General features: G+C 44.5%; 1 protein-coding gene across 1 annotated transcript; it reads left to right on the plus strand.

Moving 5' to 3' along the window:
- Nucleotides 1–26,066: 26,066 nt before the first annotated feature.
- Nucleotides 26,067–37,451, plus strand: LOC142913314 (gap junction gamma-1 protein-like). The gene is made up of 4 exons (XM_076060847.1): nt 26,067–26,149; nt 31,547–31,878; nt 33,287–33,751; nt 37,271–37,451. The coding sequence occupies exons 2-4, from the start codon at nt 31,577–31,579 to the stop codon at nt 37,449–37,451; spliced, it is 948 nt and encodes a 315-aa protein (XP_075916962.1). The 5' UTR covers nt 26,067–26,149; nt 31,547–31,576.
- Nucleotides 37,452–72,089: the final 34,638 nt, after the last annotated feature.

Below are 72,089 nucleotides of genomic sequence, written 5' to 3' on the forward strand. Positions count from 1 at the left end.
TTTTTTTTTATAATAATGAATAAAAACACCAAACCAGGCCTCCGCATGGCATGTGGAGGTTCTCTTTACCATGACCCACTAACACGATTTTGACATTAAGAGCCCTCCCAGGGTCAGAGGGAGCAGATAGAGAGCAGAGCACAGCGAATTGCAAGGGGCTGACGTAAACACACCAAGCCAGGGTCACTGGGAGTTTGCGTTAGCCTAGATATAGTTCAGTCAAAAAGCTGATTGGTTCTACATTACTATTAAAGTAACTTAAAATCGGAATTCAACGACAGGGTAGGCTAAAGTTATTGATCTTCTCACCAACTTCAATTGAACCCTGCCAATAGCTACATCAATGTAACCATCAACCGTCTATTGGTTTAACATTAAATCTATTTTCATATTTTAATAATTTTTATACGACTGGACCCAAAGCCTATAACAATCAGGTTTTCCGAAGTCAACATGAATGTTCTAACCCAGACATGAGCGAATAATGAGCAGAGTGGATATAAGGTTGGAGAAGAAAGGAAAATAAGCGCAGCAAACTGCAAATGTAGGCAAAAAGCCAGGAACAACCAACCAACCTAACAACAGCAAGCCGGGGCTAGACAGGCCATCAAATTAGATAAATCCCGGGGTCAGAGGTCACAGACCAAGGGCTGAGAGGCAGACGAAAACCAGAACTGACTCCAGGGCTAACCCGCCCTCACCTACACGGAGTGACGGAAATTAATGAGGCCTTGAATTGGCGGCGTCAGCGAAAACAGCGGTCACCACGCGCTAGAGAGAGTGAGGGCCAAAGAGTGTAGAGCAGTGGTTCTTAACCTGGGTTCGATCGAACCCCAGGGGTTCGGTGAGTCGATCTCAGGGGTTCGGCAGAGCCCCCGCCACGGAGGTCCGGACACACTTGAATTATTGTGTAAATTTGTGATAACACACACGGCCCGCTTGGCCATCACTGGCTGCAGATGATCATGCTACACTGCTTGGCCAATCAGCGCTGCAGGGAATTTAGTGCGTACTCAGTAGTCAACGTGTGACTGTTGTTGTCGTACGTCGTGTGATTTCTTTAATATTTTATCCATACTAACTATGTCGGGCAAAAGAAGAAAGTGGTCGGACGAATATGTACAACATGGATTCTCATGTATCACGGAACGTGATGGGAGTGAGCGTCCTATCTGCATGATTTGCAACGCCAAGTTGAGCAACTCTAGTCTTGCACCGGCAAAACTAAAGGAACACTTCTTGAAGCTGCATGGAGATGGGGAATACAAGAACACAACACTTGCTGAATTCAGGGTGAAGAGAGCCAGATTCGATGAAAGGGCCTCTCTGCCTGCTCTTGGATTTGTACCTGTTAACAAACCGATCCTGACAGCATCGTACGAAGTTGCTTACCTGATCGCAAAGCAGGGCAAGCCACACACCATTGGTGAAACACTTGTGAAACCAGCTGCATTAAAGATGGCGAATCTGATACTCGGAACAGCGGCCGAAGGTAAATTATCCCAAATTCCCCTTTCAAATGACACCATCAGTGACAGAATAGAAGACATGAGTAAAGACATCTTGGCTCAAGTAGTCGCGGATCTGATTTCAAGCCCGGCAAAATTCAGCCTTCAACTCGACGAAACCACAGACGTTTTTGATCTAAGCCAGCTTGCTGTTTTTGTACGCTATGTGAAAGACGACATGATAAAAGAAGAGTTTTTATTTTGTAAGCCTCTTACAACAACAACGAAGGCAGCCGATGTGAAGAAGCTTGTGGATGACTTCTTCAGAGACAACAATCTTTCATGGGATATGGTTTCTGCAGTTTGTACGGACGGAGCTCCAGTCATGCTGGGAAGAAAGTCTGGTTTTGGTGCGCTAGTAAAGGCCGATGCACCACACATCATTGTGACGCATTGTATTCTGCACAGGCATGCGTTGGCAACAAAAACCTTACCTCCAAAAATGGCAGAAGTATTAAAAACTGTGGTGGAATGTGTGAACTATGTGCGAAAAAGTGCTCTGAGGCACCGCATCTTCAGTGAGCTGTGTAAAGAAATGGGCTCTGAATTTGAGGTACTTCTGCTCCATTCTAATATTCGGTGGTTATCCCGGGGACAGGTGCTGAATCGTTTTTTTGCCATGCGTGTGGAATTAGCCCTGTTTTTGCAAGAGCACCAACACTGCCATGCAGATTGCTTCAAAAATCCTGAGTTCATTCTCATTTTAGCGTACATGGCTGATATATTCGCAGCTCTCAATCATCTCAATCAGCAGATGCAGGGTGGTGGAGTCAATATCATGGAAGCGGAAGAACACCTGAAAGCTTTTCAAAAAAAGCTACCGTTATGGAAACGACGAACAGAGAACAATAACTTCGCAAACTTCCCGCTTCTGGACGACTGTGCAAGTAAGATCGAAGATGTGTCTGGAATCGGAGATATTTCTGTATCCACGGAACTGAAGCAAACAATTGCCACGCACTTAGATGAGCTTGCAAAGTCTCTCGACGGATATTTCCCTACAAGAGAGTCATATCCAGCATGGGTGAGACAGCCGTTCACGTTTGCTGTTGAAACAGCAGATGTCAATGATGAATTCCTCGACGAAATCATTGAAATTCAGCAGAGCCAGGTTCAACAGCAACTCTTCAGAACAACAACGCTCTCAACGTTTTGGTGTCGACAAATGAACAAGTATCCAGTTATTGCTAAGAAAGCCCTGGATTTTTTTATACCATTTGTTACAACATATCTTTGTGAGCAATCCTTTTCGAGGATGCTGGACATAAAAACGAAGAAAAGGAACAGACTTTGCTGTGAAAATGACATGAGAGTGGCACTTGCCAAGGTGAAGCCACGCATATCTGAACTGATCTCTCAAAGGCAACAGCAGAAGTCACATTGATTTCCAGGTATGTAATTTGTTGTGAGTTTATGCATTGTGTTGGTTTTATTCTTTGAACGAGGTAATGTTCATGCACGGCTCATTTTGTGTACCAGTAAAAAATATATCTACGTCTTGAATTTGAAAAAAATCACATTTTATTTTTCACTAAAGAGGGGTTCGGTGAATGCGCATATGAAACTGGTGGGGTTCGGTACCTCCAACAAGGTTAAGAACCACTGGTGTAGAGAGACTGAAAAGAGAATAAGGGGCGGGACCTTAGAGTGTCAACGCATTTCAGCGAAAATAACAGGCTAATAAAAATCACAGTGCATTATTTCCTACTTAACATTCGTGTTGGCACCATTCACCGAGGCTTACACAAAACATAAACTGCATAATGACTTGGGCGGTGTTAAACCCAAGGTTGGAAAGAAAGGGAGATTTCAGCCGTCTTTGTATCCCCGCAGCGCGGGGTAGGAGTGTGTATACGCTCGGGGGGAAAACCTTCCCTTGACATTAAGTACAATACCACAACGGAAGCTAACCCAGACCTTGGGTTACATACAGAGCATAACTGTGAAACTGTGAGGGATAAATGTTAACTTTAAAAACCTTAACCGTTTCTTGGTGCGTCGGTGAAAGTCGGAGGGAATATTGCCCCTCCCTCCAGGTTGTGTACCCAGACAGAGAGGCGCCTTCTAGACAATTTATTACATTTGATTATTTGACTTGTTGGTTTTATGGTAGGAGTATGACAACGGAATATACCGTGGGTGATTCACAAGGACACACACTGACACACGTACGGACACACACGGACACAGATACATACGGACAAATCCTGACACAGCAAAAATCGAAAGAAACCCCGCCTTGTGGGCAGGATCCGAGTGAAGGAATTTTTGGGCATAAAAAGAGGATCCTGAACATTGAAACCTCAGTTCGACCGGGGGGGTCGACTCAGGAGCGAGCTGCGACCAGCGGGTCGGCTCGACTCGTCCGCAGTTCATCGGAACTCAGCTGAGTTCGATCGGCTCACCGGAGCCGGCCATCGGGGGCTCGACTCATCGGAGCAGCTCCCCATCTCATCTGCAGGCGGGCAAGACCCGCTTGACAGCTCAACTCGCCCCTGCGTGGGTCAGCCTCTGCCGACGCGGAGGTCTCTGCTGCCGCCGGGGTGGTGAGGGTCGCTGTTTGGCGACAAGGTTGCGTGCACACCGTGCATCGCCAGCCGAGTGCGCACCCGGGTCAACACTCAACCACCGTGCACGCTGCGAGCGAGCTGTGGCGCCATCTACCGACCGCGTCCTGAACTGCAGCAATGTATCGACGACATCCGAATCCGTTCAACACGGTGACCGCCGAATCGATTTATACGTATGACGCGCACCGCCCCCTCACCACACGATAAGCAGGCGTCTGTTTGACACAAAGTTCGACCCCGAACACTGACTATTCAAACAATTCATGTCACTCAAACATACACGGGTCCTTAAACCAGAAGCCAACACTCAAATCTATCAGTAATCAGTGGCTGTGAAGGCGTCACAACGAGACCGAGTGTTCATACATATGTCGTTATAAGCATATCCATAGTTGTCCTCTTTACTATTTAGTGGGCTGTACTCTTAATCGCATAAATATTCAACAGATCCATCAATACGAATTGACTTTGTGACACCTTCTCCCGTAGAGCCACGCTCTTGTGGGGAAGGGTGTGTCCCACCAGATCCTCATCAGGCGATCTGGTCCACAATTAATTAAACGTGGTATCAGGTGAGGTCTTCAGGAGAAAGGAGCACACCATCGCATGCCCTTACTCCAAGCCATTATGTAGTCAGATAATCTGCCGATGTATCTGTTGAGATTTGTGCCTTTAAGAATAATAACTGTTTTAATTGTTTTTATCGTTGTATAATCCTTAAAGTACCTTTCGTTCGTAATCGCCGCACGTACTCGCGTACTCTACAGAATAATCACCTGTTCTGAGACCCAGTGTGCTGACAACGTGATAAGGGTTGCATATGGTCGATGATCAATAACGAGTGCGATACTGTGGGAATAATTCAAGTATAATCATTCATTATAAGTTACGGTTTTTGTTTAGTATAGCATTTGCATGTTCTAATAACTCTCTCCTTCTCTAACAACCATCGCTTCATGCGGGGTCCATGTGTTATCAAAGTGAAATCGTACAGTCATTGATGATACTGTCTTGATACCGTGTGGATACCGTGTTGAAGTTCCGAGATTGAGAGTTCACATACATATTATAGTTAAGGTTTAATTAGAAATAAATTGATTAATACAGAAGTGGTCGTGTGATTCTTTCCTGAAATTTTTGCATAAGATCTGTATCCTGCGACGAGATATGAACTCGGGAACCTAAACTATAAACACACCAATCCACACTCATTAAACTAAAGCGAACGATATGAACATGGGACCTAAAATATGAACACTCGGGGAGTGTTAAAGCGAGAATCATTGTATTATGCTGATCAATAATACGAAGTTAGACAACGAGGCCGAATTGACACTAGCGTAACTGCACACGATTGATTGCGTTATCCTGATTGATAACCCCACCTCGTCAACGAGGCGGGGCCTGATTATCATAAAGGCTATCATTAACACAACCACACCCACTCGTATAAATTAATACGATAACCTCTCTAATTAGCATAGTTACACGCATAATTACACGAATTAGCATAATTTCGGATTAATTATGCAAATTTCGAATTTCATTTAATTTTAATTATTTTTAATCAATTTTCACACACCCACATATACAACAACTGTACCAAATCTTACTGTAATGTTTTTCTTTTGCAAAACACGAGCTAATTTGTCAGTTACTCCTGAGATATATGGATTTTTTATTGTTTTAACAATCTGGTCGCTTTCAGCAGTATTGCTTTGCGATCGTGATTTGGCATTCAGTGCTCTGTTCATTTGAGCATTATTGTAGCCATTCTGTCGTAGTGCGTCTTTAACGTGTTTAATCTCTCTCACTAGACTCTCACCATCTGACACTGTTTTAGCCCGATGTATGAGCGTCTTGATAAGAGAGGATTTCTGAGCTGGATGATGATGTGATTCTGCATTCAGATAGGCATCAGTGTGCGTTTGCTTTCTGTAAACGCTGTGTGTTATTTTACCGTTTAGGCCATGTCCAAGCAAAATATCTAGGAATGGGAGTGTGTTATTCACCTCCATTTCCATGGTGAACTGGATGGCTGGGTTTTGTGCATTGAGATGATTTAGAAAATCATTAAGTGTATCTTTACCATGTGGCCAGACAACCAAAGTGTCATCCACATATCTAAACCAAAAGGATGGTTTTAATGTGCTCAAGGCAAGTGCTCTTATTTCAAAGTTTTCCACGTACAAATTTGCTATAGCAGGGGATAAAGGAGAACCCATTGCTGCTACTTCCTTTTGTTTAAAGAAATCCCCTCTCCATTAGAAGTAAGTGTTATTTAAACAATGGCCAGCAAGTTTCGGAATATCTTTTGGTAAACCGGTATTCTTTACTAGTGTATCAAGTAATTTAAGCGATTCATCCACTGGAACCTTAGTGAATAGAGAAATCACATCAAAACTTACCAGAATATCATCAGGAGTAAGTTAAATATCTTTAATCACATTCACAAGATGTTCTGAATTTTTTTATGAATGAAGATGTCTTACCGATGTAGGGCTGTATTTGTTTGGTTATATATTTTGCTAATTGATATGTGGCAGAGCCAATTGTACTGACTATGGGTCGTAATGGGATGCCGATTTTATGACTCTTTGGTAGCCCATAGAGTCTAGGTGGTTTTGAGGCCCTTGGCTTAATTTGGTATTGCTCATTTTTAGGGATCAATGAATGTGCAATTATTGCAGTGGTCTTACGTTCTAAAGTATTAGTTGGATCTCGTTTAATTTTAATGTAGGTACTTTCCTCTAGTAAATTTCTAATTCTATTATCATAATCGGCTCGTGACATCATTACAGTAGTGTGGCCTTTATCAGCTGCTAGGATTTGGATATTCTTGTTTACACGCAGCACTCTTAAGGCTTTTGCCTCGTTAGAGCTAATATTTACTTTTGGAACTTTGCTATTCTCAATTATTTTAGCAACCTCATGTCTAGTCATCTCTGCCTAATTATGTGGAAGGAGTCTAACTGCTGATTCTACCTCAGCAATTATCTCATCCACTGGAATTGTGCGTGGGGTAACGGGAAAGTTAAGGCCTTTAGAAAGGATAGAGACCATGTCACCGGTTAATACAGTGTTAGTCAAGTTCAGTACAGTTTTGTTTTAAAAATTTTGGTTTTCAGTAGGGATTTGTTTATTATGTAGTCCAGAAAATGTATTAATTTGGTTAGTTTTTGTTAGTTTAAACACATTATCAGCCGATTGTTGTGTTATGTTATCGATTATATTCCAATAATGCATAGATACACTATTGCTCATATCTAAGTGTAACTGCTTTAACGATTCCAAAATGTAAGATAATTCACTCCTATTGTGCTGTATTGTCTCTATTAATAATAATTTGCTAGCTTTGTGTAGTATTTCGTTAGCTTTAGAAGACTTTACGTGATGTGTTATTTTAACTGCATTTGGTATTACTTTTGAATCTCTGCACCTTTTGAGGAACGCCAGTGAAGATATCAATTTCATCCGCTTAATGCAAAGCTTCTCCAATTTTCTGGTTTTAAGAAAAGTATCCTCCCCATAGAGGTTAGTCAGTTTAACACGTAGGCTTTCGCGACCAATATTATTCATAATAAAGGTTTTTGGGTTAGATCGCGTTTATTTATAAATGTGTCGTAACCCTCCACCACCCGACACGGCCAATCAGCAAAAAAAGTGTCACGTTGACAAAAGACAAATAATTCACTACTTTAGCCCACCGGTGTGTTGAAGAGTGAATCCACAACATTTACAGTTTGAGTACGACGTTTTGCTGGTAAATACATCCAGCATCATCGGGCAATTCGCCAGAATGGTAAAGCCCTCGCTTGCTCCCGGTTTTATATAGAGCAGCAGGGTGACGTCATTACTTAACTCATATCAGGTGCAGTGATTAGAGGCGGAGGGGGGGGGGTATTGTAATTATATAATCGATTAGTAATCAGTCATTGGTTATGATTAATAATGAGTTGTAGATTAGTAATTCTTTAAATCAAAATGTAATGTGTATTATTAAATAATACGCTTCCAAGCCGCACTAAGCCTGTAGCTGTCAGAGCGATTAAAGTTATTCTTGTTCCTCTCAATTTCAATGGATTCTCAAATTAGTCTTTGCCAGTAATAATTAGTTTTACACACCACTGCAACATTGTCAAAATCAATTGAGTGTCCTTGTTGAAAAGCATGTTCTGCCACTGCCGACAGTTGTGTTTGAGATAATTTAATATTTCTTTGATGTTCTTTTAGTCTTACACTGATGTTACGTCCTGTCTGCCCAATGTAGCAGCTGCCACATAAACAATCAATCCGATATACACCTTCTGTTGATAGTTTAGGTAATGCGTCTTTAGTGCAAGATACTAGTTTTTGAATTTTGTGTACTGTACCAAATCTTACTGTAATGTTTTGCTTTTGCAAAACACGGGCTAATTTGTCAGTTACTCCTGAGATATATGGAATTTTTATTGTTTTAACAATCTGGTCGCTTTCAGCAGTATTGCTTTGCGATCGTGATTTGGCATTCAGTGCTCTGTTCATTTGAGCATTATTGTAGCCATTCTGTCGTAGTGCGTCTTTAACGTGTTTAATCTCTCTCACTAGACTCTCACCATCTGATATTGTTTTAGCCCGATGTATGAGCGTCTTGATAAGAGAAGATTTCTGAGCTGGATGATGATGTGATTCTGCATTCAGATAGGCATCAGTGTGCGTTTACTTTCTGTAAACGCTGTGTGTTATTTTACCGTTTAGGCCATGTCCAAGCAAAATATCTAGGAATGGGAGTGTGTTATTCACCTCCATTTCCATGGTGAACTGGATGGCTGGGTTTTGTGCATTGAGATGATTTAGAAAATCATTAAGTGTATCTTTACCATGTGGCCAGACAACCAAAGTGTCATCCACATATCTAAACCAAAAGGATGGTTTTAATGTGCTCGAGACAAGTGCTCTTATTTCAAAGTTTTCCATGTACAAATTTGCTATAGCAGGGGATAAAGGAGAACCCATTGCTGCTCCTTCCTTTTGTTTAAAGAAATCCCCTCTCCATAAGAAGCAAGTGTTATTTAAACAATGGCCAGCAAGTTTCGGAATATCTTTTGGTAAACCGGTATTCTTTACTAGTGTATCAAGTAATTTAAGCAATTCGTCCACTGGAACCTTAGTGAATAGAGAAATCACATCAAAACTAACCAGAATATCATCAAGAGTAAGTTTAATATCTTTAATCACAATTATTGCAATCGCTAAAGCAGTTACACTTAGATATAAGCAATAGTGTATCTATGCATTATTGGAATATAATCGATAACATAACACAACAATCGGCTGATAATGTGTTTAAACTAACAAAAACTAACCAAATTAATACATTTTCTAGACTACATAATAAACAAATCCCTACTGAAAACCAAAAATTTAAAAACAAAACTGTACTGAACTTCACTAACACTGTATTAACCGGTGACATGGTCTCTATCCTTTCTAAAGGCCTTAACTTTGCCGTTACCCCACGCACAATTCCAGTGGATGAGATAATTGCTGAGGTAGAATCAGTAGTTAGACTCCTTCCACATAATGAGGCAGAGATGACTAGACATGAGGTTGCTAAAATAATTGAGAATAGCAAAGTTCCAAAAGTAAATATTAGCTCTAACGAGGCAAAAGCCTTAAGAGAGCTGCGTGTAAACAAGGATATCCAAATCCTAGCAGCTGATAAAGGCCACACTACTGTAATGATGTCACGAGCCGATTATGATAATAGAATTAGAAATTTACTAGAGGAAAGTACCTACATTAAAATTAAACGAGATCCAACTAATACTTTAGAACATAAGACCACTGCAATAATTGCAAATTCATTAATCCCTAAAAATGAGCAATACCAAATTAAGCCAAGGGCCTCACAACCACCTAGACTCTATGGGCTACCAAAGAGTCATAAAATCGGCATCCCATTACGACCCATAATCAGTACAATTGGCTCTGCCACATATCAATTAGCAAAATATATAACCAAACAAATACAGCCCTACATCGGTAAGACATCTTCATTCATAAAAAATTCAGAACATCTTGTGAATGTGATTAAAGATATTTAACTTACTCCTGATGATATTATGGTAAGTTTTGATGTGATTTCTCTATTCACTAAGGTTCCAGTGGACGAATCACTTAAATTACTTGATACACTAGTAAAGAATACCGGTTTACCAAAAGATATTCCGAAACTTGCTGGTCATTGTTTAAATAACACTTACTTCTTATGGAGAGGGGATTTCTTTAAACAAATGGAAGGAGCAGCAATGGGTTCTCCTTTATCCCCTGCTATAGCAAATTTGTACATGGAAAACTTTGAAATAAGAGCACTTGCCTCGAGCACATTAAAACCATCCTTTTGGTTTAGATATGTGGATGACACTTTGGTTGTCTGGCCACATGGTAAAGATACACTTAATGATTTTCTAAATCATCTCAATGCACAAAACCCAGCCATCCAGTTCACCATGGAAATGGAGGTGAATAACACACTCCCATTCCTAGATATTTTGCTTGGACATGGCCTAAACGGTAAAATAACACACAGCGTTTACAGAAAGCAAACGCACACTGATGCCTATCTGAATGCAGAATCACATCATCATCCAGCTCAGAAATCCTCTCTTATCAAGACGCTCATACATCGGGCTAAAACAGTGTCAGATGGTGAGAGTCTAGTGAGAGAGATTAAACACGTTAAAGACGCACTACGACAGAATGGCTACAATAATGCTCAAATGAACAGAGCACTGAATGCCAAATCACGATCGCAAAGCAATACTGCTGAAAGCGACCAGATTGTTAAAACAATAAAAATTCCATATATCTCAGGAGTAACTGACAAATTAGCCCGTGTTTTGCAAAAGCAAAACATTACAGTAAGATTTGGTACAGTACACAAAATTCAAAAACTAGTATCTTGCACTAAAGACGCATTACCTAAACTATCAACAGAAGGTGTATATCGGATTCATTGTTTATGTGGCAGCTGCTACATTGGGCAGACGGGACGTAACATCAGTGTAAGACTAAAAGAACATCAAAGAAATATTAAATTATCTCAAACACAACTGTCGGCAGTGGCAGAACATGCTTGTCAACAAGGACACTCAATTGATTTTGACAATGCTGCAGTGTTGTGTAAAACTAATTATTACTGGCAAAGACTAATTTGAGAATCCATTGAAATTGAGAGGAATAAGAATAACTTTAATCGCTCTGACAGCTACAGGCTTAGTGCGGCCTGGAAGCGTATTATTAAATAATACACATTACATTTTGATTTAAAGAATTACTAATCTACAACTCATTACTAATCATAACCAATGACTGATTACTAATCGATTATATAATTACAATACCCCCCTCCGCCTCTAATCACTGCACCTGATATGAGTTAAGTGATGATGTCACCCTGCTGCTTTATTTAAGACCGGAAGCAAGCGAGGGCTTTACCATTCTGGCGAATTGCCCGATGATGCTGGATGTATTTATCAGCGAAACGTCGTACTCAAACTGGAAATGTTGTGGATTCACTCTTCAACACACCGGTGGGCTAAAGTAGTGAATTATTTGTCTTTTGTCAACGTGACACTTTTTTTGCTGATTGGCCGTGTCGGGTGGTGGAGGGTTACGACACATTTATAAATAAACGCGATCTAACCCAAAAACCTTTATTATGAATAATATTGGTCGCGAAAGCCTACGTGTTAAACTGACTAACCTCTATGGGGAGGATACTTTTCTTAAAACCAGAAAATTGGAGAAGCTTTGCATTAAGCGGATGAAATTGATATCTTCACTGGCGTTCCTCAAAAGGTGCAGAGATTCAAAGGTAATACCAAACGCAGTTAAAATAACACATCACGTAAAGTCTTCTAAAGCTAACGAAATACTACACAAAGCTAGCAAATTATTATTAATAGAGACAATACAGCACAATAGGAGTGAATTATCTTACATTTCGGAATCGCTAAAGCAGTTACACTTAGATATAAGCAATAGTGTATCTATGCATTATTGGAATATAATCGATAACATAACACAACAATCGGCTGATAATGTGTTTAAACTAACAAAAACTAACCAAATTAATACATTTTCTAGACTACATAATAAACAAATCCCTACTGAAAACCAAAAATTTAAAAACAAAACTGTACTGAACTTCACTAACACTGTATTAACCGGTGGCATGGTCTCTATCCTTTCTAAAGGCCTTAACTTTGCCGTTACCCCACGCACAATTCCAGTGGATGAGATAATTGCTGAGGTAGAATCAGTAGTTAGACTCCTTCCACATAATGAGGCAGAGATGACTAGACATGAGGTTGCTAAAATAATTGAGAATAGCAAAGTTCCAAAAGTAAATATTAGCTCTAACGAGGCAAAAGCCTTAAGAGAGCTGCGTGTAAACAAGGATATCCAAATCCTAGCAGCTGATAAAGGCCACACTACTGTAATGATGTCACGAGCCGATTATGATAATAGAATTAGAAATTTACTAGAGGAAAGTACCTACATTAAAATTAAACGAGATCCAACTAATACTTTAGAACATAAGACCACTGCAATAATTGCAAATTCATTAATCCCTAAAAATGAGCAATACCAAATTAAGCCAAGGGCCTCACAACCACCTAGACTCTATGGGCTACCAAAGAGTCATAAAATCGGCATCCCATTACGACCCATAATCAGTACAATTGGCTCTGCCACATATCAATTAGCAAAATATATAACCAAACAAATACAGCCCTACATCGGTAAGACATCTTCATTCATAAAAAATTCAGAACATCTTGTGAATGTGATTAAAGATATTTAACTTACTCCTGATGATATTATGGTAAGTTTTGATGTGATTTCTCTATTCACTAAGGTTCCAGTGGACGAATCACTTAAATTACTTGATACACTAGTAAAGAATACCGGTTTACCAAAAGATATTCCGAAACTTGCTGGTCATTGTTTAAATAACACTTACTTCTTATGGAGAGGGGATTTCTTTAAACAAATGGAAGGAGCAGCAATGGGTTCTCCTTTATCCCCTGCTATAGCAAATTTGTACATGGAAAACTTTGAAATAAGAGCACTTGCCTCGAGCACATTAAAACCATCCTTTTGGTTTAGATATGTGGATGACACTTTGGTTGTCTGGCCACATGGTAAAGATACACTTAATGATTTTCTAAATCATCTCAATGCACAAAACCCAGCCATCCAGTTCACCATGGAAATGGAGGTGAATAACACACTCCCATTCCTAGATATTTTGCTTGGACATGGCCTAAACGGTAAAATAACACACAGCGTTTACAGAAAGCAAACGCACACTGATGCCTATCTGAATGCAGAATCACATCATCATCCAGCTCAGAAATCCTCTCTTATCAAGACGCTCATACATCGGGCTAAAACAGTGTCAGATGGTGAGAGTCTAGTGAGAGAGATTAAACACGTTAAAGACGCACTACGACAGAATGGCTACAATAATGCTCAAATGAACAGAGCACTGAATGCCAAATCACGATCGCAAAGCAATACTGCTGAAAGCGACCAGATTGTTAAAACAATAAAAAATCCATATATCTCAGGAGTAACTGACAAATTAGCCCGTGTTTTGCAAAAGCAAAACATTACAGTAAGATTTGGTACAGTACACAAAATTCAAAAACTAGTATCTTGCACTAAAGACGCATTACCTAAACTATCAACAGAAGGTGTATATCGGATTCATTGTTTATGTGGCAGCTGCTACATTGGGCAGACGGGACGTAACATCAGTGTAAGACTAAAAGAACATCAAAGAAATATTAAATTATCTCAAACACAACTGTCGGCAGTGGCAGAACATGCTTGTCAACAAGGACACTCAATTGATTTTGACAATGCTGCAGTGTTGTGTAAAACTAATTATTACTGGCAAAGACTAATTTGAGAATCCATTGAAATTGAGAGGAATAAGAATAACTTTAATCGCTCTGACAGCTACAGGCTTAGTGCGGCCTGGAAGCGTATTATTAAATAATACACATTACATTTTGATTTAAAGAATTACTAATCTACAACTCATTACTAATCATAACCAATGACTGATTACTAATCGATTATATAATTACAATACCCCCCTCCGCCTCTAATCACTGCACCTGATATGAGTTAAGTGATGATGTCACCCTGCTGCTCTATTTAAGACCGGAAGCAAGCGAGGGCTTTACCATTCTGGCGAATTGCCCGATGATGCTGGATGTATTTATCAGCGAAACGTCGTACTCAAACTGGAAATGTTGTGGATTCACTCTTCAACACACCGGTGGGCTAAAGTAGTGAATTATTTGTCTTTTGTCAACGTGACACTTTTTTTGCTGATTGGCCGTGTCGGGTGGTGGAGGGTTACGACACATTTATAAATAAACGCGATCTAACCCAAAAACCTTTATTATGAATAATATTGGTCGCGAAAGCCTACGTGTTAAACTGACTAACCTCTATGGGGAGGATACTTTTCTTAAAACCAGAAAATTGGAGAAGCTTTGCATTAAGCGGATGAAATTGATATCTTCACTGGCGTTCCTCAAAAGGTGCAGAGATTCAAAGGTAATACCAAACGCAGTTAAAATAACACATCACGTAAAGTCTTCTAAAGCTAACGAAATACTACACAAAGCTAGCAAATTATTATTAATAGAGACAATACAGCACAATAGGAGTGAATTATCTTACATTTCGGAATCGCTAAAGCAGTTACACTTAGATATAAGCAATAGTGTATCTATGCATTATTGGAATATAATCGATAACATAACACAACAATCGGCTGATAATGTGTTTAAACTAACAAAAACTAACCAAATTAATACATTTTCTAGACTACATAATAAACAAATCCCTACTGAAAACCAAAAATTTAAAAACAAAACTGTACTGAACTTCACTAACACTGTATTAACCGGTGACATGGTCTCTATCCTTTCTAAAGGCCTTAACTTTGCCGTTACCCCACGCACAATTCCAGTGGATGAGATAATTGCTGAGGTAGAATCAGTAGTTAGACTCCTTCCACATAATGAGGCAGAGATGACTAGACATGAGGTTGCTAAAATAATTGAGAATAGCAAAGTTCCAAAAGTAAATATTAGCTCTAACGAGGCAAAAGCCTTAAGAGAGCTGCGTGTAAACAAGGATATCCAAATCCTAGCAGCTGATAAAGGCCACACTACTGTAATGATGTCACGAGCCGATTATGATAATAGAATTAGAAATTTACTAGAGGAAAGTACCTACATTAAAATTAAACGAGATCCAACTAATACTTTAGAACATAAGACCACTGCAATAATTGCAAATTCATTAATCCCTAAAAATGAGCAATACCAAATTAAGCCAAGGGCCTCACAACCACCTAGACTCTATGGGCTACCAAAGAGTCATAAAATCGGCATCCCATTACGACCCATAATCAGTACAATTGGCTCTGCCACATATCAATTAGCAAAATATATAACCAAACAAATACAGCCCTACATCGGTAAGACATCTTCATTCATAAAAAATTCAGAACATCTTGTGAATGTGATTAAAGATATTTAACTTACTCCTGATGATATTATGGTAAGTTTTGATGTGATTTCTCTATTCACTAAGGTTCCAGTGGACGAATCACTTAAATTACTTGATACACTAGTAAAGAATACCGGTTTACCAAAAGATATTCCGAAACTTGCTGGTCATTGTTTAAATAACACTTACTTCTTATGGAGAGGGGATTTCTTTAAACAAATGGAATGAGCAGCAATGGGTTCTCCTTTATCCCCTGCTATAGCAAATTTGTACATGGAAAACTTTGAAATAAGAGCACTTGCCTCGAGCACATTAAAACCATCCTTTTGGTTTAGATATGTGGATGACACTTTGGTTGTCTGGCCACATGGTAAAGATACACTTAATGATTTTCTAAATCATCTCAATGCACAAAACCCAGCCATCCAGTTCACCATGGAAATGGAGGTGAATAACACACTCCCATTCCTAGATATTTTGCTTGGACATGGCCTAAACGGTAAAATAACACACAGCGTTTACAGAAAGCAAACGCACACTGATGCCTATCTGAATGCAGAATCACATCATCATCCAGCTCAGAAATCCTCTCTTATCAAGACGCTCATACATCGGGCTAAAACAGTGTCAGATGGTGAGAGTCTAGTGAGAGAGATTAAACACGTTAAAGACGCACTACGACAGAATGGCTACAATAATGCTCAAATGAACAGAGCACTGAATGCCAAATCACGATCGCAAAGCAATACTGCTGAAAGCGACCAGATTGTTAAAACAATAAAAATTCCATATATCTCAGGAGTAACTGACAAATTAGCCCGTGTTTTGCAAAAGCAAAACATTACAGTAAGATTTGGTACAGTACACAAAATTCAAAAACTAGTATCTTGCACTAAAGACGCATTACCTAAACTATCAACAGAAGGTGTATATCGGATTCATTGTTTATGTGGCAGCTGCTACATTGGGCAGACGGGACGTAACATCAGTGTAAGACTAAAAGAACATCTACGAAATATTAAATTATCTCAAACACAACTGTCGGCAGTGGCAGAACATGCTTGTCAACAAGGACACTCAATTGATTTTGACAATGCTGCAGTGTTGTGTAAAACTAATTATTACTGGCAAAGACTAATTTGAGAATCCATTGAAATTGAGAGGAATAAGAATAACTTTAATCGCTCTGACAGCTACAGGCTTAGTGCGGCCTGGAAGCGTATTATTAAATAATACACATTACATTTTGATTTAAAGAATTACTAATCTACAACTCATTACTAATCATAACCAATGACTGATTACTAATCAATTATATAATTACAATACCCCCCTCCGCCTCTAATCACTGCACCTGATATGAGTTAAGTGATGATGTCACCCTGCTGCTCTATTTAAGACCGGAAGCAAGCGAGGGCTTTACCATTCTGGCGAATTGCCCGATGATGCTGGATGTATTTATCAGCGAAACGTCGTACTCAAACTGGAAATGTTGTGGATTCACTCTTCAACACACCGGTGGGCTAAAGTAGTGAATTATTTGTCTTTTGTCAACGTGACACTTTTTTTGCTGATTGGCCGTGTCGGGTGGTGGAGGGTTACGACACATTTATAAATAAACGCGATCTAACCCAAAAACCTTTATTATGAATAATATTGGTCGCGAAAGCCTACGTGTTAAACTGACTAACCTCTATGGGGAGGATACTTTTCTTAAAACCAGAAAATTGGAGAAGCTTTGCATTAAGCGGATGAAATTGATATCTTCACTGGCGTTCCTCAAAAGGTGCAGAGATTCAAAGGTAATACCAAACGCAGTTAAAATAACACATCACGTAAAGTCTTCTAAAGCTAACGAAATACTACACAAAGCTAGCAAATTATTATTAATAGAGACAATACAGCACAATAGGAGTGAATTATCTTACATTTCGGAATCGCTAAAGCAGTTACACTTAGATATAAGCAATAGTGTATCTATGCATTATTGGAATATAATCGATAACATAACACAACAATCGGCTGATAATGTGTTTAAACTAACAAAAACTAACCAAATTAATACATTTTCTAGACTACATAATAAACAAATCCCTACTGAAAACCAAAAATTTAAAAACAAAACTGTACTGAACTTCACTAACACTGTATTAACCGGTGACATGGTCTCTATCCTTTCTAAAGGCCTTAACTTTGCCGTTACCCCACGCACAATTCCAGTGGATGAGATAATTGCTGAGGTAGAATCAGTAGTTAGACTCCTTCCACATAATGAGGCAGAGATGACTAGACATGAGGTTGCTAAAATAATTGAGAATAGCAAAGTTCCAAAAGTAAATATTAGCTCTAACGAGGCAAAAGCCTTAAGAGAGCTGCGTGTAAACAAGGATATCCAAATCCTAGCAGCTGATAAAGGCCACACTACTGTAATGATGTCACGAGCCGATTATGATAATAGAATTAGAAATTTACTAGAGGAAAGTACCTACATTAAAATTAAACGAGATCCAACTAATACTTTAGAACATAAGACCACTGCAATAATTGCAAATTCATTAATCCCTAAAAATGAGCAATACCAAATTAAGCCAAGGGCCTCACAACCACCTAGACTCTATGGGCTACCAAAGAGTCATAAAATCGGCATCCCATTACGACCCATAATCAGTACAATTGGCTCTGCCACATATCAATTAGCAAAATATATAACCAAACAAATACAGCCCTACATCGGTAAGACATCTTCATTCATAAAAAATTCAGAACATCTTGTGAATGTGATTAAAGATATTTAACTTACTCCTGATGATATTATGGTAAGTTTTGATGTGATTTCTCTATTCACTAAGGTTCCAGTGGACGAATCACTTAAATTACTTGATACACTAGTAAAGAATACCGGTTTACCAAAAGATATTCCGAAACTTGCTGGTCATTGTTTAAATAACACTTACTTCTTATGGAGAGGGGATTTCTTTAAACAAATGGAAGGAGCAGCAATGGGTTCTCCTTTATCCCCTGCTATAGCAAATTTGTACATGGAAAACTTTGAAATAAGAGCACTTGCCTCGAGCACATTAAAACCATCCTTTTGGTTTAGATATGTGGATGACACTTTGGTTGTCTGGCCACATGGTAAAGATACACTTAATGATTTTCTAAATCATCTCAATGCACAAAACCCAGCCATCCAGTTCACCATGGAAATGGAGGTGAATAACACACTCCCATTCCTAGATATTTTGCTTGGACATGGCCTAAACGGTAAAATAACACACAGCGTTTACAGAAAGCAAACGCACACTGATGCCTATCTGAATGCAGAATCACATCATCATCCAGCTCAGAAATCCTCTCTTATCAAGACGCTCATACATCGGGCTAAAACAGTGTCAGATGGTGAGAGTCTAGTGAGAGAGATTAAACACGTTAAAGACGCACTACGACAGAATGGCTACAATAATGCTCAAATGAACAGAGCACTGAATGCCAAATCACGATCGCAAAGCAATACTGCTGAAAGCGACCAGATTGTTAAAACAATAAAAATTCCATATATCTCAGGAGTAACTGACAAATTAGCCCGTGTTTTGCAAAAGCAAAACATTACAGTAAGATTTGGTACAGTACACAAAATTCAAAAACTAGTATCTTGCACTAAAGACGCATTACCTAAACTATCAACAGAAGGTGTATATCGGATTCATTGTTTATGTGGCAGCTGCTACATTGGGCAGACGGGACGTAACATCAGTGTAAGACTAAAAGAACATCTACGAAATATTAAATTATCTCAAACACAACTGTCGGCAGTGGCAGAACATGCTTGTCAACAAGGACACTCAATTGATTTTGACAATGCTGCAGTGTTGTGTAAAACTAATTATTACTGGCAAAGACTAATTTGAGAATCCATTGAAATTGAGAGGAATAAGAATAACTTTAATCGCTCTGACAGCTACAGGCTTAGTGCGGCCTGGAAGCGTATTATTAAATAATACACATTACATTTTGATTTAAAGAATTACTAATCTACAACTCATTACTAATCATAACCAATGACTGATTACTAATCGATTATATAATTACAATACCCCCCTCCGCCTCTAATCACTGCACCTGATATGAGTTAAGTGATGATGTCACCCTGCTGCTCTATTTAAGACCGGAAGCAAGCGAGGGCTTTACCATTCTGGCGAATTGCCCGATGATGCTGGATGTATTTATCAGCGAAACGTCGTACTCAAACTGGAAATGTTGTGGATTCACTCTTCAACACACCGGTGGGCTAAAGTAGTGAATTATTTGTCTTTTGTCAACGTGACACTTTTTTTGCTGATTGGCCGTGTCGGGTGGTGGAGGGTTACGACACATTTATAAATAAACGCGATCTAACCCAAAAACCTTTATTATGAATAATATTGGTCGCGAAAGCCTACGTGTTAAACTGACTAACCTCTATGGGGAGGATACTTTTCTTAAAACCAGAAAATTGGAGAAGCTTTGCATTAAGCGGATGAAATTGATATCTTCACTGGCGTTCCTCAAAAGGTGCAGAGATTCAAAGGTAATACCAAACGCAGTTAAAATAACACATCACGTAAAGTCTTCTAAAGCTAACGAAATACTACACAAAGCTAGCAAATTATTATTAATAGAGACAATACAGCACAATAGGAGTGAATTATCTTACATTTCGGAATCGCTAAAGCAGTTACACTTAGATATAAGCAATAGTGTATCTATGCATTATTGGAATATAATCGATAACATAACACAACAATCGGCTGATAATGTGTTTAAACTAACAAAAACTAACCAAATTAATACATTTTCTAGACTACATAATAAACAAATCCCTACTGAAAACCAAAAATTTAAAAACAAAACTGTACTGAACTTCACTAACACTGTATTAACCGGTGACATGGTCTCTATCCTTTCTAAAGGCCTTAACTTTGCCGTTACCCCACGCACAATTCCAGTGGATGAGATAATTGCTGAGGTAGAATCAGTAGTTAGACTCCTTCCACATAATGAGGCAGAGATGACTAGACATGAGGTTGCTAAAATAATTGAGAATAGCAAAGTTCCAAAAGTAAATATTAGCTCTAACGAGGCAAAAGCCTTAAGAGAGCTGCGTGTAAACAAGGATATCCAAATCCTAGCAGCTGATAAAGGCCACACTACTGTAATGATGTCACGAGCCGATTATGATAATAGAATTAGAAATTTACTAGAGGAAAGTACCTACATTAAAATTAAACGAGATCCAACTAATACTTTAGAACATAAGACCGCTGCAATAATTGCAAATTCATTAATCCCTAAAAATGAGCAATACCAAATTAAGCCAAGGGCCTCACAACCACCTAGACTCTATGGGCTACCAAAGAGTCATAAAATCGGCATCCCATTACGACCCATAATCAGTACAATTGGCTCTGCCACATATCAATTAGCAAAATATATAACCAAACAAATACAGCCCTACATCGGTAAGACATCTTCATTCATAAAAAATTCAGAACATCTTGTGAATGTGATTAAAGATATTTAACTTACTCCTGATGATATTATGGTAAGTTTTGATGTGATTTCTCTATTCACTAAGGTTCCAGTGGACGAATCACTTAAATTACTTGATACACTAGTAAAGAATACCGGTTTACCAAAAGATATTCCGAAACTTGCTGGTCATTGTTTAAATAACACTTACTTCTTATGGAGAGGGGATTTCTTTAAACAAATGGAAGGAGCAGCAATGGGTTCTCCTTTATCCCCTGCTATAGCAAATTTGTACATGGAAAACTTTGAAATAAGAGCACTTGCCTCGAGCACATTAAAACCATCCTTTTGGTTTAGATATGTGGATGACACTTTGGTTGTCTGGCCACATGGTAAAGATACACTTAATGATTTTCTAAATCATCTCAATGCACAAAACCCAGCCATCCAGTTCACCATGGAAATGGAGGTGAATAACACACTCCCATTCCTAGATATTTTGCTTGGACATGGCCTAAACGGTAAAATAACACACAGCATTTACAGAAAGCAAACGCACACTGATGCCTATCTGAATGCAGAATCACATCATCATCCAGCTCAGAAATCCTCTCTTATCAAGACGCTCATACATCGGGCTAAAACAGTGTCAGATGGTGAGAGTCTAGTGAGAGAGATTAAACACGTTAAAGACGCACTACGACAGAATGGCTACAATAATGCTCAAATGAACAGAGCACTGAATGCCAAATCACGATCGCAAAGCAATACTGCTGAAAGCGACCAGATTGTTAAAACAATAAAAATTCCATATATCTCAGGAGTAACTGACAAATTAGCCCGTGTTTTGCAAAAGCAAAACATTACAGTAAGATTTGGTACAGTACACAAAATTCAAAAACTAGTATCTTGCACTAAAGACGCATTACCTAAACTATCAACAGAAGGTGTATATCGGATTCATTGTTTATGTGGCAGCTGCTACATTGGGCTGACGGGACGTAACATCAGTGTAAGACTAAAAGAACATCAAAGAAATATTAAATTATCTCAAACACAACTGTCGGCAGTGGCAGAACATGCTTGTCAACAAGGACACTCAATTGATTTTGACAATGTTGCAGTGGTGTGTAAAACTAAGTATTACTGGCAAAGACTAATTAGAGAATCCATTGAAATTGAGAGGAACAAGAATAACTTTAATCGCTCTGACAGCTACAGGCTTAGTGCGGCCTGGAAGCGTATTATTAAATAATACACATTACATTTTGATTTAAAGAATTACTAATCTACAACTCATTACTAATCATAACCAATGACTGATTACTAATCGATTATATAATTACAATACCCCCCCCCTCTCCGGCTCTAATCACTGCACCTGATATGAGTTAAGTGATGACGTCACCCTGCTGCTCTATATAAAACCGGGAGCAAGCGAGGGCTTTACCATTCTGGCGAATTGCCCGATGATGCTGGATGTATTTACCAGCGAAACGTCGTACTCAAACTGTAAATGTTGTGGATTCACTCTTCAACACACCGGTGGGCTATAGTAGTGAATTATTTGTCTTTTGTCAACGTGACACTTTTTTGCTGATTGGCCGTGTCGGGTAGTGGAGGGTTACGACACATTTATAAATAAACGCGATCTAACCCAAAAACCTTTATTATGAAAAACAAGAAAACTTAGATTAAGGCTATCAGTCTAACTCCGTACTACAATAAACAAAAACATGGCCAAACCAAAAAACTTTTAGAAATCACCAAAATAAAGCCATAAATGCAATGTAACAGTGATCATAGGAACTGTGACCGAATTTTTTACAATAAACTACATAAATAACATGTAACACCGAACCCTAGAGCCACAGCTATGTCGGGTGGTGGCAGGTTTAACCACACATTTATATTTGCGCGATATTACCCCCCCTCCAAAAAAACCTTACTAGTACAGCACGTCGATGTAACGGAGAGCAAATCCACAACATTTAAAATCTGAGCACGACGTTTCGCCAGTGATTACAACCAGCATCATCAGGCGGACGGCCAGATCTGTGCATTTACTCTGCAACACACCGGTGGGCTGAAGTATGAACTAATTGGCACGTCTTGTTTACGTGACAAACCTTAATAATTGGCTGTGTTGGGTGGTGGTGGGTTAACGACACATTTATGCGATCTAACCCAAACAAAAACCTTTCTACTGTATTCATAGCAATTGACGCCCCCTATTGGAGTGATGTAATTTTTGTCCGATGTTTTCCTGGGTTAATAAGTATAGTGACTATAGTCTATATGGTGAATAATATGGCCTACTGTGAGGGTTATTTTAAATTGACGCACTAATTGTAATGCTGGTCGTTGTTGTTCAGCATTTTAGCGTACAACAAACGGAGGACGCTGAGGATGCTATGAAGAACTTTCTGAAAATATTTAGAGGGATTTTCTAAGTTGGTAAATTGATTTTGAAACGTCTGACCGAGGTGTTCTAGTAAAATTGCGTCACTTATATTCTTTACGGATGGTCTTCATCATAACAGCAATTTCCTTGCCTGTAACACAACTTGAATAAGTTAATGTTTTTTTATAATGTAGTTTATCTAATAAAAACATTTCACGGTTGGTGTTGCATATCTAATCCTCTGATCGTATTACCAGTTTCAGTAAATGGTCAAGAGATGTAATGTTCCACAGTTGTGAAAATAAAGTCAGTTTCAAAATACTTTTGAGCACCGAACGACGCCTCTGAAGGTATTAAGCCAGCGGAAGCACGAAGAAAATCCGTCTGTGATAGCGGAGGCGGGAGGGGAGACTGTGGACACAGGTCCTGTATGGGATGGAGTGTTTCTCCAGCGACCTAGGGGAAGAGAAGAGGAGGCCACATGGCGGGAGACTGTGACGCAGATCTGAGAGAGGTCGCTGTTGTACAGCAGCAGCGGTAGCATCTGCGGGGATTGACGGGAGGGTAGAACGCGTTGGAACCTGTGCCAGGCTAGGTGCAGGAGGTCACGGGACAGACCCAACAGGTGACTTTAGTTGACTCATTGAGATGACTGGCAGATGCACCACTGTGCCAGGCTAGGTGCAGGAGGTCATGGGACAGACCCAGCAGGTGACATTAGTTGACTCACCGAGATGGCTGGCAGATGCACCACTGTGCCAGGCTAGGTGCAGGAGGTCACGGGACAGGCCCAGCAGGTGACATTAGTTGACTGACCGAGATGACTGGCAGATGCACCACTGTGCCAGGCTAGGTGCAGGAGGTCACGGGACAGACCCAGCAGGTGACATTAGTTGATTCTTTAGCACCCATGCAGAACTGCCATAAAGTGGCGGTGACGTGACCACAGCGCTTGTGCCAGGTTAGGTGCACTTAAAGTGCACACTTTGAGGCCACGTGAAGTATCGAAGGTTCTCTGCGAGCCGGTCACGGGACAGACTGACCGAGATGACTAGCTGTTTCACCACCTGTGATCCCCATTGTGCCAACTCACTGTATTTTATCCGCCCAGTGCAACGCTCGTTGTTGTGAGCGTCGCTTCTCCAACCACTGCTGTTGTTGGGAGGGTGACTGCCTCTACTGCCCTGTAGCGTTCTTCAGGAAACTCCTCCACAGAGGCCAAGCTTGGCACCGCTGGTCGGCAAGTCCACTCAGCTGCAAATACTCCTGTGCCACATCAGTCCATCCCTTCTCATAGTTTCATAGTTTCATTTATTTGGTATAGCCCTGTGAGCCATTCGGCTCTTGAATCGGGTGCAACGCAAACAAACAAAAAAAACATGAACAAGAAAACATCTTAAAATGACTTTGTGCATGTGCAAACAGAAAATCCAGGAAAAAAACATCAAAATATTTCTGAAATAGCACCGTACACCAACGCTGTGTGCAAAAATCCCATTGGGATGCAAGTCAAACAACAACAAGAAAACTAAGATTAAGGCCATCAGTCTAACTCCGTACTACAATAAACAAAAACATGGCCAAACCAAAAAACTTTTAGAAATCACCAAAATAAAGCCATAAATGCAATGTAACAGTGATCATAGGAACTGTGACTGAATTTTTAACAATAAACTACATAAATAACATGTAACACCAAACCCTAGAGCGACAGCTGGCTGCATGAGTCACTCCACAAACAACAGGAGCATCAGTCGGAGTATAACATTTTTCAATGCACCTTTAAGATCAGCACACTAAATCACAAAACAGATAATACTTTGCAGCGGTCATCCGGAGCGAAACATTTTATTTTATTTTAGGCCACTGAATAGCGGTGACAAGCTAGGGGTGTACAACTCCTCTAGAGCAGTTTTGAGTGAAGATCTCATAGGTAGCGATTCAAGTTGCAGTTTATTGGCAATAGCATTCCAGACCCTGGGGGCATCAATAGCAAAGGCCCTTCCTCCGGGTTTGTGTACGGGCAATAGGGGAATGTGAAGCCGGTAGATGAGCAAAGACCCGAGATCAAAATTTGTTCAAATGTGTTCTTTGAAACAGAGAGGAGATCCAGCAGCAGGTAGTCTGCGGGTTGTTTGGTTCTCCAGCTCATGGTGCCAACCCCTCGCCCACAACAGGGGGGAGGGAGGGGAATGAGAAGGGAGGAGCCGGAAGTGAGGGGGGGCGGGGTCTGAAGTGAGGGGCGAGGGGGGGGTGGAGGTCAGGGAGGTGACGGGGGAAGAGGAGGGCCGGAAGCGAGGGGGAGGGTTGGAAGGGCGGAAGCGAGGGGGGAGGGGCATAAGTGAGGGGAGGGGCCGGGGGGAGGGTCAAAAGTGAGGACGAAGGAGGGGCCGGATGTGGAGGGGGGCCGGATGTTGGGGATGGGTGGATGTGGAGGGGGCGAAGTGAGGGGGAGGGGCTGGAAGTGAGGGGGAGGGGCTGGAAGGTGACGTCCTAGCCAGGTGCTGCCCCTGTCTCTCATCTCTCTGCGTCATCTCCCAGCTGCTCGTGACGTCTCCTGCGCTCCAACAGAGGTCTGACTCCACCACTCCACCACCCTCCTCCTCCTTCCCTCTCTCTCTGCGCTGTCTCCCACGCAACCGCTGCCGTCTTTGTCTCCCCTTGCTACTGTGGCCACGGCCCCGAGATCTGTGTGTGTGTCTGTGTGTGTGTGTCTGTGTGTGTGTCTGTGTGTGTGTGTCTGTGTGTGTGTGTCTGTGTGGAGTTGGAGACGCTGCTGCTGAGACTGGAGCGTGCCACTAAGAGGTGGGGCCTTACCATCAGCCCCACCAAAACTAAGCACCTGCCTGGGTATTTTGTACCATCGGACACTCCACCCCCACAACTCCCAATCGGTGATGGGGCAGTTGTGGAGAGAGTGGAGAGTTTCCCATACCTGGGCAGTGTGCTTATGACTGGCTCCAGTTTAACAGCAGAGGTCTCACTCCGAATCAGTCGAGCGGCAATATCTTTTCATCGGTTGCGTAACGCTGTGTGGAAGCTACCTGGTCTGTCGCTCCACAATAAGCTTCAGGTCTTCTCGGCCACGGTCATTCCTTCCCTTCTCTACGCTTGCGAAACGTGGACCCCCCTAATGGAACATCTTCGCCGGTTAGAAACATTTAGGCTGACCTGCCTACGATCCATCCTGGGTTTAACCAGACTGGATTGTGTGAGGAGCTCACAAATCCTTGAAAGATCTGGGCAGGGTTCCATCGGTGAGCTCCTCCGGCAGGCAAGGCTGCGATGGCTGGGTCATGTAGCCCACATGCCCAGCCACCGCATGCCGAAACAGCTTTTGTTTGGCCGGATTGAGGGGGCTAAGCGGGCGCGGCACGGGCTAGAGAAGAGATGGAGTGATGTGGTACAGGAGGACGTGGAGCTGAGTGGACTTGCCGATGACTGGTACCAGCGGTGTCAAGATCGGCCTCTGTGGAGGAGGCTCGTGAAGGATGCTACTGGGCAGTTGGAGGCAGTCGCCCTCCAACAACAACGGAGGGCGGAGGAGCGACGCTCAGAACAATGAGCGGAGCGCCGGGTGGCTAAAGCACAGCAGGTTGTCACAGTAGGGGGCACAGGTGGTGCATCAGCCAGTCATCTCAGTCAGTCGACCCGTGGCACCTGGGTCTGCCCCGTGACCTCCTGCCAGCGGGCGTTTGACACTTCACGTGGCCTCAGGGTGCACATAGCCTGGCACAAGCGTCGTGGTGACGTCACCGCCACTTAGTGGCGAATGGCGGTTGTTGTTGTTGTGTCTGTGTGTGTGTCTGTGTGTTTGCGTCTGTGTGTGTGCTTGTGTCAGTGTGTGTGTCTGTGTGTGTCTGTGTGTGTGTGTGTCTGTGTGTGTGTATGTGTGTGTGTGTCTGTGTGTGTATGTTTGTGTCAGTGTGTGTGTCTGTGTGTGTGTCTGTGTGTGTGTGTGTCTGTGTGTGTATATGTGTCTGTGTGTGTGTCTGTGTGTGTGTCTGTGTGTGTGTCTGTGTGTGTGTGTGTCTTTGTGTGTGTCTGTGTGTGTGTGTCTGTGTGTGTGTCTGTGTTTGTCAGTGTGTGTGTCTGTGTGTGTGTATGTGTGTCTGTGTGTGTGTGTGTCTGTGTGTGTGTCTGTGTGTGTCTGTGTGTGTGTCCGGTGGACCGGTTCTGGCTCCTGCCACCATGAGGGGTGGACAGTCCTCTACTCGGGGCAGCAGACTGCCAAACAACAGGGTGTGGCTCTTCTTTTGAACAAAAGAATGAAGGGGGCGTGGGAGCGTGGCGGTGAGGTGTGGGAAGCTGTAAGCCCAAGGCTACTTTGGGCTCGCCTTCCCATCAACCGGAGGCGAGGAATGGTGGTCGTGGTTACTTATGCCCCCACCGAAGATGAACATCCGTGGAGGGATGCAGGCAAAGCCGATGAGTCAGATGCCTTCTATGACCTCCTGTCACAGGTGCTGGCTAAATTGGCCTCTCGGGATAGAGTCATCATGTTGGGTGACTTCAATGCCCGAGTTGGTCATGATACTGGCACCTGGTCTGGAGTGATTGGAGGGGATGGGCCAGATCAGCTCAATAACAACGGTAGGAGGCTGCTAGATTTTTGTGCAGCCCATGGGCTTGTAATTACCAACATGTTGTTCCGGCATCGGCGCATCCACACAACATCATGGATGCATGCCGAGTCCAAGCAAGAACATCTGCTGGACTACATAGTGACGGACCAGCGGATGCGAGCCCATGTCCTTGACACCAGGACCTACCGTGGAGCTGATCTGCCCTCTGACCATCGACTTGTCATCTGTAAGATGCGCCTGCCATTCTTCCACTCCGGTGGTGGGTGTACACCCAGGACCCCATTCCAACCTAAAGTTTTCTGGTCTCAGTTATCTGATGAAAGTTGCAAGCGAGAATTTCATCATCGCTTGCGGCTGGGATTGGCATCGTCCCCGACTCCTCCTGATGTCGAGGGTAAATGGGCGAGGTTTAGGACTGTGACTCATGCAGCTGCAATGGCTGCTTTGGGTACGCGGTCCAGACCTCCCCAGAGACCCTGGCTGACAGAGGAGGTGTTCAGGATGGTTGAGAAAAAGCGACAGGCCCACTGTCATCGGCTACAGAATCCCACGTCAGAGAATGAGGACGCTTACCGCAGCCTTCGCTCGGAGGTTTGGAGAGCCGTGAGGCGCTGCAAGGATGGGTGGTGGTCGCGGGTTGCTGAGGAGATGGAGTCTGCCTCAGTGGCCCGTGATCACAAATCTCTATTTAACTCCATCAAAAAAGTAACCTGCAGCGCCACACCTATTACCATCATTAGGGGAAAAAACGGTGATCCAATCTCCGACCCCCAGGAACAGGTTTGCAGATTTGCTGAGCATTTCTGTGAGGTCCTGGGGGAGGGAAAATCCCTCAGCCAGGAAAACATAGTGGCACAAAGTGAGGATGACCCTGCTGAGGCTGCGGTGCCTCAAATATTGGAAGAAGTCACCCCCTGTGAGTGGCTGGCTGAGGTGCCATCTGCTGAGGAAGTACTGAAGGCGATCCGGAGTCTGAGACCAGGAAAGGCAGTGGGCAGAGATGATCTCCCAAGAGAAATGCTGAGGGAGGGTGGCGTTTGTGCACAGACTGCCCTATATGACATCATAACAACAGTCTGGACCACTGGACGGGTTCCGCAGGATTCGAAGGATGCCCTGGTGGTCCCCCTTTTTAAGAAGGGGGACCGCACAGACTCTGACAACTACAGGGGCATCTCACTCCTCAGTGTGCCGGGAAAGGTCCTGGCAAGGATTATTCAGCATCGCCTTGCCAGGCACGCTGAGGAGAGGCTTGCGGAGCCCCAATGCGGTTTTAGGAAAGGGCGGTCCTGCACAGATGCCATATTTTCTGTCCGTCTGCTACAGCAGAGGTGTAGGGAATTCCAACAAGACCTACATCTCTGCTTTATTGACCTGGTCAAGGCCTATGATACCATCAGTAGGCCTGGGCTCTGGGTCGTTCTTCGTGCTTTTGGAGTACCTGACCATCTGCTCACGATCATTAAGGACCTTCATGATGGTGAGCGGGCCCGGGTAAAACTACGTGGCCGGGAGCCAGAGCCATTCCCTGTACACCTTGGGGTGCGACAGGGATGTCCTCTGGCTCCCACATTATTTAACATCTATTTTGACCACGTAGTTCGTGAAGCCTTCAATAGCTGTACCGGGGGAATCTCCATATGGTACAGATATAATGGGAGGCTCATCGATGCCCGGGTGCGGTCAAGGGATGGCTCCCTATTGCTCAACCACGTTATGTATGCTGATGATTTGGTAATAGCTGCTCAGTCAGAGGAGGAGTTGGAGACGCTGCTGCTGAGACTGGAGCGTGCCACTAAGAGGTGGGGCCTTACCATCAGCCCCACCAAAACTAAGCACCTGCCTGGGTATTTTGTACCATCGGACACTCCACCCCCACAACTCCCAATTGGTGATGGAGCAGTTGTGGAGAGAGTGGAGAGTTTCCCATACCTGGGCAGTGTGCTTATGACTGGCTCCAGTTTAACAGCAGAGGTCTCACTCTGAATCAGTCGAGCGGCAATTTCTTTTCATCGGTTGCGTAACGCTGTGTGGAAGCTACCTGGTCTGTCGCTCCGCACTAAGCTTCAGGTCTTCTCGGCCACGGTCATTCCCTCCCTTCTCTACGCTTGCGAAACGTGGACCCCTCTAATGGAACATCTTCGCCGGTTAGAAACATTTAGGCTGGCCTGCCTACGATCCATCCTGGGTTTAACCAGACTGGATTGTGTGAGGAGCTCACAAATCCTTGAAAGATCTGGGCAAGGTCCCATCGGTGAGCTCCTCCGGCGGGCAAGGCTGCGATGGCTGGGTCATGTAGCCCGCATGCCCAGCCACCGCATGCCAAAACAGCTTTTGTTCGGCCGGATTGAGGGGGCTAAGCGGGCGCGGCATGGGCTAGAGAAGAGATGGAGTGATGTGGTACAGGAGGACGTGGAGCTGAGTGAACTTGTCGATGACTGGTACCAGCGGTGTCAAGATTGGCCTCTGTGGAGGAGGCTCGTGAAGGATGCTACTGGGCAGCTGGAGGTAGTCGCCCTCCAACAACAACGGAGGGCGGAGGAGCAACGCTCAGAACAACGAGCGGAGCGCCGGGTGGCTAAAGCACAGCAGGTTGGCACAGTAGGGGGCACAGGTGGTGCATCAGCCAGTCATCTCAGTCATCAGTCGACCCGTGGCACCTGGGTCTGCCCCATGACCTCCTGCCAGCGGGCGTTCGACACTTCACGTGGCCTCAGGGTGCACATAGCCTGGCACAAGCGTCGTGCTGACATCACCGCCACTTAGTGGCGAATGGCGGTTGTTGTTGTATGTGCGAGCGGGCGCCTAAACAGCTCGAGAAGAGATGGAGTAATGTGGAGCTGAGTGGACTTGCCGATGGCCGCTACCAGCGCTGTAGATGTAGATGCCACTGGTTCTTCACGTTCTGTAGATGTAGATGCTACTGGTTCTTCACGTTCTGCAGATGTAGATGCCACTGGTTCTTCACGTTCTGCAGATGTAGATGCCATTGGTTCTTCACGTTCAGTAGATGTAGATGCCACTGGTTCTTCACGTTCTGCAGATGGAGATGCCACTGGTTCTCCACGTTCTGCAGATGTAGATGCCACTGGTTCTTCACGTTATGTAAACGTAGATACCGCTGGTTCTTCACGTTCTGCAGATGTAGATGCTGCTGGTTCTTCACGTTCTACAGATGTAGTTGCCACTGGTTCTTCACGTTCTGTCGATGTAGATGCCACCACTGCCATTTATTGTGCATTGAGGTTGAACTTACGACTCTCATTCCAAACGGGCAACTGGACAAACGGGATAGGTTTTTTTTATTATCTCTAAAAGTCTTTAAGTTGAAGGTTTGTAAGTAGAGTAGTGCCAGTACAAACTCGGGTGAACGTTTCCCCGCAGCGGCATCGCTGCATCTGACTGGCGGCCACGATGAGCTGGGGCTACCTCACGCAGCTGCTGGAGGAGGTTCATCGGCACTCCACCTTCCTGAGCAAGCTGTGGATCACCACCTTCCTCATCTTTCGCATCGTTCTCACGACGGTCGCCGGCGAGTCCATCTACTACGACGAGCAGGGCAGCTTCTCGTGCAACACGGAGCAGCCCGGCTGCGAGAACGTCTGCTACGACAGCTTCGCCCCGCTCTCCCAAGTCCGCTTCTGGGTGTTCCAGATCATCGCGGTCGCCACGCCCACCATCCTGTACCTCGGCTTCGCCGTGCATCGCATCACCAGGTACGGAGGTCCCCGGAGGGAGTTTTCACAGCGCAGTTGGAAATGTTTTAATTTGTTTTTTAATTAGGCTGCGCCGTCGATTTGGTCACGAGTTTGAACGGTGAAAGGGCCGGCAAGGTTTCCCCTTGACTTAGGAACGGAGTTCCGTTCCCGAGCCCCCTGTCAGTACGTCCGAACGGCTAGTTCAGTTCAGGAGGGCGAATGTGCGCTGTGTTTAAACACGCATATGGTCAGCGTCGTAAAATATATTCTGCGGTTCAACAGCAAAAAGGGAAGCATTGTTAAACTCTTCAACAATAAGAAATATAATACATTTGCATGCGATATTATAATTGCATAGTGTATCTATATGTATAAAAGGGAAATTTGTGAATGTGTTCAAAATGTTTAGCGTACTTCCTGACATTTAACAAACTTGAGATTTGCCATGTGGGTACTTTCCATACTGTGCACCATGCAAACATTATAAAAATAGACTTGTTTTTTTTTGGGGGGGGGGGTGGGGGGGGAATGATGATGAAGTGTGGCGAGAATCGATATCTGGTGAGCTTTTGTGGTATCAATTAAACGGGAATAGGCCGATTCTAAAGAAATCTACAAACTTCAATTCCTTTGCGCGATCTAAAGAATCGAATCTTGGCGCACGAGCGTATGTTTTTTTTCCACTGCGCTAATTTTTATGAATGAGGTAATGATCATCGTTTTTTTTTCATTTGTATATGTTATGTTTTTAAGTTTTGAGAAGTTTTTCAATATATTTTCCCCCGGGCAACGCCGGGTGCTTCCCGCTAGTAGCAAATAAAGCGTAAAATAAAGGAAGGTAAATATTTTCACTTACCTCGAGTCCCGATGCTGGCTTGCTTGTAGCGCACAGACATCTACACCAACAACCGCCGTTTGCCACTAAGCGGTGGTGACGTCACCACGGTGCTTGTGCCAGGCTACGTGCACGGTAAGGCCACGCACACACAGACACACGCGGACGCGCACGGGGCCACACACGCACAAAGACAAAAATCCCCCATGTAGCCTTCACAGGCTGTCTGGATAAGCGCTGCTCGTGAGCGGCGCCTCAAAGCACACGAGGGGGGTCTATGGCCAAAGCCACGCCGGGCTGCATTTTTCTCCCCAGTTGGCAAAGTTTTTACAAATCGCATCAGCTACTCATTCGAGGCTGAGTCGACCTAGGGTAGGCCCAGGACCGATTCAGATCATTGCCACCGGCACGGACACTTTAAGTGGTCTCTCAGAGGCGACGATCAGAAGTGAAAGTGGAATCCCGGACAGCCTCGTAGCTGTCGCTGTTCGTCGTAATGTTGCGTTTCATAGCGAGCGCATATTTCCATTTGCTCGCGACGTTTCACACCGAGGGGTGAAACTTAAACGCCGCCGCTCTCTGTCGTGGTAGGATCGAGTACAAGCGAGACGAACAAACCAAGCGAGCCAAGCGAGCCGGCGGCCCCGACCGCGTGGTTGAATGCACGGAGAAAGAGGAGGAGAAGGTGGAGGAGGTGGAGGGTGAAGAAGATGGCAAGGGGAAGCAGCACAACGAGCGGTGGAGGATCAAGACGGACGGCCTGATGGTGGCCTACACCCTCCAGCTGCTGGCCCGCACGCTGGCCGAGGTTGGCTTCCTGGTGGGGCAGTACCTGATGTATGGCTCGGAGGTGGCCCCGCGCTTCAAGTGCGTCCGTGACCCCTGCCCGAATAGCGTCGACTGCTTTGTGTCGCGCCCCACAGAGAAGACCGTCTTCCTTCTGGTCATGTACGCAGTCGCCGGTCTCAGCCTCCTGCTCGAACTGTCCGAGATTGCCTACCTGGGGCTGGGCACCATCCACGACTCACTGAGCGGGAGGCACCGGCTACGGAGCAGGTGGGGGGCCTCGCTGGCGCGGTTGGCCACGGTCGGGGGGGGGGAGGTGCGGAAGAAGTTCGGCGCGCGTGCGACCGACTGTGTCGGAGGTTGTCGGCTTCGGTGTTGGATCGCGAGAAACTAAAGCGTCGTCTCGTCAAAGCCGTCAACTTGTAGTAGCGGCGTTGCGTCACGTAAACGAAACGTGCCGGGTCGCTACCGGCTCGACACTCGCCGGCTGCGTGTCAGAGAGTGACCCCCAACTACGCCGACGATTCGAGTTTCCGTGATGTTTCGCCGATGATGACAACAGCAAAAGCATCATGGGACCTCCCTTGCCAATAACAAAATATAAGAATTTGTTTTACCCTTTTCTAGCAGTAAAACAGCTGTGTGAACGTGATAACACCAAACGTAAACCTCTTGCAAGGAATCATCTCACTGCATTGGCCACACACACGGTACTTGTAATGAACATGCAAACAGAAACACGCTCTGGTAGTCTATGATGATGATGCATTGTCTTTGAAACTGATTGTTCCACACCAGAGACAGCTTTCTTTAGAGCCTCGTGTGTCTCACCCCGAGCTGTCAATGTCTTCATAGTGGCATTGTCCTCTCATCTAACACTGTTTGAGACTAGGCTCTAAACAAAGCTTTCGTATATTTTTGGTTCTTTCGGTAAAGTCACGTGGAAGGGAAATAATATCGGTTCCGTCAGCTTCCCAACCGCTATATATATAGATGATGTGTGTAGTTTATGGTGTAGTGTATAGTGTAGTGTATGTGTTGATAGCTATGTATATAGATGTTGTGTGTAGTTTATAGTGTAGTGTATAGTGTAGTGTATGTGTTGATAGCTATATATATAGATGTTGTGTATAGTTTATAGTGTAGTGTATGTGTTGATAGCTATGTATATAGATGTTGTGTATAGTTTATAGTGTAGTGTATAGTGTATGTGTTGATAGCTATGTATATAGATGTGTGTAGTTTATAGTGTAGTGTATAATGTAGTGTATGTGTTTATAGCTATGTATATAGATGTGTATAGTTTATAGTGTAGTGTATAGTGTAGTGTATGTGTTGATAGCTATGTATATAGATGTGTGTAGTGTATAGTGTAGTGTATAATGTAGTGTATGTGTTGATAGCTATGTATATATATGTTGTGTGTAGTTTATAGTGTAGTGTATAGTGTAGTGTATGTGTTGATAGCTATGTATATAGATGTGTACTGTTTATAGTGTAGTGTATAGTGTAGTGTATGTGTTGATAGCTACGTATATAGATGTTGTGTGTAGTGTATAGTGTAGTGTATAATGTAGTGTATGTGTTGATAGCTATGTATATATATGTTGTGTGTAGTTTATAGTGTAGTGTATAGTGCAGTGTATGTGTTGATAGCTATGTATATAGATGTTGTGTGTGTAGTGTATAGTGTAGTGTATGTGTTGATAGCTATGTATATAGATGTTGTGTGTGTAGTGTATAGTGTAGTGTATAGTGTAGTGTATGTGTAGTGTTTTAAGGACGAGCAGACTTCTTTAGGAGGCACACTTTGTTTATTGTATTATTTCCTTATACAACGCTTAACACACACAGAGGGATATTCGGTCCCCTCACCCGATACCCTAGGGAGGTACAGCCTCCGGACCTGGCAGGACTCACACGCCTACCGCTAACCTCCTTAATACCTAAGGAGGTACAACCTCCGGACTTGGCGGGACTCACACGTCTACCGCTAACCTCCTTAATACCTAAGGAGGTACAACCTCCGGACTTGGCGGGACTCACACGTCTACCGCTATCCTAGTCCTCCGGCTAGGACCTAGGGGAGGCTATCTGACCCACCGCTGGCCCGGTGGGTCCTGACCACTGGGTATGCCGAGCCTTAGCCCTTAGAAGGGCTGAAAGGCTGGTCCAGGGTCCTAGCTAGGCTTCAGCCCAGTCTTCTATCTTCGTGCAGGGAGAGAACTCCCCGAGGTCCGTTGGGTCACCCGTCTTATACCCCTTCGTGGCCAGGTAGAACCAATCATACATTCCCACGTGGAACCGTCTGATTGGTTCGCACCAAACCCTGGCCACGATCCGTTTCACCTCGACTGACCCCAACCGTTGTACCCAGGGGTAATGCTGCACTGCCCTGCGTGTAGTTAACACCTCTACATATGTGTTGATAGCTATGTATATAGATGTTGTGTGTGTAGTGTATAGTGTAGTGTATAGTGTAGTGTATGTGTTGATAGCTATGTATATAGATGTGTGTAGTTTATAGTGTAGTGTATAGTGTAGTGTATGTGTTGATAGCTATGTATATAGATGTTTTGTGTGTAGTTTATAGTGTAGTGTATAGTGTAGTGTATGTGTTGATAGCTATATATATATGTTGTGTGTAGTGTATAGTGTAGTGTAGTGTGTAGTGTGTGTGTTGATAGCTATGTATATAGATGTTTTGTGTGTAGTTTATAGTGTAGTGTATGTGTTGATAGCTATGTATATAGATGTTTTGTGTGTAGTTTATAGTGTAGTGTATAGTGTAGTGTATGTGTTGATAGCTATATATATATATAGATGTTGTGTGTAGTCTATAGTGTAGTGTATAGTGTAGTGTATGTGTTGATAGCTATGTATATAGATGTTTTGTGTGTAGTTTATAGTGTAGTGTATAGTGTAGTGTATGTGTTGATAGCTATATATGTAGATGTTGTGTGTAGTGTATAGTGTAGTGTATAGTGTAGTGTATGTGTTGATAGCTATGTATATAGATGTTTTGTATGTAGTTTATAGTGTAGTGTATAGTATAGTGTATGTGTTGATAGCTATGTATATAGATGTTGTGTGTGTGTGTGAAGTAGGTCAGCGGTGGGCAAACACGCGGCCGACACGACGGTGGAGGCATCCAGGATGAAGGCAGTGGCCCATGCCAGTCGCCACGATGGTCACGGAGCGCTGCTAGCTCCCCCGGGCTACCATTCGGTTGTGGGGGCCTCCTCTGACGGGAACCGCACTGGGTGACTTTCGCGAGCGCTCGCAACGTTCATACAATACGGCGTTAACTATTATTCATAATCAAGGTTTTTGGGTTTAGATTGCACTATCTGCTGCACTATCTACTGCACTATACACTGCACTATACACTACACTATACACTGCACTATACACTACTATACACTAGACTATACACTACACTATACACTGCACTATACACTACACTATACACTGCACTATACACTATATACACTAAACTATACACTACACTATCCACTGCACTATACACTACACTATACACTACACTACTATACACTATACACTGCTATACACTACACTATACACTACACTACTATACACTATACACTACACTACTATACACTACACTATACTATACACTACTATACACTACACTATCCACTGCACTATACACTACACTATACACTGCACTATACATGCAATATAACCCAAAAAACCCCTCTATGATGGAGAGTGCGTCTCTATATTTGTTAATGAAAATACTCTTCTTGAAATTTGACTCGTTTCTAGGGTGGCAGATGCTGTCGAGCCGGAATCGACGGCGGGTCCCAGAGCGATGTCACCGTCGGAATTGTGGCAGCTAAGTGACGAGGTGCAGAAACTTCAGACCGAGCTGGGGGTGACGTCGAGGCCCCACCAGGAGCCCCCCGAGCAGGACGCTGGCGACGCCTCCCGCAAGTCTTGGGTTTAGCGTGCTAGTATTACTCTCGGGCGTCGTTATCGCTCAATCGCTTTTTGCCATCGCACGTTTCATTTATTCGGCCCCTCCAACGCGCCGCCGCCGTTTTGATCGTCTCGACTTTGGAGGTTTTCTTGACATTCTTCCGTCGAGATTCAATCGGAGGCGACTGTCTGCGCTTTTACGATTCGAGCGGCAGAGCGCGGGCACCCCGCTAACCCGCTCGCGACGGTACGGGGGGCACGCCGGCACCCAGCCTCGTGGCTCGGGGGATTCGGCGCTGGGTTTGTAACCCAGAGCGTTGAGAGTTCAAATCTCCTTAGAACGCGTTTTGTGTGGCATTGTGCTTTCGCATTCGGCCAACGTATAAATGCACGAGTCGGGGGGGGGGGGAATGTTTGCGTGAGTGTTTAATCAATATGGAGGTGTGTTTTGATTAAAGCAACCCAAATATTTTTGTTACTTTAGCTTACTTCTTAATTTGCGTGAGTTTCTGTTTTCGTTGTTTTGTTAAACTTCCTCGTTAATCGGTGGATAAGAGGGCCTGAGTTTAGCGGGCACGTCGTTATTATACCGTAACAGCCTGCTCCGATTTATATTTTGTCAAACCAAAAGGCGTTTAAGATGCTGGCTATGCGGTTTGTGAACAGCTGTGGCCAAATCTGAACGGCAGGTGACACAGTGTTGTATGTATTGTTTTTATGAAAAATATTCAATAAAATTGGGAATGTAAATTATTATTGTGTATTTCATGTTAATTGATGCTAATTGAGTAAGTTTAATGTGATCAATCGCACACACCCACTAAACACACGCACACCCCCACTAAACACAGACACGTAGGTAAAATAAAATAAATGAAAACTAAATTAAATCACGACGTTTTGGAGGCAACACAAGCTTCCGTTTTCAGATGGAAACCGTCAGCAATATTGCTTTGATACCAGGCTACAGTCTACATTAGTGGTTTATTATTTTATGATAGACAACAACAACCGCCATTGGTCACTAAGTGGTGGTGACGTCACCACGACGCTTGTGCCAGGCTATGTGCACCTTGAGGCCAAGTGAAGTGTCGAACGCCCGCTGGCATGTCACGGGGCAGACCCAGGTGCCACTGGTCGACTGACTGAGATGACGTGAGATGACTGGCTGATGCACCACCTGTGCCCCCTACTGTGCCAACTTGCTGTGCTTTAGACAGACACACAGACAGACAGGACAGGCGGACAGACACAGACAAGAGGAACACAGAGACAGAGAAAGAAAGACAGAGAGACACAGGCAGAGAGAGACACAGAGGCAAACAGAGATACAGACGTACAGAGAGATGTTGAATCGAACACACTTAACTCGCTCCATTGAAAGAGATTCCTCGATCTTTGCCCATCCCCGAAAGTCTTCTAGTTTCTATTTATTTCATTGTGTGTGGTGTGTACATGTAAGCAATGTGGGATATCGATGTACACGGATATGAACAAGATCAGCAGACAAGACGTCTTTCATACTCTTTGGTTCTTTCAGTAAAGTCACGTAGGTAGAAAAAATAAAATAATAAAAAAAGAAATCACGATGTTTCGATCACAACACGAGCAGTCATCCTCAGGCGAAACATCCAGACATTGTCGCGGCAGAAGTCACGTGAGTTACAGAACGTGACAAAGGTGCTCCCCCCCCGTGGCTCGCCCCGCTCAGCTGAGCATTGTTTTAATGCGGTGGGCTCACGTGAAATGTATTCTGTAAAAGGAAGGTACTTTGAAAACCCACTGGCTTTACTCTTTTACAGTGAGGGAAAAAAGTATTTCATCCCCTGCTCATTTTGTACGTTTGCCCACTGGCAAAGAAATAATCAGTATATAATTTTAATGGTAGGTTTATTTGAACACTGAGACAGAATAACAACAAAATCCGGAAAAAGGCATGTCAAAAATGTTATAATTTGATTTGCATTTTAATGAGGGAAATAAGTATTTGACCCCTCTGCAAAACATGACTTAGTACTTGGTGGCAAAACCGTTGTTGGCAATTACAGAGGTCAGACGTTTATTGTAGTTGGCCACCAGGTTTGCACACATCTCAGGAGGGATTTTGTCCCAATCCTCTTTGCAGATCTCCAAGTCCTTAAGGTTTCGAGGCTGACGTTTGGCAACTCAATCTTCAGCTCCCTCCACAGATTTTCTATGGGATGAAGGTCTGGAGACTGGCTAGGCCACTCCAGAACCTTAATTTGCTTCTTCTTGAGCCACTCCTTTGTTGCCTTGGCCGTGTGTTTTGGGTCATTGTCATGCTGGAATACCCATCCACGACCCATTTTAAATGCCCTGGCTGAGGGAAGGAGGCTCTCACCCAAGATTTGACGGTACATGGCCCCGTCCATCGTCCCTTTGATGTGGTGAAGTTGTCCTGTCCCCTTAGCAGAAAAACACCCCCAAAGCATAATGTTTCCACCTCCATGTTTGACGGTGGGGATGGTGTTCTTCTTGGGGTCATAGCATTCCTCCTCCTCCAAACACGGCGAGTTGAGTTGATGCCAAAGAGCTCCATTTTGGTCTCATCTGACCACAACACTTTCACCCAGTTGTCCTCTGAATCATTCAGATGTTCATTGGCAAACTTCAGACGGGCATGTATATGTGCTTTCTTGAGCAGGGGGACCTTGCGGGCGCTGCAGGTTTTCAGTCCTTCACGGCATAGTGTGTTACCAATTGTTTTCTTGGTGAATATGGTCCCAGCTGCTTTGAGATCATTGACAAGATCCTCCTGTGTAGTTCTGGGCTGATTCCTCAGCGTTCTAATGATCATTGCAACTCCACGAGGTGAGATCTTGCATGGAGCCCCAGGCCGAGGGAGATTGACAGTTCTTTTGTGTTTCTTCCATTTGCGAATAATCACACCAACTGCTGTCACCTTCTCACCAAGCTGCTTGGCAATGGTCTTGTAGCCCATTCCAGCCTTGTGTAGGTCTACAATCTTGTCCCTGACATCTTTGGAGAGCTCTTTGGTCTTGGCTATGGTGGAGAGTTTGGAATCTGATTGATTGATAACTTCTGTGGACAGATGTCTTTTATGTCTACAGGTAACAAGTTGAGATTAGGAGCACCCTCTTTAAGAGTGTGCTCCTAATCTCAGCTCGTTACCTGTATAAAAGACACCTGGGAGCCAGAAATCTTTCTGATTGAGGGGGTCAAATACTTATTTCCCTCATTAAAATGCAAATCAATTTATAACATTTTTGACATGCGTTTTTCTGGATTTTGTTGTTGTTATTCTGTCTCTCACTGTTCAAATAAACCTACCATTAAAATTATAGACTGATCATTTCTTTGTCAGTGGGCAAACGTACAAAATCAGCAGGGGATCAAATTCTTTTTTCCCTCACTGTATATAAGTGTTGTGTCCTTAACTAACCACACGGAGACATCTGGTTGAGGCAACGCAATTATTATAACTCTTTCGAACTCGGCTCTACACACTACTGAAACACGAAGGGGTACGTCCCCTTCTACCCGATCGCCTACGGGAGTGACAGCCTCCCTTCTATCGCAGCCTGCACAATCCGGGCTCTGCTACCCACGGGTCCCTTAGCCCGGCGTTAAGGGAAGACTGGACGACCCGCCCTAGCCAGGGTACGGGAGCTCACCTCTGGTCTGCTACAACCCGGCTCTGGCTAGAGTCTGGGGAGGGTCCCAGGGTGTCCGAGCCACCTCTGGTCCGCTACAACCTGGCTCTAACAAGAGCCTCGGTTGAGGGTCCCCGGGTGCCGGTCCAGTCTTCAGGTCTTCGGATGTCTTCAGGCTTGAGTTAGTGAACACTGCCTCGGCCCGTCCAGAGGGCCGGCCTTTTATCCCCAGGTCGGGGTCACCCCTCCCCTCCTGACCCCACCCCCCCTCCCAGAACCTTCTGAAAGGTTTTAAGGGGCCTTAGGGACGGGTGGGGGGTCAGGGGTGTCAGTCTCCGATCACGGGGGTGTGGGGCGGGGGTTTAACCTTTGGTCGACCCCTACGCACCGCGCTCTCTCTCGGCTGCCCCGTTGACCCGTGAATGTGGTGGCAGGTCAGCTTACAGTGCCTTGTTATGGCGCTTATGCACAACTTCGTGACGAACACTGCACGTTCCGTCATTTTCATGCATGGGGTGCTGCAAACCTACGCGCCCCCTGCATGAACGACAGAGGCGCAGGGACAGACGTTCGATCGTGTTGAAATCGATCTGCAGACGACGGTCTTCTCGCACGGCAAGCTTTGTGTCGCTGCATCTCGATCCGGCGATCCCAACTAGGTGAAAGTCCGCATCAAACGGAACCCCTGGCAAAGCCATCTACTTAACGACGAGAGAAAATTCACACGAAATATCGTTTTCAATGAATAAGCTTTTAATGAAGAAATACAACTATACAATTCAAAACATAATACAATTAAAAGCTGTTTCATTTTCAAACTTCAAGACGGAGCATCGGGAACTTGCGTGGAGGCGTCGTTCGTGTGCAATTTTTTTCGTGACTTTCCTGGCCCAAGGCCGCAAATGGTTGTGAGGGGCGCCGCAGGCGGTCAGGCTTGCTTCAACCCTTGGTCGTGAACATCCAGACGTGAATCAGCAAGGAGCATTTCATGTCCTAGTTCGAGAAAATCTACGTCAACACGTAAGACAAAACTACAATTCGTGTTGCAGAGAATGAACCTCCTCTACGTGTAACCTTTTAGTGGTGTGCCACGTAACTGATTAATGATCTGAGTATGCTCCTTATTTCAAAACACAAAAATACCCTTTGACCTGTATCACAAGAACAATGAGTCTCACCTGAGTTCTCTGTACAGGTTACTTCCAAACACACACACACACTTTATCCTAACATCACTTATTCAATGTTTGACCCTTATAGACAAAATGTTACATGTATGCACACAATCAGACAAGTATTCATTCTAAATTGAATTACTGCACTGAAATATACTGCATCAGGTTACATCGCATTAACAAGAAGCTATTTAAAAAAATACGCACCGTCTGCTTAACAGTGTATGTACAACGTACTATTGTTGCGTCATTCAAAATGAGTAGGCCATTGCATGCTGGCGTCTGGGTCAAAATTGATCAAATTCTAAACATTGCCTACAAACTCCACAACTAAGATGCCACATCAACCATCGCCCCCTACTGACAGGCTCTTGTCCACATGCAGGCCGGTGCAGGGCCACCACCTTGTACCACACAGGGGCAGCTGCTACTTGGGGATGCTCTTCGTGTGTATGAGACGAGATACAAAACTCCGAATTGCCAGAGGCGATTAAGCAAGCACCATATAAATGGAATAATTAAATAACAAAAATCACGACGTTTCGGCCACAACACAAGTGGCCTTCATCAGGTGAAGGGACCGTGCTGTCATGATGAAGGCCACTTGTGTTGTGGCCGAAACGTCGTGATTTTTGTTATTTTATCTTTTTACCTACGTGACTTTACCAAATAGAACCAAAGAGTATGGATCCTTGCAGTCACGAAAGCTTCAAATCTAGAATGTAATTATTAAAACCTGGGAGCTTATTGGCTCTCGCTCCTGGTTAGAGATTAACCCAACCCACAGGTACACAAAGACTGGCCGCTCTTACCCTGCAGGTTTAACCTAGGAGCTGAGTGTTCAACTTCACATTCTTGTCATTAAAGGCCTGTGACAAAGGTGCATCTATTGGAGCGACCAGAGTGGAGTCGGCTCCGGGAGAGGCAACCACCTCGCCCCACGCTGCTCCTCCACTTCGAGGTCTGCGGAGAACTTTGCCACCACCACCACCAGCGTGGCGATCTTCACGGCTGTGCTCACTGTGGTTCTGCTGCTCACGCAGCCGGTGGTGGAACTCCTCGGAGGATCTCGGCGTGGGGGTTCGAACATCAACGGCTCCAACGCCACCACCACAATCAACAACTACTCGGGACTCGTGAAGGACGTCTCTCCACCGGCAGCGGTCGCCACCTGGGGACCGATGTTCACCAGCGGCCACGCAGACGGACAGGAGAGGGACGACCCAGCCTGGCCCCCCGGGATGTCCTGGCTCATGGACAGCGCGCCGACTCCTCTCCTGCACGCTGCGGGTCAGCTGTGCAGTAGCCACAGTGAGGACATTGTGGACAGCGTGCTCCCTGCCCTACTGCAGGCTATGGGTCAGCTGTACAGTGGCTGCCAGGACATAGTGGACAGCGTGCTCCCTGCTCTACTGCAGGCTATGGATCAGCTGAGCGGCAGCTGCCAGGACATAGTGGACAGCGTGCTCCCTGCCCTGCTCCACGTCGTGCGTCAGCTGTACAGCGGCTGCAAGGAGGCCATCGGCTCCACCGTGCCGCTGAACACCCCGCACATCGCCGTGCGTCTCCGGCGTTTCGTACGTCGCAGAGTTGAGTGAGCAACATCCATCGTCGTCGTCGTCACCATCAGCCACGGTCAATCCACTAGCGGGTAGAGACCTCCCCGTGCCGTCGCCACCTCCCACGATGCCGCTGTGCGGTGATCCACCCAGTGCCTGACACGTGGAGTGATTTCATTGCTTCATCTCCCCACTGGGCATCCTCTCGGGTGATCACCTCGCCGCCCATCGGCATCACTCGCCCCCTTCGCGCCCTCCACCGTCACCCTCAACTCCACCCGCGGTGTTTTCAACAGCCTGGTTGGGCACTGGAACGGTATCCCGGACAGTGCCGGATTAAGCTTGTGCGGGTCCTGTGGCATATATTATAAAGGTGCCCAAAATAAAATAAAAAAACACAATTATTAAAAAGCAAAGTTTACACATCTACCGGGTCACCATTTGACTTTGTATTGTCTCGGAGGAAGTCCACCCACACCTCCACTTCCACAAACTGCTGGGAGTTGCCTCGCTCTGCCTCACAGTCAGCATTCTCCTCCTGCTTCACGTTGCCTCTGTCGATGTGAAGGTCCCATTTTGGAGTTGAATCTTCATCTTCACATTTCACCTTCACTCCTTTGCTCTTCACTTCTTCACATTTCACCATCACCTCTTCATGTTTCACCCCGATACCTTTAAAAGTGTCCAAGCTGGGATTTTCTTCCGGTTCTTGTTTAATGAGGGATGGGCTCATGGTGGCACTTTGACTTTCACAAGCCGATTTCAGACTCCGCTCCTTGTGGATCTTCTGATGCTTCTGTGTTCTCTGGTGTACTTGAAGTTGTTGTTGCTGTGCAAACGCCTTCCTGCACAGAGTGCACCTGAAGGGTTTCTCTCCCGTGTGTTCTCTGGTGTACTACAAGAAGAGATGAACGTGCAAACGCCTTCACGCACAGAGTGCACTTGAAGGGTTTCTCTCCTGTGTGTGTCCTCTGGTGTACTACAAGAAGAGATGAACGTGGAAACGCCTTCACGCACACACTGAACTTGAAGGGTTTCTCTCCTGTGTGTGTCCTCTGGTGTATTACAAGAGCAGAAGAATATGCAAACGCCTTTCCACACACACTGCACTTGAAGGGTTTCTCTCCCGTGTGTGTTCTCTGGTGTGCTACAAGAGTACATGAATGTGCAAACGCCTTCATGCACACACTGCACTTGAAGGGTTTCTCTCCCGTGTGTGTTCTCTGGTGTGCTACAAGAGTAGATGAATGTGCAAACGCCTTCCCACACACACTGCACTTGAAGGGTTTCTCTCCTGTGAGTTCTCTGGTGCTCTGTCAAATCTCCAGTCCGATCCGTGCTGTATGCACACCGGTCGCATTGGAGCCTTGTCATACCGAGCTGCGCTGAGTACCTTTGCTCCATCAGACCAATTCTGCAGAGGAAGCGTCAAAGGAAGCGTCAGCAGCAGACAGAAAAAAAACCCACACCATCTACACGTCAGTATCGATGCACAGAGGAAAGCATATATACACAGTAACACGTGACTTAGACGTCTATACTTATTCATATATTCATGATATAGTGGAAAAGTGTCCCAAATTCATCACACGGGCTGTTATGGCACACAATGAGAGGGAAAATGGTCATAAACTTGCCTGGAAGCCCTCGTATCTTCAAAATGAATGTTCACCCAAAACTCTGAGTACACAATTTCAGCTGTCTGGCTACAAAAGGAATATTTATGAGAGCTAAATTCAGCTGACATAGCAAAGGGTGTTGAAAACAATACTATTTGTGTTAGGCAGAGGTGTGAATCCAGGCTCAGATGTCCTTAAATGCTGGGATGAACAGTTCCGACTTCAGCTGAATGTGTGTGCTGTGTTCACCTCCAGTTTCCATTCTTATGAAAAGTTCCAGAGGAAAACAAAAGTAAACTACTGTTATGATATAACCTCCGTGTTCAACAGAGTTAATAGACGTTACTGCAAACACAAACTGTACACTGTCACTGGGTAAACAGGTGGTGGCGTGTCTAGAATCACACCTGGCCACCTTCATCTGCTTGGCATGAATACTCCACCAAGTAATTAATTAAGGATCAACGAACATAGCCGAGGCTAACTGGAGTTTGCGTGTCTCTCTCCGTGGTGAGATGTTAACTACCTCACCTGGTTTACAGGAAGTCGTGGGTTCGATCCCGACCCTGACGCCTGCTGTATATTTGGAGTTTGCGCGTCACTCCGTTTAGCGTCTTTGACCGATAGACATTGATACACGTATTCTTGTTGATTTTGGTAAAGTTACGTAGATAGAAAATAACAATAACAGATAATACAATTACATTAAATAAAGACTACTTGTGTTGCGATCAAAACGACGTGTTTTTTGCTTTATTTACAATTTTTTTTGTTATTTTTATTTTATTTTCTATCTACGTGACTTTACCGAAAGAACCAAGAATATTAATTCCTGCAGTCACCAAAGTTTTAAGTCAAAACATTCACACACGTTGACAAAGCCTGACCTTGTGTTGTTGTGGGCAGGTCGCTTCTGATAACAAGAGCGGTATAGCAGCTCAAGCAGGCTTGGCCTGCTAAAAGAAAATAAAAACTGCGTGAATATTTACAATAAAACAAAGTTACAAAGTGGCGAGCCGGGTGAAGACAAATTAAACTTAAGCGAGATTATTAAAGTGAACGCAATCAGGCGAGGGCAGGAGGCAAGGCCCCGCGTGGCTAGGCCCCGCGTTGTAAAGTTCCAACCTGGACATCGATTCCCATGCTCGCTGCTACTCAACTGACATCCCTACGAGAGAGAGACTCTACCTTGGTAAACAACAACAACCACCACCACAACCGCGATGAGAATTTCTCACCTCGGATTTCATTTCACGCGCGGAGCGGCAGATTTCTGTTACCTCGTGACGTCACGCGGCAGCAGGTGGTGACGTCACTTGCGTGTAACAAGAACACTCCCCTCCCGCAACGAGCGGGTCTTTCATATTCTTAGTTTTTTCGGTAAAGTCACGTTGAAGAGAAACAACAAAATAACAAAATATATATAAAACAATAAAAAATTCTCACGACGTTTCGACCATAACTCAAACGGTCATCAACAGGTGTGTTGGTTTGCATAAATTTATTTTTAAACGGCACATTTATTTATTTATAAAAAACGTTGGCGTCACGCGCAGCGATTTGGCAGTTTGCCCAGGACTAGTCCATCTATTTTTTTGAAAAGAGGAGGGGGGAGACGAAATTTTTTATAATGTATGCTGTCTGAAAGCCACTGTAAGCGTGAACAATCAATTAAGAACTGAAATGGTTTATCAAATCTTTCCAATGATTGCTAAGATAGAATCCATCTTCTCAGTTGAAATTATCTCTGTGCTTGTATATGTGGATAGCCTCATGAACGAATCTCTCATGGAAGCCAGATGGCTTACAAAGAACCTCCGTCTTGGAAAAGTCAATGGCATGTGAGCCTACTGAATTAGAACAATGATCTGCTACGGCCGAGGTGTTGGTCCTACCGTGTTTAAGGTCTGCTTTATGTTCACGAATGCGGTCCGAGACATGGCGTTTGGTTTCTCCAATGTAACTACTACCACAGAGGCAACTTAATTTGTAGACACCAGGGTATTGTATGTCCGGAATCACATCTTTTACAGACGGAACCAGATCACGGATTTTATGTAATGTGTTGAAACGGACCTGGATCTTGTGTTTATTCAAGATTTTGGAGATCTTTTTTGTGATCCCAGCAATGTAGGGTAAAGTGATGGTTTTGAAAGGCTCCTCAAGAGGGTTCTTCTTCGTGGTTTGAGTGATAGCTTTGCGGATTGTATAGTCGGAGTAACCATTAGCCCTAAGAGCTTGGTGTACGTGCTTGAGTTCACTGCTTATGTGTTCCTGGTCGGATATGCATTGGGCTCTATGATACAGAGTCTTGATGAGAGAATTCTTCTGTGATGGATGGTGGTGGGAATCCGGTTTCAGATAAGCATCCGTATGGGTAGCTTTCCTGTAGACAGAGTGGCTCATTGAACCATCAGGTCTCTTTTTAATTAGGACATCCAAAAAAGGTATCTTGCCATCTATTTCGACTTCCATGGTAAATCTGATGGCTGGGTGTATGGAATTGATGTGGTCGAAGAATTGGTCTAGAGCAGGCCGGCCATGTGGCCAGATGACAAAAGTGTCATCCACGTACCTCTTCCATAAGGTTGGGCGCAGAGTGGCAGTCTGGATGGCGTCAGTCTCAAATTTCTCCATGAAAATGTTAGCTATAACTGGAGAGAGGGGGGAGCCCATTGGGGTGCCCTCAGTTTGTTTGTAGAAAGTTCCATTCCAAGTGAAGTATGTATTGGTTAAACAGTGTCTCACCAGGGGGGGGGGGTACCTCAGTGTTTAGTCCTTGATGAACCAAGTCTTCAATGATTGCAATGGTGTCAGGTACAGGAACCTTGGTGAAAAAGAGGAATGATATTGTAGTCCTCTCAGCTGACAAAGGCAATGCTACTGTCATCATGGATAAAATAGAATACAACAAAATTAAAGAATTACTCGACGATGGTAGTTATACAAAAATAAAAAGAGATCCCACCAACAGCCTCGTCAGGTACAGGAACCTTGGTGAATAAGGAAACTACATCAAAACTGACAAGCAGGTCGTCTGGGGACAGGGAAATACCCTTGATTGTCGATACCAGGTGAGTAGAATTTTGTACCGCAGAGGTGGTCTTTCCAGTGAAAGGACGCAGGATTTCAGACAAAAAACGAGCTAGTTTGTAGGTGGGGGAGCTGATAGTAGAGACTATGGGACGAAGAGGTGTATCAACTTTATGTATTTTTGGTAAGCCGTATAATCTTGGTGGCCTGGCAGCAGAAGGTTTCAACGAAAACTGTTTAGATTGATCAATTAATGCGGTTGAATCAGAAATTATTTTGTTGGTTTGTGTGACGAGGCTGTTAGTGGGATCTCTTTTTATTTTTGTATAACTACCATCGTCGAGTAATTCTTTAATTTTGTTGTTGTATTCTATTTTATCCATGATGACAGTAGCATTGCCTTTGTCAGCTGAGAGGACTACAATATCATTCCTCTTTTTCACCAAGGTTCCTGTACCTGACACCATTGCAATCATTGAAGACTTGGTTCATCAAGGACTAAACACTGAGGTACCCCCCCTGGTGAGACACTGTTTAACCAATACATACTTCACTTGGAATGGAACTTTCTGCAAACAAACTGAGGGCACCCCAATGGGCTCCCCCCTCTCTCCAGTTATAGCTAACATTTTCATGGAGAAATTTGAGACTGACGCCATCCAGACTGCCACTCTGCGCCCAACCTTATGGAAGAGGTACGTGGATGACACTTTTGTCATCTGGCCACATGGCCGGCCTGCTCTAGACCAATTCTTCGACCACATCAATTCCATACACCCAGCCATCAGATTTACCATGGAAGTCGAAATAGATGGCAAGATACCTTTTTTGGATGTCCTAATTAAAAAGAGACCTGATGGTTCAATGAGCCACTCTGTCTACAGGAAAGCTACCCATACGGATGCTTATCTGAAACCGGATTCCCACCACCATTCATCACAGAAGAATTCTCTCATCAAGACTCTGTATCATAGAGCCCAATGCATATCCGACCAGGAACACATAAGCAGTGAACTCAAGCACGTACACCAAGCTCTTAGGGCTAATGGTTACTCCGACTATACAATCCGCAAAGCTATCACTCAAACCATGAAGAAGAACCCTCTTGAGGAGCCTTTCAAAACCATCACTTTACCCTACATTGCTGGGATCACAAAAAAGATCTCCAAAATCTTGAATAAACACAAGATCCAGGTCCATTTCAACACATTACATAAAATCCGTGATCTGGTTCCGTCTGTAAAAGATGTGATTCCGGACATACAATACCCTGGTGTCTACAAACTAAGTTGCCTCTGTGGTAGTAGTTACATTGGAGAAACCAAACGCCATGTCTCGGACCGCATTCGTGAACATAAAGCAGACCTTAAACACGGTAGGACCAACACCTCGGCCGTAGCAGATCATTGTTCTAATTCAGTAGGCTCACATGCCATTGACTTTTCCAAGACGGAGGTTCTTTGTAAGCCATCTGGCTTCCATGAGAGATTCGTTCATGAGGCTATCCACATATACAAGCACAGAGATAATTTCAACCGAGAAGATGGATTCTATCTTAGCAATCATTGGAAAGATTTGATAAACCATTTCAGTTCTTAATTGATTGTTCACGCTTACAGTGGCTTTCAGACAGCATACATTATAAAAAATTTCGTCTCCCCCCTCCTCTTTTAAAAAAAAAAATAGATGGACTAGTCCTGGGCAAACTGCCAAATCGCTGCGCGTGACGCCAACGTTTTTTTATAAATAAATAAATGTGCCGTTTAAAAATAAATTTATGCAAACCAACACACCTGATGATGACCGTTTGAGTTATGGTCGAAACGTCGTGATAATTTTTTATTGTTTTATATATATATTTTGTTATTTTGTTGTTTCTCTTCAACGTGACTTTACCGAAAAAACTAAGAATATGAATTACTGCAGTCACGAAAGCTTTAAATCAAAATTTGAGCGGGTCTTTATTTAAATAAATTATGTTAATGAGCCTGGCCCATACGTGGAGGGATGGGGCGTGGGTGCTGAAACCCGTCGCAATAAACTCGCGACGGCCTTCACGAATACATTATGTTAATGAGTCGCCGGTCACCGGGCGTAGCTTTGCCCAAATAAGGATTGTACTTGAACAGATAACGCAAGTTGACCCAGGCAGAGGTGACGTCACACTCAAGGGCGCGGTAGACGGGGTGGGGTGAATACCTTGGTGACATGACGTCACTAGCGAGGGACACCTCCCCCTGGCGTTTCACGCCGATGAGGTGATGCTGAGTAGTGACGTCACAGAGCGGGGTTGGAGTTTAAGTTGATTTAGATTCATTTTCCATTGCTCCCTCCCTTGAACTCAGCAATAACAACAACGTGGACATTGCATCCCACTGGGATTTTTAGCACACAGCGTTGGTGTACGGTGCTTTTTTCAGGAATATTATGCTGTTTTTTCATGGATTTTCTGTTTGCAGAGTCACACATAGTAGTCACTTTAAGATGTGTTTCTTGTTCGTGTTTGTGTTTGTTGTGGTTGCACTTGATTCAAGAGCCGAATGGCTCACAGGGGTATACCAAAATATATAAACTGAAATTATTGTGTACACACTGTGTACGTACACGCTGTGTGCACTGTGTGTACACGTACACAGTGTGTGTGTACAGTGTGTGTACACTGTGTGTGTGTACACGTACACACTGTGTGTGTGTGTACACTGTGTATGTGTACACTGTGTGTGTGTGTACACTGTGTATGTGTACACTGTGTGTGTGTACACTGTGTACACTGTGAATGTACACTGCGTGTACACTGTGTGTGTGTACAGTGTGTGTGTGTACACTGTTTGTGTGTACACACTGTGTTTACACTGTGTTTTTACACTGTGTGTGTGTACACTGTGTGTGTACACTGTGTGTGTGTGTACACTGTGTGTGTACACACTGTGTTTACACTGTGTCTTTACACTGCGTGTGCACACTATGTGTGTACACTGTGTGTGTGTACACTGTGTGTACACTGTGTGTGTACACTGTGGGGGGCACAGTCATCTCAGTCGACCAATGGGCATCTTTTCATCAATTTATTATTTTCCAATTTTCTTGTTTTTTTGGTTTCTATTTACGTGACTTTACCGACAGAACCAAGAATGTGGTAGCACATTCTCTATTTGTTGCAGAGGTTCAAGGTTAAAATCCGACAGGCACACCTGGCTACCCCAGTAACATTCGAAAGCTTTAAATCGAAAAAAAAATACCCTTTGACCTGTATCACAAGAACAATGAGTCTCACCTGAGTTATCTGTACAGGTTACTTCCAAACACACACACACTTTGTCCTAACATCACTTATTCAATGTCTGACCCTTATAGACAAAATGTTACATGTACGTACACAATCAGACAAGTATTAATTCTAAATTATTGACAGGCATATTAACAAAATTGAATTACTGCACTGAAATAGACTGCATCAGGTTACATCGCATTAACAAGAAGCTATTTTAAAAAATACGCACCGTCTGCTTAACAGTGTATGTACAACAAACTATTGTAGTGTCATTCAAAACGAGTAGGCCATTGCATGCTGGCGTCTGGGTTAAAATTGATCAAATTCTAAACATTGCCTACAAACTCTACAACTAAGATGACACATCAACCATCGCCCCCTACTGACAGGCTCTTGTCCACATGCAGGCCGGTGCAGGGCCACCACCTTGTGCCACACAGGGGCAGCTGCTACTTGGGGATGCTCTTCGAGTGTCTGAGACGAGATACAAAACTCCGAATTGCCAGAGGCGATTAAGCAAGCACCATATAAGTGGAATTATTAAATAACAAAAATCACGACGTTTCGGTCACAACACAAGTGGCCTTCATCAGGTGAAGGGACCGTGCTGTCATGATGAAGGCCACTTGTGTTGTGGCCGAAACGTGATTTTTGTTATTTTCTTTTTACCTACGTGACTTTACTGAATAAAACCAAAGAGCATGGATCCTTGCAGTCACGAAAGCTTCAAATCTAGAATAAAATCATTAAAACCGAGTGAATGCTTGGGAGCTTATTGGCTCTCGCTCCTGGTTAGAGATCTACCAAACCCACAGGTCCACAAAGACTGGCCACTCTCACCATGCAGGTTGCACCTAGAAACTGAGTGTTCAACTTCACATTCTTGTTATTAAAGGCCTGTGACAAAGGTGCATCCATTGGAGCGATCAGAGTGGAGTCGGCTCCGGGAGAGGCAACCACCTCGCCCCACGCCGCTCCTCCACTTCGATGTCTGCGGAGAACTTCGCCACCACCACTACCACCAGCGTGGCGATCTTCACGGCTGTGCTCACTGTGGTTCTGCTGCTCACACAGCCGATGGTGGAACTCCTCGGAGGATCTCGGCGTGGGGGTTCGAACATCAACGGCTCCACCGCCACCACCATCACCACCACCACGATCAACAACTACTCGGGACTCATGAAGGACGTCTCTCCACCGGCAGCGGTCGCCACCTGGGGACCGATGTTCACCAGCGGCCACGCAAACGGACAGGAGAGGGACGGCCCAGCCTGGCCCCCCGGGATATCCTGGCTCATGGACAGCGCGCTGACTCCTCTCCTGCACGCTGCGGGTCAGCTGTGCAGTAGCCACAGTGAGAACATAGTGGACAACGTGCCCCCTGCCCTAGTGCAGGCTATGGGTCAGCTGTGCAGTAGCCACAGTGAGGCCATTGTGGACAGCGTGCTCCCTGCCCTACTGCAGGCTATGGGTCAGCTGTGCAGTAGCCACAATGAGGACATAGTGGACAGCGTGCTCCCTGCCCTAGTGCAGGCTATGGGTCAGCTGTGCAGTAGCCACAGTGAGGACATAGTGGACAGCGTGCTCCTTGCTCTACTGCAGGCTGTGGGTGAGCTGAGCGGCAGCTGCCAGGACATAGTGGACAGCGTGCTCCCTGCCCTACTGCAGACTATGGGTCAGCTGTACAGCGGCTGACAGGACATAGTGGACAGCATGCTCCCTGCCCTACTGCAGGCTATGCGTCAGCTGTACAGCGGCTGCAAGGAGGCCATCGGCTCCACCGTGCCGCTGGACACCCCGCACTTCGCCGTGCGTCTCCGGCGTTTCGTACTTCGCAGAGTTGAGTGAGCAACATCCATCGTCGTCGTCGTCACCATCAGCCACGGTCAATCCACTGGCGGGTAGAGACCTCCCTGAGCCGTTGCCATCTCCCACGATGCCGCTGTGCGGTGATCCACCCAGCGCCTGACACGTGGAGCGATTTCATTGCTTCGTCTCCCCACTGGCATCACTCGCCCCCTTCGCACCCTCCACCGTCACCCTCAACTCCACCCGCGGTGTTTTCAACACTGCCTGGTTGGGCACTGAACGGTATCTCGGACAGTGCCGAATTAAGCTCGTGAGGGTCCTGTGGCATGTATTATAAAGGTGCCCAAAATAAAATAAAAAAACACAATTATTAAAACGCAAAGCTTACACATCTACCGGGTCTCCATTTGACTTTGTATTGTCTCGGAGGAAGTCCACCCACACCTCCACTTCCACAAACTGCTGGGAGTTGCCTCGCTCTGCCTCACAGTCAGAATTCTCCTCCTGCTTCACGTTGCCTCCATCGATGTGAAGGTCCCATTTTGGAGTTGAATCTTCATCTTCACATTTCACCTTCACTTCTTCACATTTCACCATCACTTCTTCATATTTCACCTCGATAACTTTAAAAGTGTCCAAGCTGGGATTTTCTTCCGGTTCTTGTTTAATGAGGGATGGGCTCATGGTGGCACTTTGACTTTCACAAAGCTGATTTCAGACTCCACTCCTTGTGGATCTTCTGATGCGTCTGTGTTTTCTGGTGCACTTGAAGATGTTGTTGCTGCGAAAACGTTATCCCGCACGGAGTGCACCTGAAGGGTTTCTCTCCTGTGTGTGTTCTCTGGTGTGCTACAAGAGTAGATGAATGTGCAAACGCCTTCCCACACACACTGCACTTGAAGGGTTTCTCTCCCGTGTGTTCTCTGGTGTGTTACAAGAGTAGATGAATGTGCAAACGCCTTCCCACACACACTGCACTTGAAGGGTTTCTCTCCCGTGTGTGTTCTCTGGTGTTCTACAAGATTAGATGAATGTGCAAACGCCTTCCCACACACACTGCACTTGAAGGGTTTATCTCCCGTGTGTGTTCTCTGGTGTATTTCAAGATTTGATGAACGTGCAAACGCCTTCCCACACACACTGCACTTGAAGGGTTTCTCTCCTGTGTGAGTTATCTCGTGCCGTGTGAAATCTCCAGTACGATCCGTGCTGTATGCACACCGGTCGCATTGTTGCCTTGTCCTACCGAGCTGCGCTGAGTGCATTTGCTCCATCAGACCAATTCTGCAGAGGAAGCGTCAGAGGAAGCGTCAGCTGCAGACAGAAAAAAATATCCACACCATCTACACGTCAGTATCGATGCACAGAGGAAAGCATATATACACAGTAACACGTGACTTACACGTCTATACTCATTCATATATTCATGATATAGTGGAAAAGTGTCCCAAATTCATCGCACGGGCTGTTATGGCACACAATGAGAGGGCAAATGGTTATAAACATGCCTGGAAGCCCTGGTATCTTCAAAATGAATGTTCAACAAAAACTCTGATCACACAATTTCAGCTGTCTGGCTACAAAAAGAAGGGTGTTTAAAATAATACTGTTTGTGTTATGCAAAAATCATAAATTAATGTTCAATCACAACTTAGAGGTGTGAAGCCAGGCACAGATGTCCTTGAATGCTGGGATGAACAGATCCGACTTCAGCTGCACGTGTGTGCTGTGTTAACTTCCTGACTCCATTCTTACAAAGAGTTGCAGAGGAAAACAAAACTAAACTACTGTTTTGATATAACCTCCGTGCTCAATAGAGTTAATAGACTTTACTGCAAACACAAACTTGACACTGCCACACACTCAGAGGTGGAGCCAGGTTTTCAGGTAGGGGGGGCAACCCTTCCAGAAATGAAAAATGATAGTAGTTGTTAGTAAGTAAGAAGTTGTTAGTAAGGAGTTGTTAGTAAGGAGTTGTTAGTAAGGAGTTGTTAGTACGTAAGGAGTTGTTAGTACGTAAGGACTTGTCCCTTGCTTTCTATTCGACGCGTGTGATCGGCATTGCGCTCACTGAAGGTGTTTGCCTTCAGGGAAGTCGTGTACTGTATACGCAATTGCGCAAAATTCTGTGAGTCACAATTGCTCTGCCGTTACTTATTGCCAATTATGGACTCGGACTGTTGTCCTCTCATAGAGTCCCTGGCACGTAATAATATGCCACACGGTGGCAGTGGGGGTCGCAAAATGCTGATTTATCTATATATGAAAGGGAAATGTGTGGATACTTGTGTCTGTTCGAAATGTTTAGCATACTTCCCAACGTGCCACACACTTGAAATTTGGCATGTGGGTATGTTCCATACTGTACACAATGTAAAAAAATATAAAAAGTCTTTTGTATTTTTTTGGGGGGGTGGGAATGACCATGAAGTGTCTGGCGTCAACCCGCAACACCTCTGAGTTAAGCGCTCTGCAATGCTTAGAGCTGTTAACAGCGTGCCGGGAGATTTTAGGTGGCGCTTCGCTCCTGGCCGATGAAGCCATTGGCTTCTCGGGAGTTCAATACATATCCTCCGTGCGAAGAACGGGTAGAACTGCCATCTTAAATATGAAGCAGAACATTCCATCTGTTTGTTTGTGCGAAGCAGCAAAAACCTCTCCAACGCTGAGCTCTGGTGTCGTGAAAATTTGCACAGCTGACGCTGTCTGTAATTTCTAAGTGAACGTGACTATTTTCAGCTCGCCACGTCATTATTCCCTTCCCCGAGTGGCCAAAATCGACCTTACGTAGAAGTGGGGTAAGGTTGAATTTCCTTGAGTGAAAACATCCAATTTAGGTAAATTGATTTGTTTCGGCTTTTTTCTTTCTTGCAAGCATCAATTTTTTCAGGGTTTTTCAGTGAAATAGAAGGGAATGTGAAGTTAATCAAAGACAAGAATCCTAGTCCCGGGCAAAGCTGGGTAGTGAAGCTCGTTACTAATAAACCCCAATGATCCTATCAAAATTAGGGATTTCGATCGGATCGTTGGGTGGGCACGTGCAACCCCACCCCCACTGGCTCCACCACTGTCACACACTGGCATGGTTCACAGGTGGTGGTGTGTCCAGACCCACACCTGGCCACCTTCACCTGCTCAGTATTAATGCTTCCTCACTCCACCAAGTAGTTAATTGAGGATCAATCAACACAGCCGAGGCTGCGTGTCTCTCTCCCCGTGGTCGTGTGGATTTCCTTCCCGATCCCCCGGTCTCCCCTCTACATGTAGAGAATGAACACCGCCAAGCGTCTAGAGTGAACACTACCACGCGTCTAGAGTGAACACCGCCACGCATCTAGAGTGAACACCACCACGTGTCTAGAGTGAACACCACCATGCGTCTAGAGTGAACACCGCCACACGTCTAGAGTGAACACCGCCACGCGTCTAGAGTGAACACCACCAAGCGTCTAGAGTGAACACCACCACGTGTCTAGAGTGAACACCGCCACGCGTCTAGAGTGAACACCGCCACGCATCTAGAGTGAACACCACCACGCGTCTAGAGTGAACACCACCAAGCGTCTAGAGTGAACACCGCCACGCGTCTAGAGTGAACACCACCCCGAGTCTAGGGTGAACACCACCACGTGTCTAGAGTGAACACCGCCACGTGTCTAGAGTGAACACCACTACACATGTAGAGTGAACACCGCCACGTGTCTAGAGTGAACACCACCCCGCGTCTAGAGTGAACACCACCACGTGTCTAGAGTGAACACCACCACGCTGTTGACAAGCCCCACCTTACACCATTGGAAACCTCATTTGCCAGTAACAAAATATGATAATTGTTTTTTTTACCCTTTTATCTGGCAACAAAACTGACGCCTTTTTTACAAGGAGTCATGTTCACATTGACCACAATACCTGCGGTCGGAACGCAAACACAAAACTCTGATAATGTATGTGGCACTGTCCTTGAAATTGATTGGTCCACACCCGAGACAGCTTTCTTTAGAGCCTCGTCTCACGTTGGTGTTGGACCATAGACAATGCACCACAGTGCCACATACATTATCAGAGTTGTTGTTTTGTGTTTGCGTTCCGACCGCAGGTATTGTGGTCAATGTAAACACGACTCCTTGTACAAAAAGGTGTCAGTTTTGTTGCCAGATAAAAGGGTAAAAAACCAATTATCAAGCCCCACCTTGTTGTTGTTATTGCTGTTGTGGGCAGGTTGCTTCTGATAACAAGAGCGGTATAGCAGCTCAAGCGGGCTTGGCCTGGTGAAAAAAATAAAAACTGCGTGAATATTGACAATAAAACAAAGTTACAAAGTGACGAGCCGGGTGAAGACAAATTAAACTTAAGCGAGATAATTAAAGTGAATGCAATCAGGCGAGGGCAGGAGGCAAGGCCCCGCGTGGCTAGGCCCCGCGTTGTAAAGTTCCAACCTGGACATCGATTCCCATGCTCGCTGCTACTCAACTGACATCCCTACGAGAGAGAGGCTCTACCTTGGTAAACAACAACAACAACCACCACCACAACAACCACAATCGCAATGAGAATTTCTCACCTCGGATTTCAGTGCAGAAAGCGATAGCTTCCTGTTACCTCGTGACGTCACGCAGCAGCAGGTGACGTAACGTCACTTCCGGGGTACGAGACACGCTCCTCCCACAATGAGCTGCTCTGTAAATAAAGAAATTATAAAATGGATAAATTATGTTAATGTTACCCGTCCCATATGTCGTGAGGTGCTGAACCCGTCGCTAAAAACTCGCGACAGCTTTAACGAACACATTATGTTAATGAGCCGCCAGTCACTGGGCGTAGCCTTGCCCAAATTAGGATTGGCACTGGAACGATATCGGCAGTGACCCAAGTGGAGGTGACGTCATGTTCAAGAGCGCGGGGGAGGGGTGAATACCTTGATGACATGACGTCACTAGCGAGGTACACCTCCCCCTGGCGTTTCACGCCGATGAAGTAATGCTGAGTGGTGACGTCACAGAGCGGGATTGGAGTTTAAGTTGATTTAGATTCATTTTACATTGCTCCCTCCCTTGGGTGCGTGGGCTCAGCTACAACAACGTGGACATTATTGTGTATACACTGTGTGTGTGTACACTGTGTGTGTGTGTACACTGTGTGTGTATACACTGTGTGTACACTGTGTGTGTGTGTAAACTGTGTGTATACACTGTGTGTATACACTGTGTGTGTACACTGTGTGTGTGTATACACTGTGTGTGTGTACACTGTGTGTAGTGTGGGGCAGAGGTGGTGCATTGGACAGTCATCTCAGTCAGTCGACCCATGGGATCTTTTCATCAATTTATTTTCAATTTATTATTTTTATTTGTTATTATTTTATTATTAAAATGTTAATTTATTATTGTTATCTTTTATTTTTCTATCTACGTGACTTTACCGAAAGAACCAGGAATATGGTAGCGCATTCTCTATTTATTGCCGAGGTTCAAGGTTCAAATCCGACAGGCATATCTGGCTACCCCAGTAACGTTCCCCACAACATGCACAGTCTGCTTAACAGCGGATGTCAAACAAACCACTGTGTCACTCACAACGCACATTGGATGTTGGTGTCACAGTCAAAATTGTGGCAATTCCAGACACTATCCAGAAATTTCGATTTAAAGCTTTCGTGACTGCAAGGATTCATCTTCTTTGGTTCTTTCGGTAAAGTCACGTAGAATGAGAATAAAATAATAAATTGATCAAATAAAATAACACAATATTCTCACGACGTTTCGGCCACAACACAAGCGGCCTTCATCAGGTGAAGGGGACGAGACTGTCTGGAGGACAGCGCTGGAGTGAGAAAGCCACGCTGAGATCACGACCTTTAAGCTGTGTGAGAAGAAACAAAGCGCCTTGACAAAGGAATTAGCATATAATTTAGCATTGAAATGGCTGAGTGATTAGGTTGTGACTGGTCACAGAAAAGGCTATGTTAAAGTTAAAGCAAACACATCCGCAAAGGCACCCCTTGACAAAGGAATTAGCATAGAATTTAGCATTGAAATAGCTAAGTTAAAGTATACACATCCGCAGAGGCACTCCTTGACAAAGGAATTAGCATAGAATTTAGCATTGAAATAGCTGAGTGATTAGCTTGTAACTGGTCACAGAAATAGCTATGTTAAAGTCAGAGCATATACATTCACCGAGGCACCTAGTACAAATCAAACAGGAGAATTTAGCATTGAAATAACTAGGCGAATTTAGCATTGAAATAACTGAGTGATTAGCTTGTGACTGGTCACAGAAATGGCTATGTTGAAGTTAAGGCCTACACATCTGAGCTATTCACAGTAACTGGGTATACAATACAATATATAATGAATACTATATAGTGAACCAATAAAAATACTAAAATATAAATGACCTCAATGTTATCAATAAACTCTATATTCTCCAATCTGCTAAGCTACCAACAATAAGTCGTTATATATCACAATGTTATATGGCGAAAAATGGGTGGATTCTTACCCTCAACTTTAGCAACACGGATAGCTACGGGTCCCGTTCAGACGGACGAGTTCATCCATGGTCGGAACAGAGGAGGGGGAGAGAGACAGCTGCGAGGCGCTGTAATACTCCACGTTGTAAACCATACCATTAGCCGTGGTGTGAGAGGTATTAAGAGTCAATGCCAGCGAAAGAGCTGCGGTCTGAAGGTCATCGTAAAATACAATTAATTAAGAACGGAAATGGTTTAAAACATATTTCCAATGGTTACTAAGCCAGAATCCATCTTCTCGGTTGAAATTGTCTGTGCTTGTATATGTGAATGGCCTCATGAACTAATCTCTCATGGTAGCCAGTTTAAGTTGATTTAGATTCATTTTCCATTGCTCCCTCCCTTGGGGTGTGAACTCAGCAACAACAACGTGGACATTATTGTGTATACACTGTGTGTACACTGTGTGTGTACACTGTGTGTATGTACACTATGTGTATACATTGTGTGTGTGTACACTGTGTGTGTCACTGTGTGTCACTGTGTGTGTCACTGTGTGTGTGTCACTGTGTGTGTGTACACTGTGTGTGTGACACTGTGTGTGTGTACACTGTGTGTGTGTGTGTACACTGTGTGTGTCCGAACCCCCGGCAAGGCCATCTACTTAATGACGAGAGAAAATTCACGCGAAATGTCCTTTTCAATGAAGTCTTCCAGGTGTAAATTGATACAAGCTTTTAATGAAGAAATAAAATCATCTAATTCAAAACACAACACAATTCAAAGATGTTTCATTTTAAAACTTCAAAACGGAGCATGGGGTACTTGCGTGAATGCGTCCTTCGTGTGCAAATGTTGTGACTTTCCTGGCCTGAAGGCCGTCAATGTGTTGGACCATTAAATGGTGCACAGCGTCTCAAAAACAGCAGTGGGGTTTGCTTCAACCGATAGGTAACGAACATCCAGACGTGAATCAGCGAGGAGCATTTCTAGTCCTAGTTAGACAAAATCTACGTCAACACATAAGACAAAACTACAATTCGTGTTGTAGAGAATGTACCTCCTCCTATACGTGTAACTTTCAAGTGGTATGCCTTGTAACTGATGAATGATCCGAGCGTGCTCCCTATTTCAAAGATAATGAGTTGCTCCAGAGACAGACGCTTCGTGAAACACAAAAGTACCCTTTGACCTGTATCACAAGAACAACGGGTCTCACCCGAGTTCTCTGTACAGGTTACTTTCAAACACACACACTTTGTCCTAACATCACTTATTCAATGTTTGACCCTCAGAGACAAAATGTTACATGTACGCACACAATCAGACAAGTATTCTAAATTATTGACGGGCATATTAACATTGAATTACTGCAGCGAAATATACTGCATCACGTTACATCGTATTAACAAGAAGCTATTTTTAAAAAAATACACCATCTGCTTAACAGTGTATGTAAACATACTATTGTGTCATTCAAAACGAGTAGGCCATTGCATGCTGGCGTCTGAGTCAAAATTTTGCAAATTCTAAACATTACCTACAAACTACACAACTGAGATGACACATCAATCATCGCCCCCTACTGACAGGCTCTTGTCCACATGCAGGCTGGTGCAGGGCCACCACCTTGTGCCACACAGGGGCAGCTGCTACTTGGGGATGCTCTTCGAGTGTTTGAGATGCGATATGATACAAAACTCCGAATTGCTGCGGCAATTAAGCGAGCACCGTATAAATGCAAATATTATAACATAGTGAATGCTTGGGAGCTTATTGACTCTCGCTCCGGGTTAGAGATCTAGCCAACCCACAGGTCCACAAATACTGGCCGCTCTTACTCTGCAAGTTGCAAAAGGTGAATCTATTGGAGCTTCATTGTCTCAAGCTTACACATCGACTAACTGGTCTCCATTTGGCTTCGTATTGTCGAAGAAGTCCAGCCACACCTCCACTTCCACAAACTGCTGGGAGTTTCCTCGCTCTGCCTCACAGTCAGAATTCTCCTCCTGCTTCACGTTGCCTCCATCGATGTGAAGGTCCCATTTTGGCGGTGAATCTTCATCTTCACATTTTACCGTCATATTTTCGCTCTTCACCATCACTTCACCACATTTCACCATCACCTCTTCATATTTCACCTTGATACCTTTAAAAGTGTCCAAGCTGGGATTTTATTCTGGTTTTTGTTTCATGAGGGATGGGCTGATTACAGCACTTTGACTTTCACAAGATGATTTCAGACTCCGCTCCTTGTGGATTTTCTGATGCCTGTGTGACTTCTCTGGTGTGTTTTAAGAGCAGATGACCGTGAAAATGCCTTCCCACACACACTGCACCTGAAGGGTTTCTCTCCCGTGTGTGTTCTCTGGTGTCTTTGAAGAACAGCTGACTGTGCAAATGCCTTCTCACACAGAGTGCACTTGAAGGGCTTCTCTCCTGTGTGTGTTCTCCAGTGTGTTTTAAGAGTAGATGAATCTGAAAATGCCTTCCCACACACAGTGCACTTGAAGGGCTTCTCTCCTGTGTGTGTTCGCTGGTGTTTTATAAGAGCAGATGAATCTGAAAATGCCTTCCCACACACAGTGCACTTGAAGGGTTTCTCTCCCGTGTGTGTTCTCTGGTGCATTTTAAGAGCAGATGACCGTGAAAATGCCTTCCCACACACAGTGCACTTGAAGGGTTTCTCTCCCGTGTGTGTTCTCTGGTGTGTTTTAAGAGCAAATGACCGTGAAAATGCCTCCCCACACACACTGCACCTGAAGGGTTTCTCTCCTGTGTGTGTTCTCTGGTGTGTTTTAAGAGTAGATGAATCTGAAAATGTCTTCCCACACACAGTGCACTTGAAGGGTTTCTCTCCCGTGCGTGTTCTCTGGTGTGTTTTAAGAGCAGATGACCGTGAAAATGCCTTCCCACACACACTGCACTTGAAGGGTTTCTCTACCGTGTGTGTTCTCTGGTGTGCTTGAAGATTTGGTGACTGTGCAAACGCCTTCCCGCACAGAGTGCACCTGAAGGGTTTCTCTCCCGTGTGTGTTCTCTGGTGTGTTACAAGAGCAACCGACTTTGAAAATGCCTTCACACACATACTGCACTTGAAGGGTTTCTCTTCCGTGTGTGTTCTCTGGTGTGTTTTAAGATTAGACGAATCTGAAAATGCCTTCCCACACACACTGCACTTGAAGGGTTTCTCTCCTGTGTGTGTTCTCTGGTGTGTTACAAGAGCAGATGAGCATGAAAATGCCTTCACACACACACTGCACTTGAAGGGTTTCTCTCCTGTGTGTGTTCTCTGGTGTGTTACAAGAGCAGATGAGCATGAAAATGCCTTCAAACACATACTGCACTTGAAAGGTTTCTCTCCTGTGTGTGTTCTCTGGTGTTTCTGAAGAACTGATGGCCATGCAAATGCCTTGTTACACACACTACACTTGAAGGGTTTCTCTCCTGTGCGAGTTATCTGGTGCTGTGTAAAATTTACAGTCCGATCCGTGCTGTATGCACGCTGGTCGTTTGTTGTACCAAGCTGCTGTGCTGACTGCCTTTGCTCCATCAGACCAGCATCAGCTGCAAACAGAAAAAAGCATATCCACACCATCTACACGTCAGTATCGAGGCACAGAGGAATGCAAATATACACAGTCACATATCACTTACACGTCTTTACTTATTCATATATTCATGATATAGTGAAAAAGTTTCAAAAGTTCATCACACAGGCTGTTGTGGCACACAATGAGAGGGAAAATGGTTATAAACATGCCTGGAAGCCCTCGTATCTTCAAAATGAATGTTCACCCAAAACTCCGAGCACACAATTTCGGCTGTCTGGCTACAAAAGGAATATTTATAAAAGCTAAATTCAGCTGACATAGCAAAGGGGTTGATGAAGCATACACAACACGGGGGGGTGGGACCTGAAGGCCAGCACCCAGCAGCAGGGTAAACAGTGGGGTGGGAGGGAAAAGCCCCTAGGCAGATAAGAGTTGACTTAAGTTGGAGGGATCGAGGGGATTATCGATGAGTCAACGGCGAGGAACGCAGGCACAGAGACAATGGGAAGGGGGGGGATGACGCGACCCCCCCCACCCCCCCCAACGGCCAGAGCGCTCAAAACGGCTGCACAGAGGATTCGATTGGATGCGCAGGATGACGTCATGTCACCCGGGGGTTAAGGGGGGCTTTGGAGACATAAGGGGGCCGGAGGAGCGGAATGAATCAGAGTCCTTCTGGAGCGGCGGAGGAGACCAGCCGTCCTCAGCGTCCGTGCGACGCGTGCAGGGTGGAGCTGGAAACGATCGGCCAGAAAAAGTCCCCGAGGCGAGCATCTTCCCCAGCCCTCATCGGGCAGCTGAAGAGGTGAGTGGGTATGGGGAGGGGGGCCAATTCCGTCAGCTCGAGCTTGGGGGATAGACGCACTCTGCGACGGCCAGGTGACAGGAGGTTAGGCACTGTCCGAAGGGTGCTGGCTGGAGGGGGCCATAAACGGGGGTCCCTATTCGGAAATAAATCTGAGCACAGACTGACGTTGTGACGCGTGGTGCATGTGTGCGTGTGAAGAGCGGTGGGACAGCGATCGGCGTACGACGGTGTGTGGGTGACTACAAATCAGTGTGGGTGTGACGCGCGCGCATATTAAAATACCAACGGTTGCTCGCGCCGGTGCGTGTCTGTGCGTGCACCAACGGTGAGACACGCGAGTGTCACTAGTGTCTGTGCGTGCACCACGGTGTTAACGGTGAGACACACGCGAGTGTCACTAGTGTCTGTGCGTGCACCACGGTGTTAACGGTGAGACACGCACGAGTGTCACTAGTGTCTGTGTGTGCACCGCAGTGTTAACGGTGAGACACGCGCGAGTGTCACTAGTGTCTGTGTGTGCGCCACGGTGTTAAGGGTGAGACACACGCGAGTGTCACTAGTGTCTCTGTGTGCACCGCAGTGTTAATGGTGAGACACGCGCGAGTGGGTGGGTGGGGGCATCAGCCCCCACCCATTAGACGTGGCGCCCACCCCCCCGCTCGTGGTGAGAGGGAGATCAGCCCCCACGTAATGGGGAGTGGGGGGGGGGCATGAGCCCCCACAAACGCTGGGGATGAACAGATCCGACTTCAGCTGCATGTGTGTGCTGTGTTAAGTTCCTGTTTCCATTCGAATAAAGTTCCAGAGGAAAACTAAAATAAACTATTGTTTTGATATAACCTCCGTGTTCAACAGAGTTAATAGACTTTACTGCAAACACAAAGTTGACACTGTCACACACTGCCATGAGTAAACAGGTGGTGGTGTGACCAGAATCATGCCTGGCCACCTTCATCTGCTCAGCATTAATTCTTCCTCACTCCTCCAAGTAATGAATCGAGGATCAATCAACATAGCCAAGGCTATCCGTGTCTCTGTCTCTCTCTCCCCGTGGTGAAGGTGTTCCCCTCCACACATTCAGAGTCAACAGCGGCACGCGCTTAGCATCTTTGACCGATAGACATTGACGCACGTATTGTTGGTTCTTTCAGTAAAGTCACGTAGATAGAAAATAAAAATAACAGATTAAATTTAATAAGATAAAGACCACTTGTGTTGCGATCGAAACGTCGTGGGTGTTTTGCTTTATTTTAAATTTTTTATTTTTCATTTAATTTAGAATCTGTTATTTTTATTTTATTTTCTATCTACGTGACTTTACCGAAAGAACCAAGAATATGAATTCCTGCAGTCACCAAAGTTTTAAGTCAAAACATTCACACACGTTGACAAAGCCTCACCTTGTGTTGTTGTGGGCAGGTCGCTTCTGATAACAAGAGCAGTATAGCAGCTCAAGCGGGCTTGGCCTGGTGAAAAAAAGAACGAAAATAAAAACTGCGTGAATATTTACAATAAAACAAAGTTACAAAGTGGCGAGCCGGGTGAAGACAAATTAAACTTAAGCGAGATAATTAAAGTGAATGCAATCAGGCGAGGGCAGGAGGCAAGGCCCCGCGTGGCTAGGCCCCGCGTTGTAAAGTTCCAACCTGGACGTCGATTCCCATGCTCGCTGCTACTCAACTGACATCCCTACGAGAGAGGCTCTACCTTGGTAAACAACAACAACCACCACCACCACCATGAGAATTTCTCACCTCGGATTTCAGTGCAAGCGCGGATCGGAAGTCTCCTGTTACCTCGCGACGTCACGCGGGTAAGCAGGTAACATGACGTCACTTCCGGGTCAAGAGACACGCCCCTCCCACAATGAGCAGCTCTGTAACTGAATAAATTATGTTAATTAGCCCGGCCCATATGTCGAGGGATGGGGCGTGGCTGCTGAACCCGTCGCAATAAACTCTCGACGGCTTCAACGAATACATTATGTTAATGAACCGCCAGTCACTGGGCGTAGCTTTGCCCAAATAAGGATTTCCGCTGGAACGATATCGGCAGTGACCCAAGCGGAGGTGACGTCACGCTCAAGAGCGCCGTGGACGGGGTTGGGGGAGTGTGAATACCTTGGTGACATGACGTCACTAGCGAGGTACACCTCCCGCTGGCACTTCATGCCGATGAGGTCATGGGGATGGAGTTTAAGTTAATTTAGATTCATTTTCCATTGCCCCCTCCCTTGAGTGCGTGAACTCAGCAACAACAACGTGGACATTATTGTGTATACGTACACACTGTGTACACTTTGAGGCCACGTGAAGCGTCAAAGGCTCGCTGGAAGGAGGAAGTCGCGTGACAGACTCAGCAGTTGCGATGGGTTAACCGACGGATGGCTATCGATTAGAAATCACATATCCCCGAGTCTCACCTGTGAGTGGCACCGCCTCACGCTGTTGTGGATCCCCACGTGGCTCGGAGCCTCAAAAGCTCCTTGACTCCTGGGTGGTGATACAAAGACAAAGATCCCCCGTGTTGCCTGTGACAGACTGTAGGGGCAAGTGCTGTTAGCGAGTAGCAGCACCACCTATGAAGGCCGGAATGGTACACGAAGGGAGTGGGTGGCGAGCACCGCGCCCGACCGCCTTTGTCTCCCCAATAATGATGTTTGCACACCACACCGGGTACTCACTTGAGGCTGAGTCGACCTAGGGGAGGCCCAGAACCAGTTCAAATAATCGTCACTGGGTGTTGGCTGTCGTTATGTTCGTAGAGCAGCGTACTAACCGCTGGACTACCGCCGAACACGTTACACACACACGCACAGCACACACACACACACAGTACACACACGGTGCACACACACACACGGTACACACACACGGTACACACACACGGTACACACACACGGTGCACACACACACACAGTACACACACACACGCACAGTACACACACGCACAGTACACACACACACAAACACACGGTACACACACACACAGTACACACACACACGCATGATACACACGCACGGTACACACACACACACAGTACACACACACAGTACACACACACGCACGGCACACACACACACGCACAGTACACACACACACAGTACACACACACACAGTACACACACACACTCACAGTACACACACATTACACACACACGCACGGCACGCCCACACTCCTTCAGGCACGTGACGAAGGTTGACGCGCCGCCCCGTCTCCCGAGGTGACCTCTTGGCTCTCTCGTCTCTCCTCGACACGTAGATTCATTTCTTACTCTTACCTAGAAACGTCATTGTCTGTCTCTGTGGACGCAACTTGCGAGGAATTGTACTCACACACTGTAGGGTTTATGTTTCAAATAAAGTGCCCAGATACCACGCGATAAGCCCTGTGGTGAGCCAGTGCTATTCCTATTTCCAATCCGTCAACGTGAAAGTAGTTAAATTAACAATTTATTATCAATCTAAACATATATCAAAGGCAAAGTTGTGAATTTGTGTCTGTTCAAAATGTTTAGCATACTTCCCGACACGCACCAAGCTTGAAATTTGCCATGTGGGTAATTTCCAGACTGTACACCGTGCAAACATTATACAAATACACTTTTGTATATATTTTTTGGGGGGGGTGCGCAATAATGGATAAGCATGAAAACACCACGATACATAGGACTTACTTTGATAAGACTCTTGGAATTGATTGTGTACATGTTGCAATTGGTAAATTTGCATTTTGAGCACACTGCTGTTTTAATAAATGTTCATGATTCTGAGAATAACTAATTCTGAGCATCATAATGACCATATTGGAATTGTCATCATGAATGGGGGTGCAATGATTTTTATAATAGGAATGCGGTTTTGAGCATGACTATTGATTGATATTTCGGACTCATTTATGACAATAGATTCACGATTAAATTGCGATTTTGTTTTGCTCATCAATCAGGATACTGTTAATGATGCGCATGCCCATAAATTGTTGAAATGACTAGAACTGCAAGTTGTGTATACTCTCCAACCCCATTCCTCTACCTACCCATTCCCTTGACGGGCTCCGTGCCCACTTAAACCCATGACGATGGCGGTGACGATTCCACCTCTCGCTGTATCAAAGCACCTCCAACTTCTGAATGCAAAGGTGCTGGTTGGTGCAACGCCAAAACACATCGTCAACGCAGCTCCCAAGCCCGCCCTACGTTAGTTAAGGCGTTATAATCAACAAAATAAAAAGTTCCACAGAGAAAACTAAAATGACATTACGCAGCAATCCCCAAAGTCGCACGCGGTCGGCTACACGACTCGGAGAACAACGTCAGACTTCAAGACTTGCATCGCCATCATCATCATTCTTCCTCTCCACAAGTCATCGCACGTCAATATTCAACAAGCTGCACACACGTGCAAGTAACCTCTCGACCCGCCACCTGCACAGTTAACGCGATCAGACCCGGGGGTCAAATTAAAATTGTGTCTTAGGTGACGTATTACAATCGGTGTAATTTTAATGATGTACGTACAGCAATTGCTGTACGTACATCATCAAATTATATCATTGACAACGGGGTCCGCTTTTGCGATATCTGCGTACGGTCTTTTAATTATATAGATACGTAGTCAGTTAATTAGTATGGGATTCCTCTATGAGGAATTGTAATTGTAAAATGTATTACTTAATAATACGCTTCCAGGCCGCACTTAGCTTGTAGCAGTCAGAGCAGTTAAAATGACTGTACATGTGTAGGTATGAAATAAATTTAATTTAAATAAATTTAATTTAACGTAGGTATAAAATAAAATTAATTTAAATAAATGTAATTAATTAAAAAAAAAATTTTATTTAAAAAATTTTATTGAACATAGGCATTAAATACAATAAATGTAATTTAAATAAAATACATTTATTAAAAAATTCTATTTAATTTAACGTAGGTATGAAATAAAATAAATTTTAATTAAATTTTAAGTAGGTATACAATAAAATAATTTTAATTTAAATTATAAAAAAAATACTCATTCATTTAGAAAAAAAATACGTAAGTATAAAATACATTTTAATTAAATTAATTAAAAATGTTAATTAAATGTAGGTATAAAATTAAATAAAATCATAAATTAAATTAATTTTATTTTCTACCAAAAGAAGCAAAGAGTGTGGACCCACGTGACATCAAGGCTGTCCTAGTCTAGGCAAGGCCTCAGGGTGTACCGGGCCATTCACAACAACAGCAGCAGCAGCAACAACGGTTCTCTTGAGAAAATGCTTTTAAAAATAAAGTCAACGTAGCTTACCTTGACACTCGCGAACTTTAATGATTAAAATAATTAAAACAAAACTAAACACTCACACGCACATGGGCGCGCAGTGTTCAGCGTGTAGGGCATTAAAAATGGTAGCGTCCTCCCGCGATCTGATTGGTCGCCGCGTGCCAAAGTGGGGGGGGGGGGGAGTGCCAGCCATCCGATTGGTCGAGAGGCAAACCTGGGCGCGTCTACGGCGATGGTGCATAGCGATTGGTCAACGGTTGCCCTATGCTTATGTTGGTATGCTAATTAATTTTAATGTGTATGCTAATGTAGTTTATTTATCCATACTCATTAAGTTTAATGTTTATCCTAAATTAGTTTAAAATGTATGCTCGTTTAGTTAACATTCTATGATAGTATCGTTATATTTTTGTATGCTATGATTTCAGCAGTGCATACTTACCGTAATGGTACCTGCTATGATTACAGAAGGCATACTGTGGTGGTACCTGCTATGATTACAGCAGTACATACTGACTGTGGTGGTACCTGATATGATTACAGCAGTGCATACTGTGGTGGTACCTGCTATGATTACAGCAGTACATACTGACTGTGGTGGTACCTGATATGATTACAGCAGTGCATACTGTGGTGGTACCTGCTATGATTACAGCAGTACATACTGACTGTGGTGGTACCTGATATGATTACAGCAGTGCATACTGTGGTGGTACCTGCTATGATTACAGCAGTGCATACTGACCATAGTGGTACCTGCTATGATTACAGCAGTGCAGACTGCTGTGGTGGTACCTGCTATGATTACAGCAGGCATACTGACTAGTGGTAGCTGATATGATTACAGTAGTACATACTGACCGTAGTGGTACCTGCTATGATTACAGCAGGTATACTGACTAGTGGTACCTGCTATAATTACATCAGTGCATACTGTGGTGGTACCTGCTTTCACTACAGCAGTGCATACTGACTGTGGTGGGACCTGCTAAGGTTACAGCAGTGCATACTGCTTATATGCTTTATCACGTGTCGTGAATGTGATAGTTTCATCCCAGAAATGGTGTCCTTGACCGGCCCAGAGCAGACATTTCACTTTGCCTTAGAACCTGAGGTGGCACAGCATTAGCAATTCCAAGTTCGTTATGTGACCAATAGCAACGAATTATGTGGCAAGCATTTGAAATGAGTAGGTTATGACGTACTGTACTTCACTCTTATCGACCATTAACATAAGTCTGTGTTACTGGCGTTGTGCTGCCTTGGCCGGTACCAACTTTTTCTTTGACCACGTGGCCCACGCGGATGAATGGTCTACGGGAGTCGAGCGACCGATGGAGAAGACCTATGGGGGCACGCGGCGGGAGACTCTCAGGCGAAATAGTGGAAGTCGCGTGACAGAAGCCACGAGTGGAGGATAGATGCATGCTGGCAAGACGTCGTCTTCAGTTTAATTTAAGTTTCATGTGTCAGGTGTAGAGCCCTGTGAACCGTGCGGCCCTTGACTCGGGTGCAACCGCAACAAAACAAAAACGTGAACAAGAAACATCTTAAAGTGACTACGCGCAAAGAGAAAAATCCAGGAAAAAAACAGCAGAGTCTTCCAGATAAAAACAACCGTGTTTCAATGCTGCGTGCAAAAATCCCAGTGGGATGCAAGTCAAACAATAACAACCATAAGACAATTTAGATTAAAGTTGTCAGGCTAACTCTGTACTACAACAAACGTTTTCAAAATCACCAAAACAAAGCTACAAAAAACAATGTAACAGTGATCGACATAGGCGAGGCCATAACCGATTCAGACAATCGTCACTGGTCTTTGCCATGAACGGGGAAGCAAGAGAACTGTTTGGTCTGATCAATTAATGCTGTTGAATCAGAGATGATTTTGTTCGTTTTGGTAACCAGGCTGTTGGTGGGATCTCTTTTTATTTTTGTATAGCTGCCATCGTTGAGTAATTCTTGAATTTTGTTATATTTTTTGTCCATGATGACAGTGGCATTGCCCTTGTCGGCTGAGAGGACGACAATATCTCCCTTTTTTAATTGAGATAATTCAAATCACCTCTCCAACAAAATATCGGATCCACACACCGAAAAGATAGACGTCAACAAAGTCGTAATTAATCGCAGTAACAGTTCCATTTCTGATGGTCTGAAATTCGTTTTAGCTAAAGGTCTAAACTTTGCTGTCACACCGAGACACATACCGGTTAATAATATCATTGCCCATGTCGACATTGCACTCAAGGGCTTGAGTCACATCTCTGCAGACGTAGAAAGATCTGAAATCGCTGCAACCCTCAAAAACGCTAAGTTGCCACCTAACATCAGCAAAGATGAACGCTTGGAATTAGTAGTGTATAATAGTGTATATTGTAGTGTATAGTAGTGTATATTGTAGTGTATAAATGTATAGTGTAGTGTATAATAGTGTAGTGTATAATAGTGTAGTGTATA

Source organism: Petromyzon marinus, unplaced genomic scaffold (genome assembly GCF_048934315.1).
Source record: "Petromyzon marinus isolate PM22_M1 ecotype Great Lakes invasive population unplaced genomic scaffold, UKy_Petmar_22M1.pri1.0 PM_G_Scaffold_24, whole genome shotgun sequence".
Classification (NCBI taxonomy): Eukaryota; Metazoa; Chordata; class Hyperoartia; order Petromyzontiformes; family Petromyzontidae; genus Petromyzon; species Petromyzon marinus.

Bases quoted from the DNA above. Each gene is read 5' to 3' on its own strand.
- LOC142913314 (XM_076060847.1), top strand. From the start codon at position 31,577: ATGAGCTGGGGCTACCTCACGCAGCTGCTGGAGGAGGTTCATCGGCAC. The intron at 31,879-33,286 runs GTACGGAGGTCC...CTGTCGTGGTAG, and splicing joins GCCGTGCATCGCATCACCAG to GATCGAGTACAAGCGAGACG. The intron at 33,752-37,270 runs GTGGGGGGCCTC...ACTCGTTTCTAG, and splicing joins AGGCACCGGCTACGGAGCAG to GGTGGCAGATGCTGTCGAGC.